The sequence below is a fragment of the Fundulus heteroclitus genome, chromosome 3 (genome assembly GCF_011125445.2).
Source record: "Fundulus heteroclitus isolate FHET01 chromosome 3, MU-UCD_Fhet_4.1, whole genome shotgun sequence".
NCBI classification, from domain to species: domain Eukaryota; kingdom Metazoa; phylum Chordata; class Actinopteri; order Cyprinodontiformes; family Fundulidae; genus Fundulus; species Fundulus heteroclitus.
Genome location: NC_046363.1, coordinates 21,787,605 through 21,849,155, shown reverse-complemented (window position 1 = coordinate 21,849,155; position 61,551 = coordinate 21,787,605). Strand labels below are relative to the sequence as shown.

At 41.3% G+C, this 61,551-nt stretch overlaps 2 protein-coding genes across 2 annotated transcripts; one reads left to right on the top strand and one right to left on the bottom strand.

The window, feature by feature from the left end:
- Positions 1–1,812: 1,812 nt before the first annotated feature.
- tax1bp1b (Tax1 (human T-cell leukemia virus type I) binding protein 1b) lies at positions 1,813–26,554 on the top strand. Its single transcript, XM_036132802.1, has 18 exons — positions 1,813–1,931; positions 6,212–6,406; positions 11,413–11,515; positions 14,690–14,880; positions 14,977–15,135; positions 15,988–16,136; positions 16,268–16,358; positions 18,345–18,530; positions 18,666–18,917; positions 21,727–21,897; positions 22,055–22,127; positions 22,239–22,357; positions 22,486–22,611; positions 23,123–23,209; positions 23,850–24,048; positions 24,143–24,291; positions 25,698–25,783; positions 25,987–26,554. The coding sequence occupies exons 2-18, from the start codon at positions 6,230–6,232 to the stop codon at positions 26,183–26,185; spliced, it is 2,517 nt and encodes an 838-aa protein (XP_035988695.1). The 5' UTR covers positions 1,813–1,931; positions 6,212–6,229; the 3' UTR covers positions 26,186–26,554.
- Positions 26,555–27,032: 478 nt separating this feature from the next.
- Positions 27,033–51,117, bottom strand: jazf1b (JAZF zinc finger 1b). The gene is made up of 5 exons (XM_021316414.2): positions 50,851–51,117; positions 35,998–36,070; positions 35,133–35,323; positions 32,796–32,965; positions 27,033–29,376 (listed from the first exon to the last, which is right to left on the bottom strand). The coding sequence occupies exons 1-5, from the start codon at positions 50,963–50,965 to the stop codon at positions 29,200–29,202; spliced, it is 726 nt and encodes a 241-aa protein (XP_021172089.1). The 5' UTR covers positions 50,966–51,117; the 3' UTR covers positions 27,033–29,199.
- Between the last annotated feature and the right edge of the window lie 10,434 nt (positions 51,118–61,551).

The following is a 61,551-nucleotide window of genomic DNA, read 5'->3' as shown; positions in this document are numbered from 1 at the left end:
AGTAGTATAAAGCTTGCAACTCCACAATACTCCAGACTTTTTGAATTGAGAAAGCTTCGGGGATAGGAAGCGAAACATCTTCAAACTTCGGAAAAAAGACCATGATGCGAGTCAAATCTGGGCCTACAGCCTTCCAAAAATGAATTACAAAGCGTGCGCTCTCTTCTCTCTGGGTATTTTCGTTAATTTCCATGAGGTGGGCTGTGCTTCTACATGATGTCACATAAAAGATTGTGGGATTCCTTGTAGGTCCTTCGCACCAGTAAGGGACATCCCAAGGTTCCTATGCCAAAGCAGCTGTGAGAGGAAGCATGCAAGCACCTTTTCCTCCCTCCTTCCCTACTGACTGCACTATTCAGACAGCACTTGTCATGGTGACCGCTGACACACTTCCGCTTTAGCTGAAGAGTTCTTACCCAACAGAAGTATTCGGATGGAGCCACAGTGCTGCACCAGCAACAACCTCATCCTGAACCCCAGTAAGACTAAGGAGGTTATAATGGACTACAGGAGGTCCAGGAAGACTGAACACACTCCTCTCTGCAAACAGGGAGAGGTGGTGAACAGCATAAAGTTCCCAGGCATTCCCATCTCCTCTGACCTCTCATGGACTGTGAACACCTCCCACCTGGTAAAGAAAGCTCAGCAATGGCTTTTGTTTCCCTCAGGAAACTGTAACAGACTGGATGCTCCACTAAGCTGTTTAAAAACTTTTACAGAGCTACAATAGAAGGCATGTTGTATCTCAGTGTGACAGTGTGGTATGGGAGCTGCACATTGCAGCACAGGAAGGATTTTTTGCAAGGATGGGGAACATTGTGGGGTGCCGTCTACATGACCTAGACACAGTCTATGCTGCACGAGTCTAGAAAAGGGCCAGATGTATTGGCACAAATCCCCCCCACCTGGGCAATGCACTGTTTATCCCACTTCCATTAAGGAAACCATTCAGGAACATTCAATCAAAAACTAACCGACTTAAAAACAGCTTTTTTCCCAAAACTGTAAGGGCTATCGCCCCCTGCCCAGTTCATAATCTGTTATGTGTTACAAACATTACTGGTTTCACAGCTTTCTGACCTGATGAAAATCATTCTTACTGTCTCTCACTTGCAAATTTGTATTCACACTGTTCAATCTATCAGGCAATGTTTGTTTAGACATCCATGCACATTTCACGATTCTGCAACTAGATGTACTGCTCAGTATTGCAGTCTGCTATTTGACTTTCTCTCATGCTAGGGACTATATGCACCTTTAAGCCCTTCAGGGAGTGTTGATGTTGAGCAGTGCAATCAACTCTTTCTTGAAAAAAAAGGAAAGATTATGACTTGTAATGTCTGCGAGTTATGTGTAATTATGTGTATTCTGGGCTGGTGACTGCCTCTTCAAATATTTCATGATGGTGGTAACACATAATGACAAAAAGCTTTTTGATTCTATTTTATTCAAAATTACATTGGCACTTTGACTGACCTTGAAGTTGATTTATTGAATCCATACCGAGCAAGGTTTCTTTAAAGGTGTCTGACATATAGATACAAAGATCGTAACCACAGAGACAATATACCTTAATTAGGTGTAAGTAACAAAGAGAGATGGACTATCTCAATTAGCTTTTGCGTGCATTGACAACCTACATTTAACATGAGATTACTTAGAAATCCAGGGAAAACGATATTTCTGAAAAGAATGAACGCTCAGTTGTAAAGACAAAGATCATATAGTGTAAAACTATGCTTCAAACAAATACTATCTTCTATAACAGTCAAATTGTATGCAGATCGGATGTGTAATGCGTTTTCTCTCAACCAGGAAATGACGTCATGTTGTTATTATTCCAGGAAGAAGACTCGGGAAAGCCCTGAACTGCGTCAACAGTATTTCTATGATACAGTTGGATGTTAGCTGATGTTTGAGATGTCCACAAGGTATGTTTAATTTGTGTTTTATAATTACTATAAGAATACGACGGTTAACTTTGGCAGCTTTTCGAACTGCGTGTAGAAACTTGGCTTGGCGAAAAAAGTTGCTATCTGTTTACATTAGCTGTAACCTTGTCGTCAGCTGATAGCTTTGCTGTTTTTTGTTGAAGTGTCTGCTTTTTGTATTTCTCAGGGGCGTTATACAACACAATGCGACGAATGTCAACACGTTAGCTTAATCTTTTCCCCCAGAGAAGTTAAACACGGCGTGCCTTTTAATCGAGGGTCAACGTGTTTCTTTAAGTATGTCGCCATGGCTAGCAGGCTGCTAGCTAGCTGCTTTGCTAAGCTAGCCAGAGAAAAACTGTTTTCTTGTAGGCCTCGTCCAAAACGTACCCTCTGTCATTTTCATCCGTATTTTTACACATTATATCATGTTTATTTTAATGTTACAAAATAACGTGATTACTCGTAATGATATATTTTCGACAATTCTCCGTCCCAGGCCAAACTACGCCGACATAAAATACCAGACTCAGGCCCAGATGGAAACTCCCCCCCCGACTAAGAACTTTCGCTACGTGTTGTTTTTTATGGCAGACTTGAACAAATCCAGCTTACGTTTAAAACTGTTTTATTAGGCGACTTTCTTTGTGATACCTTAACAAACTAATTCGGATTATGGCGAATATAATTAACTGTACACCAAGTAGGAATAAATACATTTAAAGTACAAGTGTTAAGTTCATTTGCTGATTCCTCGGTGGGTTTTACTGTCGCACCAAGGCCTTGGATCCTTGGCTTCTTACTGCTGACACTTCTATTTATATATTCAACCGATGAAAGGGGCCAACTATAGAAACGCAAGGACACAGAGAAGGGTCAGAAATGAGCAGGACCACAACAAAGTCAAATTTAAAATAAGCACAGTTAATAACAAAACGACTGCAAAAACCTCTAGAGACCGATTAAAAACAGACTAGTTTTTATTGTCAAGGAAAGGTTGTTGGCTATCTCATGTAATTTGTTAATGCCTGACATAAAACTTTTTCAGCCTAGTCTGAATATACATAACAATTCCTTTTACAGTGCAAATTAAGCAGAAACCTAATGGATCGTTCCTCATGGACAACATTCAGTGAAAAATGTGCACTTTTGAACTGAAGATATCAAATAAGGATTTTAAAATGCACAATTTATTCAGCTTTGTTTTTACTTATCAGGACTAAACACATGTAGACCATATGTCATTGTACTTGTGTTGATTAAAAAAACAGTGTTCTTCAAATTCTGCAAAATTAGCTTAATGCTTAAAAAAAAAACACCAGTAGTGTACTAGATATCTCCTGAAAAGTGTGTGTAGTATTTGCTTAATAGGCAAATTTGTTGCAATTGTCATTGCAGTATCAGTGGGCTCAATAGCAGCATTTGATAGGATGTTTCGAGTGTGATGCTTTCTGCAATACATTTGGCCATTTAAATGGACGTTTAACTCCCTTTAATGCCCACACCAGTCGTATTTCCCTTAAATAGCTTCTGTCCAAACTTTATTTATTAATTTTATAGTAATAGCTACCTGTATATCATGCTCACAATTCTGCCTATAGTGATAGCCATCTGTACATATATTCATAGTACATGTAAACTCTGTTATAATAACAATCATCTGTATATTACGCTATTGTACATATCCGTAAAATTCTATTTATAGTAATATCCACCTGTATATTATATTCGGTACATATCCAGCCGTAAATTTAGTTCACAATACTAGTTATCTATATATTATACTCATAGGACAAATCTATCAGTAAAATTCTGTTTATAATAGTATTCATCTCAATATTTATTCAGTAAAAACCCATGTCCTGTACGTATGGAACCATTGTTTTACCTGCACTTGCTGCTATTGCACTTTTGGTTAGATCTAAACTGCATTTCATTGCCTTGTACCTGCACCTGTGTAATGACAATAAAGTTGAATCTAATCTAATCTAATTTAATTTCTGTGGCTGTTCAGATGCCAAAGATCATGGAGAGTTAGAGGAGATTGGGGGGGGGGGGGGGGGGTTATTCTCATCATTTTTAATTCCAATATTCCCTGCAATGCATGGTTTCTGAAATTGTTCTGAGCTAGGTTTGAGAGTCTTACCCATTAAATGAACATTTATTGCAAGATAAGAGAACATTTAATTTTCCATTGCGAAATTTAGTGAACCCAGACATGTACAGGTACAATAACTTCCTTTGTCTGAAATCATTGAATGCAGTCAATATGAAATTCCCAACATGAACACAGGCCCACATAAAGACAACCCCTCCAGTAGGGACGGAAACCTCTAGCCTGTCTGTAGCCAGAGTGGACAGATCGGCCGATTCTTTAACGAGATGTTAATTTATACACTGAATTCAATGTGTATCGCTGGGGCTTTAAAGTGGATGAATACTGTGATAGCAGAACAACAAGTGGAAATGCCCCTAAGCCACACCTTTCACTAAATACACCTGATTAGATATTGCCACATCCAAACCATGGTTTTAAAACAAGCAGAGTTCAGGCAGTATATTGCTTAGTCTGTTGCCTAAGCAAAACTTTCATCAGAATAGAAACTTATCTCTGCTAGTTTCTTTGTGGTATCCTCCTTTAAACTCGTGCCATTAGGAAGGGGTGACATTCGGTTATTTCAGTGAGATTAAGAACTCTTAAATATGATCAGTTAGCCTTTGATTGGACCACGGCAGACTGGCTCACATTCAGATTTCTCATATTTCACCGTATCAGAATAGAAGCCAATGCATAACGCTGCGTCATAGTCATCTGACACGGCGCTTTATGCCATTTGTACCTCTTCTCCCTGCAGTGAAAAAGTCAGATGTTAGTGCATGTCACTGCATTTTTTAATATCCAGTGTGAAAACATTTAATTCGCATACAAGCTGAAAGTACTTGGCGCACGCAGCTGCTGAAGTTAGCTAGGAATCAGGGGCTGAGGAGGCAAAGTTTGTAAGTAAAAAAAAAAAAGGATGAAATAGTCATTTTTTAGCTATAAGGTATAGGAGAACATAGTTTTTTGTCATTTAAAACAAAGACTAATACAACTGAATTTTTTCTGTAACTTTCCAAGTCGGCTCACAAAAAAATTTGTTCATCTTAGTAAAAAAGTGTGTGTGACTTAGGGCTGTCACGATGCTAAGAAAAATACTCAACCCTGTGACAACATTTTGTTTAAAAGGCACAGGCTTATTTCTGCTAACAGAAAAAAATAGTTTTTTAAATTAAATTTAAATAAAAAAACAATTAAGTAAAAACCAATAAGGATGAGACAATTCAGTGCTCATTTTGAGAAATATAGCATTTAAGTGTCATTTCCTTGTTTAGCAGCAGAAGAGGAGACCAAGTAACACACAGTGTTGGTGTTAAAGCCCTTTATGGTAGGATGTAAGTTTGATTCAGTCATGCAGTTATTTAGTTTCTTTAGAATTGGTTACTTTTAGTATCTTTTGCATAGGCAAAGTTCTTCTGAACAACACCTTTGTCTTGTCGATAAAGAGGCCTGCGTGTGTATTTCTGGCCCTAGTCGGCATGTTTAAACTTCCAGCTGCAGATCATTGTTGGGTGCAGGGAGGGTAGTGGCTGAGTGCCTTTGGCGTTTCAGCGCTGCGGTCGGAAGAAGTCCGACAATTTGGCCAAGTGAGAATGGGTCACTTTATATCAATATTAGCACAAATAAATACTGTTGAATAGTTGATTTTTGTTGTATCTGTGTTGTTTTGACAACCCTGGCCTGAGATACTCCCATCTGTGATGTACATGGGTTCGATGTGAGTCATTTTTTTTTGCACAGGTTCTGCTCGTAGTTACTTTATGACGGCTGTTTGACTATATTTGGCTCATAAACCGGATCGAAATGAACCGGGTTATCCAATATGTCAGCAGACCTCGGCTGATTATTGGTATCTCTGAAAGCTGCAAAGGTCAGTTCAAAGTGAAAGTGGCTAACCGCCTCGGCCACGATTTAAAAAAAGCTTTTTGTGTTTTACGGAACTTTTTCTAATAACAGTAACTCTAACGAAATGTGCTTTCGACTTTCATAACTTTCTTGATATTATTTGTCACGTTGTACTTCCCAACCAACTCCTTTAATCCACTAGTGTCTCACATCTTTATTCCTTTTTTAATCTCTTCTAGGTTTCATTTTTCCTCCTCCACGGTCTTAGTAGACACTGACGTCGGTGGTTTTCTCCCTTGGTTGATCCCTTTCTTTCTGTTTTCTTCCTCCTGTGCAGCCACTGCTGAACGATTTTATGGCGTTGTTCCTGGACGGGACCCTACTGAGCAGAACCATGGACACATCAAACTTTGCCCACGTCATCTTCCAGAACGTGGGGAAGAGTTACCTGCCCCACGCTGCGCTCGAGTGTCACTATACCCTGACGCAGTTCCTCAAGCCAAATCCAAAGGACTGGGTCGGGATATTTAAGGTGATGCAACATCTTCACTCTTTTCTTTTTTTTAAAGTAATTATCACAGTTTCACAGTTTTTCTTTGTTAAAGTGTGACGTCTCGGGCATCTAATCACATCTGAAGGCCAGTGCATACCCTGGTAGTCTTCGTATTTCTCGGACACGGCGCTAGAGGGGAAGAACGAGAACGAGCTGCAAGAATTACGTCATTTCGCTCTGGCCGCCCCTGGAGAGAGAAAACATTTTTCCGTGCTTACAGAGTTTGCGTTGCCCTTTTAGAGGATGACATAAGCTTTACACTGCAGCGAGAGAAGAGTTGGCCATCTCCACAGAAACAAAGTAATCTATCAGGCCGAAGACAAGCGAAGACGATGCGAGTGCAGCCGTCTACGTTTACGTGAAAGAGGAGCTCGGTCCGGGCGAATGGGGCGTCTTGGCCCCCGCCGCTAGCTTTAGTGTCCCACATGGATCTCATTATAGAGACGCATTAAAACCAGGACAGTGGCTGTAATTTATTTGAGTTTTGTCTGAAGTTTAGTGTTCGTCTTCTCCACTAACATGCTTTTTTTTTTTTATCTACCAGGGAGGAGATAAAAGGTTTAGACAGGTTGACAACAAGCCAGAAAGCTCAAGCTAACAGCTCTCCGTTTGGTTTGCTTCCTGCTGGACTTCTTTCGTCGTTTGAAGTGTTTGTCTGTTAAAGGAGCCCCCCCCCTCGTAATAAAAGCTGTTTAGTTGGTTTATTGTGTACATAACATTTTAAACGGCTCATCACTGCAGAGAGTAAAGTAACACGAAAGAAACACAGATCGAAGCTAAGTATGTTAGAAAGCGTCAAGTCGTCGCGCGCGGGACCGCATCTGTTGTTTTTAAACAATTTTCCGCATTTTACTGCTGGTCAGGTGTTCGCATTGGATCGACTAGCTTGTAACTCATACTGCAAATTCAGATTGTGATGCATTTTACTAACCTATTTTACGAGTATTTTCCTCAGTATGACGCGATGACGTCATACGTAGCAAGCGTCCTCAGTGTTTGCGGAAGTAAACATGGATCGTAATGCTGTAGCGTATCTTGCGTTCTTTACGTTATTCTCCAACCGGAGCCAGCACATTACCAACGCAATCTTTTTAAGAAGATTGAAAAGGAAGAGAGCCAAATTTTAGCGACGTGAGCGGCTTTACTGATACGAACTTCATTCGTAATTTTCGAAAAGGCAACCTTTATGTGCGTCTGAACGGATCTCTTTAGCGCTCTCACGTAAAGACACACCTCTTCGGCCAAAGCGGTGAGTAAATGCGTTGCCGTGGGGCTGAATGGACTTGCAACAGGTGTTTGTAAACACACAATAGCCAACCTCTTTGGCATAGCCAGGTCCACCGTTAGTGACGTTTGTCAAGTATCAATGACATGTAGGTCGGATGAATGTGATCTGGCCGTATAGACACAGGTCGCATTTGAAAAGATCAGATACGTATCGGACTCAGGACCACATATCCAAGCGGCCTGGGTCGCATTTGAAAAAATCCGATCTGTGTCGTTCAGAGTGTCATGAAAAGATAAGATACAGGTCGCATATGGGCAAAAAAAATCGGAATTGGGTCACTTCAGGCTGCAGTGTGAACGTAGCCGATGTTCCCTCCACAGATCACCAGACTCGTGATATTGACTGTTCACGCGAGGTTATACACTAGGAATCCTGACTGCAGAACCACAAACCGGCATGGCAGTAATTCCTGGTAAAACTTGTTGTAGACCAAGGTTGGATTCTGTTTCTGCTGCGAGTAAAAGACTTTACTTTGAAATTTCTCCCAGCGGGCCTGTTTTATTTTGCCGTCGTGTATTACTTCCTGTCTGACTCAAACTGATGTGTCGTAAAGGATCCCAGCCTTATCCGGCGTATTTAAGCCTTAATGGTGGACGCTCATGACGGCTTAATGTGGCTTCCCTTCAACTCTGGGGGCTGAGCGGAGATCATGAGACGATGTCACACCCAACTTCATCGTGTTTCATTTGCAAGTCAGTGAACTAAAGGTTTTCTCAGTTATCAGGCGAACTAGCGTTTGCTGCCTAACACAAAAATCACAGCATCTTTGGGACCATAAGGCGCACCATGAGTTTTTAAAAATAATTTAAGGATTTTAAGTGCACCTTATAGTCTGAATAATACGGTACGTTTCCCAAACTCTAACAGCATCCACTCATCATCTTCTGCTTATCCAGGGTAGGGACGCGGGGGTAGCAGCCTTCGTAGGGAGGCCCAGACCCCAGCAGCATGTTTCAGGGCTGTGTGTGGCATTTTTAAAGCCAGCTGTGAGAGGAACCAAAGGAAAGAACGGGTCATTTGTGCAGCCATGACTTTGTTTTACACATGCAGCGGTCAGAAACTTGGGAAACTTTATGTCGGAATATTACTGCAAGCGGCTTCCTGTAGACTTTTCCGACTTGTAACTTGGGAAATTTGATCCTCCCAGAAACGTTTGAGCGCAGCGTTTAGGTCTTTTGGCACGTTAGTTGAAGTCATTGACATATACAAGCTGTCCTCCTTAAGATGTTTTTTTTTTTTTTTTTTTTTTACTGATTTACACAGATTAACCAGAGGGCAGCGTAAACTGTGTTGTTGCACACCTCGAGCAGGCTACGTAGAATTAGCTGATTGAGAAAGGCGGTGTGCTTTTAATTTTCCGTATACATGACAGTTTGGCCCTGGAGCCACTTCTGTTGCCGGGTCAGATGTGAATCCGTTGTGATGTGAATCATCTTCCCTCCTCCCATCCCCCTTCGACAACCTCCAATATGTCAATTTAGTTTCAAACAACCCTATTACGTTTATTCAATGCTCAAAGTTGCACATTTGCTTGAAAGTATGAGAATGTCGCAGGAAACTATGAAATGTTTTTGTTCTTGCTGACAAATCAGCATTTTTTCCCCCCCATCAAGCTTTTGCATCCTGCCAAAAACAAACATCGATTTGTCTTTTATCACCCGTTTGTGAATAGGGTGCAGGGCAGCTTCTAACCGTCAGGTTTTGTTTTAAAGCCGGTTGTCGTTTCAAGATGCCAGGCGGAGGATTGTAACTCATTTAAATCTTTCTGTGACTGTCGACAGACCAATCTGTCTGTGGCGAGCTTTCTCGTTTGCATCCAAAGAGATACACACTGCAAAAATGGATCTAAAAATAAGTAAAATGTTCTTAAAATTAGTGCATTTGTCCATGATTTGAGCAGGTAAATAAGATGATCTGCCAATGGAATGAGTATTTTGACCCCTAAAATAAGATAATTAGATATCCTGCACTTGAAATAAGATGATTGAGATGAGTTGTTCCTATTTTAAGTGCAAAAATCTAATTCCATTGGCAAATCATCTTATTTACCTGCTGAAATCAAGGGCAAATACACTAATTTTAAGAACATTCTACTTATTTTTAGTTCCGTTTTTGCAGTGCAGGTGTACAAACGGCAGTACGAACTCTTGTTGAATAGTCAGTCCGAGTCGGTAATTTTTCCGTTTTCTTTAAAGGAGTTGTGCGTGTTTTTTTTCAGCAGCCTGATGATATTCTACAGCTGTTTCTGTTTCATGTACCTGTCCAGTGTTGTAACAGCGATCACCGTCGAAATCAGTCTTAATGGGTGAAAACAAACGAAGTAAATGACCGAACAGACTCTGGACTCTTTAAACGTCGACGGCGCTGCAACAGGCCGGTGCTGCTGCGGCTCACAGAGCGCTGTTGTTCAGGAAAAAGGCGTCAGAGAAAACAAGGCCAGCTTTACTATTAAACTGTCTCTAAGCGCAGCCTCTTTGTGATTCATTAACCCTGCTGGTTGTATACGGCCTTACTGGCGCATCGACAGTATATCACCTCCTGCTGCGTTATTCCCACACATTTTTATTCTTTGTGGACCACGCCACTTTAAGAAGTCATTGTTATTCCCCCCCCCAAGCAGACAGTGCTGATATGTTGGTAAACTTACTCGCCCTCAGTGACAAATCTAACTGTTTCTGCTCCTTCTTATTTATACTCACACCCAGAATGCTCTGAGTTCCTCTCAGTCCCCCCCCCCCCCCCCCCCCACTCCAAACAACACCTCTGCAGCTCTAATGAGTGGACCGGTAAGAGCTAGCCAGCTCAGTAATGACACTCACTAACAAGGCACACGTTTTAATTGCTTCCTGTTCCTGACTGCTGGAGGCTGGAGCTGCTGCACGGCTAACAGTCGGGCGTTTTTAGCCCTACTATCTGTGGCTCACGTGCACACAGCAGAGAAAACGCACCCCCCCCCCCCCCCCCCACCCACCCCCCTCCCCGCACCGAGAAGAGGCAAAGTTCCACTGAAGGCTGTGGCCAGGCGCGGATCGCTAAACACAAAAGCCGGCGACGTCGTTGATCGTGGCGTCACGTGACCCGGTGCCGTGTTTTGTGACCGTCGGGCTTCGCTTGATGTGCCGCGGATGCGTGCCTAAAAGCAGGCCGCTCGACGTGGCGCTGATTCGGTTTGACAGTTTTACGGCACCGGGTCTGAAGTGGTGGATGTATTCCCCCCACCCCCCCCCCCCCCCCATCCCCTCCCACCAGCGGGCACCAGTTAACAACACATAAAATGCATCTAATTACATTTTGCTTTTTCATTTTCGAGTTTCCCCGTGTATAAAATTTTCACCTATTTTCCCCTCTTCCTGTTAAAAGTGAGTTGTTGCTGCACTTCCTCGGCCGGGCTTTTTTTTTTTTTTCTCTCTCTCTCTCGCACGGTGACCAGGAGGTGCTTGGAGGATGGAAACGTTTCCTCTTTGAGGGCAAACAGGTTTGTGGGCATGCTCCAAGCTGCCACGGCACCATAGATTAAAAAAAAAACGTTGTTACCTCAACATACCAGCTTGAGATAATTTGGAAGGGCCTGTAGATTCACGTGGAGAGAGGGGAGAAAAAAAAACCTAAAAAACTCCCGGTCGGTTCTCCGTTGTCATTATGATGCACTGATGTGGTCGGAGCGGCTGGTTTAACGGATTTATTCGATGTGTCACAGGTTGGTTGGAGCACGGCGAGGGATTATTACACATTCTTGTGGTCGCCTCTCCCTGAGAACTACGTGGAAGGCAAGCCAGTCAACCGAGTCGTGGTCTTTCAGGGTAAGATCCTGCTGTAGTTTCAGTAATTTTGACACGTTTTAATGAGGATGATGGAAGCGTGGGACTGATTCATTCAGCGGAGTGAAAAGGGGGCCGCTCTATCTGAGCACTTCTCTACACATGCAGAAAAATCTGTTCCCACCCCTAATAAAGATGTGTAAAAAAGCCTAGTTGTCTTTTATTGCTGTAGAACATTTGGCTTTTTTTCCCCACTTTAAGAAGTCATTGTTTTTCACAAAAGAACTAGCGGCTCAAATGTTGCTCTTTCTAATCTCTTTAAAATAAATGTTAGCGAGCCGTTTTGTGTGTTTTTACTCAGAGGCGGGTAAGTAGCCACAAATTAAACTCAAGTAAGAGAAGCGGTACATCAGTATTTGTACTCGAGTAAATGTAAACCCAGTTACTACCCACTTCGGTTTATAAATGACATTTTAAAGTTGTGCCGGGTTTTTTAGGAACATCTAACTAGTTATTGGTAAAATTCTGTTTTCCAGGAGTATAAATATGACTTTACACAGTCCCTTTTTTGCCACTGGGCTGAAAACTGGGGCTGGACGATGAGGGCCAAAATTAATATCTGTGTTTTTAGGCTGAATGCCGGTATACCATATTTATCTCCATATGTTGTTCTTTTCATAAAGTAATTACAAAAAGGCATCTCTGAATCAAAGCTTTATCCCCAATGTCTCACAGACGCAGTTTTTCAACAGCTGTAGATAAACAGCTGAAAAATAACCCACTAAATTACATGAAAGTGTAACTCTAACGCAGCATAGACCATCTGGATATAAAAGATATAATCTCATCTCGTTGGAGGCTGCAGGGCGATGGAACCAGTTTAGCAGAAGAGATGATGTTCCTCAAAAGAACGGGTCAAACGGATCTCAGGGTGGCGTGTCTTAGATTGGCAGATGCCGTCTAGACGGCAGTAGTTTGGGTTTTGTAATAAAGTGAAGAATAGAGGCCTGTATTTATTTATTTTTTATTTTTACATTCATCCGACGCTGCAGATGTATCTTAGTCCCAAGCAAGCAAGGTTGAAGCGTATCTTTAAAGCCTTTATGCTCTTCATAATTGCCATTGGCTGCTTTCTGCATGCCAACCAGTTGTCTTTCCTGTCCTACCAACACAAACATAAATATGGAGAGTTTTCTAATCCTTACTGGGATTAGGACCACAACCGGCTCCATGAAGCTTGTGAAAGGACCAGTGTGGCGACGGGGAGAGAACGTCCCTGGCCCGCCAAGCGAGCGGCGGTGTACGGTTGGTGCGAGCGGACGGCCGTCGGATCAGGAAGGTGCCGCGTGTGATTTAAGTTTGAGTCGTTTTCTCAGCCCAGAACGGGACCACGCCACAAAGTTTGCCCGCCATTATTGCTGTAAAAAGAATGGTATGGAGAGACGTTTCTTAGATGTTATTTGAGGCGGTAACGTTGATGCGGCAGCCGCTCCGCGCCTCCTTGTCCTGTGAGATTTTGCTGTTTCCACTTATGGAACGGCCTTTGAGGGCTTGTGATGGAAGTGATTTGAGAAAGAGGCTTAAGATGGAGCTTTTTCTGCAACAAACACTCCAGATGGGTTTGGTTTGAAGTGAAAGATGAAAAGCGCCTCATGCGTTGCCCACTGTTAGGTTTGGCGGAAAAATCCGCGACGCTGCGGGCCGGTTCCTGTTCCTACGCCTCTGGGAGCCTTTTCAGACGGCATTGCATCAGGACCCGGATTCTGGGAGGATCATGGGACGGTTTAAAGAAGAGCGGTCAGGGAATCCTCTCCCTGCATGCCCCCCATGATGTATGAAATGCTTTAGACGAAAGCTATGGACATAAGTAATCATTACAGAGTAAAAAATCCATGATGTGAACATGGCAATTTGAATATTGTGATCAGATTAAGGTCAGCTGAAATTCAACGGTGTTGCGACTCAGCCGGGTGGTTTATGCCGATCATTAATCCGAGCAGCGTCCATCTAAACACTCGGATTACGAAGACACAGAACCAGCACACGGTTCTTTGTTTTCAAAATGTGGGTCGAGCAACGTGCAGCAATAAAGAGTTATTCTCTTATGTCGTGACAGTCATTTCTTAACATTCCCCCGTTGGACACAAATTAAAGGTTGGACTTTTTCTCTTGTTTGTGTGAAACGATGCAAATGTCATTTAAAGATGAATTTATTCAGAGAATTTTTATTTACTTTTTTTTACTAGTCTTTACCATCGGTGCTGACACATTTGTTATCGTGAATCCAACCCTCTACAACAGATATGGAGTAAATGTAGGGCTGGGCGATATGGATTAAAAAATAAATCTCCGATTTTATCATACCAAATCCGATTAATCGATTTTTTTTTTTCCTCCTTTTTGTTTCATAAAAAGAAATTATTTTAAAACCTTGCTTTTTATGTCAAGCATTTCGTCAGGGAGTTGACCTGAATTCAAAGTGCAACTAAAAACAAGCTGTGAAACATGCTTGTAAAACAAGATGGCAGCCGTGCCATTATAAACAATGAAAATATAACAAAACATTTGCTGCTAGTGGTATTACACATTGAGCTAAGAGCAGGCTTCACTGCACTTGTGAACTTCAAACTAAGTTTAAAAAAGAAGTAAATAAGTAAATGAAGTACCTCGTATTATGGTAAAAAAAAGTTTCCACTTAACAATATTTTGACAATATATTTGCCTAAACATATATTCAGCATCACATGCTGTTCTCTTCATGGAAACCCAATGAGTGTATTGGCAAAATAAAATCCACATTTTCCAAAAATGAAATCTTAAAGAATTGTAAATTCGAATTAATTGATTAAATCGATTTAACGCCCAGCTCTAAGTAAATGGTAAACGGACTGAACTTATATGGCGCTTTTTCCAGTCATACTGACCACTCAAGGCGCTGTACACTACAGCCACATCCACCCAGTCGCTCTCACTGATGCGTTCACATTTACACACCCGGACGCAGCCCGGTGGGCAACTAGGAACGAAGAGAACAACACGGGCGTAATTTGCCGTTCGGGTCCAAAGTAACAACTTCACACGTGTGGTTTGTGCTGCAAACAGCTAAAACGCCACGCCGGCGCCCGCTCGCTACAAGCTGGACCGGGTTTGATGGTTGTAGGTAAATATAACTTCCTCTGCGCCCTGCGTTAATGACCGGACGCTGTTCTCCCCCAGGTTACTACGTGCCCAACGACGACGGCGAGTTCTACCAGTTTTGTTACGTGACCCACAAAGGGGAGATCCGGGGGGCCAGCACTCCTTTCCAGTTCCGCGCAAACAGCCCTTCAGAGGACGAGCTGTTGACGGTGGAGGATGAATGCAACTCTGACATGCTGGTGGTCACCACCAAGGCGGGCCTGCTCGAGGTACGGTTCACTTAAAACTGCTCCTTTGTTCTTGTTTTTTTTTTTTTTTGTAGCTGCAAAACAGTGAGAACAAATTTTTTTTACTTGTGTGGGCAGCAAAAAGTGGAAGAAGCTCAGAGGGAGAAAGACGAGCTCCTCAAAAACATGGCGCTGATTCAGCAGGAGAAGGAGCAGCTGGAGGCCGAGAGAGACGGACTGCAGAAGGAGTTTGAGCAAGAGAAGGAGACCTGCGCCCAGCTGAGGAGAGAGATCCAAGTGAGTTTAATCGTGAGCGGCCGCCCTATACAGCAGGACATTTTAATTATCTTATACATTTAAAAAAAAAACACTGACTTCTACTATAATGAGCTGCAGATTCTAAAATAGGGTCGTTTTCGTCTTTGACCTTTTTTTTCCCCCCCTCCAATATAAGGCCCCACAGCCTACTAGCGCCCCCTAGCGAAGCAGCCCAGACACGCGGAGTAACTGGAACCAGCAGTACTCTGGAATAGTAAATCACGCGCCGACAAATAGAAATGCCTGCATTATCAAGGTTGTCATTCTGCCTTTTTATAGCGTAGCATTAAGTCTTAAGAGCATCGTCAGTAATAATCTAGTGGGCCGCAGTGTGCCATAAATCCGCCGGTTTTAAAGGTTCTACAGATGTAAATATGATTACAGATTTTGTGGTTGTTAATTTTACGGCTTCGTTTTTATATGAAATTTTTATGTGGTGTGAATATAAAGATTCCAAAAACTCGTCTCATAAGCAAATTGTAAAAAAGAAAAAAAAAATGACTTTGCCTTTTTTTTTTTTTATGTCATCTTCAGAGTTCGAATCTTGACATGGAGCTGTAATTTCCTTTATGATTTAGACTTCAAAGGCAGATTTTTTTTTTTTTTTTTTATGACTTACATGCATTTTTCCAGACATTTTAAGTGAAACATAGAAATAGAAACTGCTCTGTAATTTCAGATTTTAACCCACGCAGATTCCTAATACCTTCTGGCCACACAAAAAAAAAGCAAAAATCAGAGTTTATATATTGCAATTTTAATCAGTCATCGTATAAATCAACAAGCTCCCAAGTGTCCAGCCTCCTTCTCACTGGCCGCTTTGTCTCCCAGGAGGGGCTGCACTCCTCTCAGGCCCTCCAGGAGGAGAAGGAGGAGGTCAAGAGGAGGCTCGAGGAGGCCACGGCCAGGATCGTGCAGCTGGAGGAGGATCTGATCGGAGTCACGCAGAAGGGCCTTCAAAAGGAAACCGAGCTGGACGGGTGATTTGCTGCCGGCTAATCCTGATTATTTTTTATTTTTATTTTTTTGGGATGAATATACCAACAAAAAGGATGTCATCGTGTATAAACGTGTAATAAACATGTAACTAAACTGCTGTTTGTTTTTAAAGGCTTAAAGATCGTTTGAAGAAAGTGGCTGTTGAGAAAGAGGCTCTTGAGTGTCACCTGAAGAACGAGAAAGACGAGAAGGAGCTCTACAAGGTGACGCTTTGGAAGTTATGCCTTTAAGAATATCAATGTCCCAGTTTACAGAAAATAAACCGGAGCACGTCTGCAGCCAGACGTGTCCGCGTCGCCCATCCGGGTTAGTTAAAATAACCTGACGGCTTTACCGTCTGACTCATTCACCGCGTTATTTTAGACGCGCCAGACTCACGCTCCGACTTTCTCCGATTCTTTCCTGTTTTTCCACTCTGTGCTCCCTGACTAATGTTGTGTAGCGCAGCAGTGGAGTCTAAATGGGGCCCGCCTCGTTCTGCCTGCTGTTTGTGTGTTCCTGTGTTGTGGTGGGCGCTGCACAGGAAGTGGGCGGGCCACATACAGTAGGGCCGCCACAGAAATGGAGCCCAAAAAGCCCAGATCTAATTTAACTTGCACCATCACACAGGGGATGCTGCCCGAGGACAATTTTCAAAAACCTCGTAATCTGTCTTCGTTTCTAACGAGGACTCCCCACATTTGATTTATTAGCAGCGATCTGGCGCGGTCTTTAAAAGCCTGAATAAGTATAGAAAATGAAAAAGTCTGGGTGTCCAGTTTTTAGTTTTACTTCCGTTATCTAAAATCTAAACGTCCGTGTTGCTAAAGGCACGAAAGGCCTTTTTAGCAGGGTTTTATTTAAAGTTAGTGTCTAACAGAACACGCTGATAAATAGGTACTTGTTTAAAAGTAAAAAAAGAAAAAAGACCCAGTTCAGTCTTTTGTTTTTCTTTGGGTCTCTGGGCCATCTCAGATCAGGCCTGTTAAATTAGAACAGTGGTCGTTAAACCGGGGTCTGGTTTAGACGCCAAGCAAACAAAGCATTAAAACAAACAAACAGAAATATCACAAGTTGTACTTTTAAAGAACCCTAGCCTACAATAAAAGATTTTACAAGGCAAAGTGTTACCCACTAATCAAAGTTAGTTTATTTCAGTAAATCAATTCAAAAAAGTGAAACTAGTATAGATTCATCATAGCTATTTCAAGTGGTTTCTTTCTTTTTTTTTATGATTATTGCTTCCAGCTATTGAAACCCAAAATGTTGTTTCTTGAAAAATACAGAGTTAAATTTAAAGCAGTAAAATAACATTTCTTTTAACAACGAAATGTTATTTTATTGCCAATAGAATAATGGGAGCGGCTGCTGGCGTTTCCTAAAGTGGAGGTGAACAACGAAAGGTCAGCGAGACAAAAAAGGTTGCAGTTTAAAGTCCTTTATGCAGGCATATTCCTGGAAAGTTTAGTGGAAGGAAAAAGTCAGTATGGCTACAGTTGTTGGCCTCTTTGACTTTACGGTGATAAAGGAACTCTTTGAAGGTGTTCAAATTTGTTTAAATGCATCAGTAGATTTTAAAATGGAGCTAAGATAAGATAAGATAGGCTTTATTGATCTCACAATGGAGAAATTCACTTGCCACATCGGCTAATACAAGAAGGTGCATTCAGTTATATACAGTGAATCTTCATATATACAATGGATCAAAAGAATACCAAAAGAAATAGGAATGGGCATATGATGTCTTATTTACATTCATGGTGATCTATATATATATATCTAAACATATATACATACTTGTATATATACATATACCTATACGCCTTCATACGTACGTACCTACGCGTATACATATGAGCTAACACAAGTCTATCCGTATTTCACGAAACTGATAAAATAAACCTTTTCCACACTGCCACAGACGCCTATTTAGGCGTTGTGTTTGATATTGTGCTAAACATGCAATTTATAAAACCGAACTAGTTCCAGGCTTTGTTCTCATATCTCCTGTTAGAAAACTGTACAAACTGCAGTCTGTAGTTTGTACAGTGTTGAATTTTCAAAATGTTTATAAGGAACCCATGGTTTTATTTCAGGATTCTCTTCTAAAGTTTTTTTTTTTTTTTATGCATGAAGCATAAGGTTAGATTTGTATTGCTTCCCGTGTGTGTGTGCACGCGTTCCATTTCGTCATGTTCTCTGTTCATCAGATTCACCTGAAGAACCGGGAGCTGGAAAACACTAAGCTGAGTGCGGAGCTGCAGATGCTGAAGTCAGTGGACGTAAACAAGGAAAACACCATTGCCCAGTTCAAAGAGGAGGTGGGGCGCCTGCAGACATGCCTGACAGAAAAGGAGAAACAGTACAAAGAGGTCCTGGCCAAAGTTTATCCTCTGGTAGGGACTACTTTACCGTCTCTGGTTCTCAGCGTCAGAATACAACACTTTCAATGTTTAACTATTATGTAGCGATTTTAACACTTACGCAAGGTGTTTGACATCTGATGTGACGGTAAGATTGGGGTCTTACAGGGTGACATGAAGGCTCTGAAGGAGCAGCTTCGGCAGAAAGAGGAGCAGCTCCAGGCCAACCAGCAGCAGCTGACTCTGCTGGCCGCCGAGCTGAGGGATGCCTCCAGCACGCGAGACCGCACCATGTCGGACCTGTACCACATGAAGGTGGAGGCGGACGCTCTTCGCCAGGCCAAGGCCGAAGCTCAGGCCCAGTGCGTCCGCCTGGAGCTCATGGTGGAGCAGATGAAGGCCGTCACCAAACAGGAAGTGGTGAGGATGAGCGTCTGCGTTAAAGGCTATAGTTTTTAGTCATTTTTGCTCATCTTTCTCACGCAGTAAAGGAGTTTAGAAAAGAGATGCACTCATTAGGCTTTTACCGGCCAATATTGACTCCTGAATTCCTCTGATCTACCAATTCACATGAGCTCAGATCTTTTTCTGCGAAGGCCTATAAAGCATAAGAGGCACAAATATACCGCAGGATCTTTGCATCCAGCTGAAAATACTTAAATGACAACATAAACCGCAACAATTTAGACATTAAAGTCGGATGGCCCCAATGTTTTTCTGTTGTGTTTGCAACTCAAACAACGTATGAAATTAAAGGTATACTATGCAACCGGGGTTGATTTTCCAGCGAGGCTCCCCCCAGAGGGCGAAAGTAAATGTGCACTGTCGTAATGATGCTCAGCTGTTCTGGTTTCTCCGACAAGCCAGGCGCGGTTGTTTTGAGCTTAGCAGACATGCGAACGCAACGAAAAGTGGAAAAAACGGCAGTACAAACAATGACTAACACAGTGAAGGTATGAACATCAAGCTTCCCGCAGCGCTATCTTGGCGAGGCGGCCGCCGCTGCCGCCGCCGCCGCCGCCTCGCCAAGCCGCGGCCCCTGCCGCAGCCGCCTCGTCCGTTTTATTATTATTATTATTATTATTATTATTTTTTTTTTTTTATGTTGGCGAGACGCTACCGCCACCGCCTCGCCAAGCCGCGGCCGCCGCCGCCGCCTCGCCGCGGCTGCCGCGGTAGCGTCTCGCCAACATAAAAAAAAAAAAAATAATAATAATAATAATAATAATAAAAATAAAACTCGATATGCTTGCATGTTTATGTTGTTGCTTTCGCGCGTGCATATAGTGAATGGCAGGGCAAAAACACATGGAGTTCTCCCCGTAAAGCAAGACTTCTGTGGGTGCGGGCCGTGAGCTCTTGCTCTTGCAAGTGCGGTATTTCCCCCACAGACCACCAGGGCGGCCGAGAAAACCTTTGTTCGACCTGAAATGACTCATTTAATCATCCAAAATGGTATGGAACACATTAATTAACTGAAAAATGTTGCATAGTATGCCTTTAAATGGCGTCTGTTGACGGGTTTACAGGCTGAAACGGACTTCTTCAATTTGATACATTTGATGGCTAGGAGAAGAAAAATGCAGGTTTTTCAGTGTTTGACCTATTGATCAGAGCAAAGCAAGTAAACATCAGTCAGTTCAACATGAGATCAACCGAGAAGTAACGTCCTGTAAACCTTCACAATAAGAGCCTAAAGCAAAAAAAAAAAAAGTCTATGCTCTGAAATCAAACAGATTCTTACGGAGCCCCCTAGGGGACATGGGATTTTGATTGATTTTTGTTTTAATTATATTTTTGTTTGCATTGCATTCCCACGCAATCAGTTTGCGTTCCCTTGGAATAACCTTGTAGACAGTTCATGATGCATATTGACTATTAAAAGTCTTTCTGCTACAATATAAGGTTCAATTTAAAACTGCTAATAACCTTTAAAGAGCCTCGTTGAAAACGTGTTTTTGTATTCTTAACTCTTTGATGCAGAAAACTGATTGAAAATCGATGTATTAACATTCATGTTTGTTTGTGTAAGGTTGAGATGGGACGGCGCATGAAAACGGCCCTTTATGAGCCAAACCACCGACACAAAGACGGACACAATCAAAAATGTCTGATGTTTTTATTACCCAGTGAAAATAACTCAAAAATAGTCCAAATAGCTTGAATGTATTTTTTTTATTCACTTCTTGCGTAAAGTTCATGTTTGTCTTAGAATTCAATTCAATTTAATTTTATTTATATAGCGCCAAATCATGAAATATGTCATCTCAAGGCACTTTACAAAGTCAAGTTCAATCATATTATACAGATTGGGTCAGATTATACAGATTGGTCAAAAATGTCCTATATAAGGAAACCAGTTGATTGCATCAAAGTCCCGACAAGCAGCATTCACTCCTGGGGAACCGTAGAGCTGCAGGGAGAGTCGTCTGCATTGTACATGGCTTTGCTGCAATCCCTCATACTGAGCAAGCATGAAGCAAAGTTAGAAGGGATGGAAAGAGATGGAAAGCCCGTGTTTAACCTGCGTTGCTTTTGCATTTTGTGGTGTATTTCAATCCTAAAAAAAATGATATAAAGCTTCATATATTTCACTAACTAGATATTGATATTCACGGACAGACCATATAAAAACATACATTGTAGCAGAAAGACTTTCAGTGTTCAGTACGCCGCATGAACTGTCTACTAGGTTATTGCGAGAGAACGCAAAACATTTTGAGAGGGAATGTAAAATAAAATAAAAATTCCCATGTCCCCTGGGGGGCTCAGTAGATCTCAAGAAAATTGCTTATTGTATTTTTTTTCTGGCTGGGTATTGGGTGCATTGTGGGTAATTTCTCCATTGTGTCCTTTAATAAAGTACTGTTACCAAATTGGTGGCAATAAATAATACGACTACTATTAACCATTATAATGCTGATTTTAATAATTACAATTATGCCTTTGGCTTCACTTTTCATGAATCAAATGACACTTTTCGCATATTTTAACCCATTCTACCCAAACTATAATGATATACTGATAACCGTTGTCACCTTGCTCACAGTAATCGTGACGTCGTCACACGCCCAGCTCAAATCTCTCAAATCGCTAGTCCTGAATAGCGAATCCTTTTATACGTGGTTAGATTTTTAAGTAAACTTTATTGTCATGGAGACTATTTTTTCATGATGCTTTCATTCCATCATCGCCGTTTCTCTTCTCTTGGTCTTTTGTTAAAAAACAGACCAAATCAGAGGAGGAGGCGTGCACGGACCCGGCCGTCGTGGCCGAGCTGCAGAGGGAGGTGGAGGACCTGAAGCTGCGGCTGCTCATGGCCGCAGATCACTACAAGGAGAAGTACAAGGAATGCCAGCGCCTGCAGAAACAAGTGTTCAAGCTGTCTGAGCAGCAGGGGGTAAGGCTCCAGCCGGCGTACGTCACCCGGGAGAGCAGAACCCGCCTTAGAGTTTACGCTGAGATCATTATTAAACATTCGTTGTTCTTGCAGAAAGCACACGAAGAGCTCTGAATTTGTCTGATGTCTAAAAGGATGTTATTTTTTTTTTTCATAGGAGGTGAAGAAAAGCACAGCACAGGAGGCCGCCGCAGTCCCTGCATCAGGGAGTCCAGACACATCAGTGCCAGGTATTTCCGTCCTGTCTGGTCGTGAGCTGAGTCTCTCCATCGCGCTGTCGGTCGTCACGATTTAAACTCTGAGGAGTTGGAGATCAGCAGGTCTCGCCCGTCTCTCCGCAGGCAGCCCCGGTTCTGCCGATCCCATGTTGGAGGCCATCATCCAGGAGAAGCTCAAAGGCATCAGCAGGGAGGCCACAGACAGAAATGACAGATACAGGAAATGCAGGCAGATGCTGATGGTGAGAAATGTCCTACTTTTTTTTTTTTTTTTCCTGTACAAGCACATCGTAGCCCTCTGTGGTTCTGAAGGAGGACGACGTGTTCTGAAAGCGGGGGGGGCCATCGGTGTCTGTTTTCTCTCCTTTAGGAAGAAAAGGAGCGCAGCAGCACGCTGGCCGACGAGCTGGCCAAGACGGAGCTGAAACTGAAGGAGCAGCTGAAGACCAACGAGAGCCTGAAGCTGCACCTGGCTGCCGCAGAGGACCGCTACAAGGTCAGACAGCCGGCGTCGGGCCGCAGCCTTAAAAAAAAAGCGCTCCTTCCTTCAGACTCTTGCTTTTACCGCCGTGCGCGGACTGCTCTAGCTCAAGGATCCAGACTTTGAAGCTCTCTGTCCCCCTCCAACGCCGTCGCTCTGACAGCGCTGTTTTTTTTTTTTTTTACGAGCGGGGCCTGTCTGCGAGACGCGGCATTTTACTGCTGTTTATGTCAGGCCCTGGAGACGAGCGAGGCCCCCGGCTCGGAGGAATCCTTTTCTAGTGGCGCTGCTAATGCCTGCGCTTGGCTCGGGTCAGGCGGACGTTTGCTCGGCGTCTCGGGGAGAATTCAAACAGGTTGTTTTGCTCCGAGGAGTATCGGGCATAAATCAGGAAGCCGTTTATGCTCGCGATCAATCAGCGTCACACGGCCGGCTCGGGCCGTATTTCAGCGAGGAGCGCATTAAGCGCAGGAGAAAGAGGTACGGCTTTTTATTCCCCTGGTTTTTTTGTGTCTGTTTACTCCAGAGTCAAGTAGCTGAGAAGGGCCGGGAGCTGAAGGAGCTGAGGGACACGTTCACACTCGTCATGAAGGAGAAGGAGAAACTGGAGGGGGTTAGTAACGGCTTTCATTTTTCTCCTTTACAGACTGCAGACATTCCTTAAAATGCACCATATCCCTGCCATACAGTCTGGCTTTAAAAGGCCACTAATTGTAGATGCAGATTAAATGTTTCTTCGCTCTGCTCCGCACTAAGGTCCTCGCAGGCCTAATGCGATGCTTGATGCTAACGCTGAACACGGTTCAAAGGGGCGGAATCACCCCTCAGACTTTCAATTAGCCCGACGTCATCAAACATGAAACGCTTCCATTCATTTGAAATTGGCTTTCTTTTCAATTAAGCTGCTAACTGAGCAGGTTGTGTGAGCAAAAGGTGCCTCACACACCAGCAGTCTGTATTTCCAGAGAGGATTTGCAGCTTGTGGGTAGAAAAAAAATGACAGTGCTATATATATATATATATATATATATATATATATATATATATATATATATATATATATATATATATATATATATATATATATATATAATTTATATATATATATATATATTTATTTATTTTTTTATTTTTTTTTTATTTTTTTTTTAGACAGTTTATTCGAAGAGCACTTTTCAGTAACCAGACGATTCAAAGTGCTGCGCAAAGTTTTGGCGCAAACATCTTTTGAATCCTCGTCTTGTGTTCCCCAGGAGATTCAGAAGAGTAGCGGTAAGAAGGGCGACCAGGGTGCCAGTGAGAAGAGCAGTTTGGAGAACCTCCAGACCAGCGTGCCTTTAATACTCCAGTACCCTGTCCCTTACGCCCCCGATACCCCCACCCCCCTGCTGGTCTCCCAGAGCCCAAGCAAGCTCCACTTCGGGAACCCGTACTCCATCTCAGACTCAAAAGGTGAATAAGTGTTTAAAAAAAAAAGAAAAAAAAAAGCAATAATAGAATAAAAAGGGAGAATTATTTTGACCATCGTTGAATTACGTCTCTGCAGACGAGACGGAGGAGGAGTTCTCGGATAATCAGCCTCTCAAGCTGCCCCCCGTGGGCCCGCCCTCCTGGGACAGCAACGTGGTCTGCATCCAACCCGCCCGCAACCTCAGCCGGCCAGAAGGACACGAGGAGGCCGAGGAGAACAACAACGTAAGCGCCTCCTCCGAGCGTCCACTTCACCTTTTTAAAAACACGACTCGGTTTACATTCCCCGTTGTTTTTGTCCGTTTCTCACGAAAAGGAATCCCGAACCCTTTTCCACGTTTTTGTCGCATTACAACCACAAACATCAGTTTTATGGAATAAACCGAGACAAAGTGATTCATGACTAAAAGAGGAAGAAAAAATGTTCTGTACCGTATTTGACGGTGTGGTCACCCAGAGGACCACGCCGTGCTGCAGGGACAAAGAAGATGGACGGAGCTAAAATCAGAGATCAAAGTCCTCCTCTTAGCGGGACGACCCTCAACGTACAGCCAGAGCTGTAACCGAAGCGAAGTCATCGTCCCGACCGAAATTTGTTTGGCAAAACCTGAGAAATAATGGGCTCTGAGCGGATGCTGATGCAAAGAGGAAATTCTGTCTAGATAAGCGCAGCACAATGTTGCACATTCATCGTCAATATCAATGTACGCAGCAGGCCTATCGCGAGGAAGTGCTTGGACCGCAATAAACGCTACCTGGGTAGATAAGCGTCATGCATTCAGGCTGCAGATACCTGTGACATAGTTGGTGACACTTAATTCAGCACTAAATATTTGAGAAGGTAAACAGGTGGTTAGGTGGTCTAGTCAGTAAGATGTTTTCCTGCCAAATCAGCAACAGTCAACTCTTCAGTGACACCTCGTTGAGAAAAGATTGACTTTTATTTAATTTTTTTTCCAGTGGTTGGATAAACCAAGCAGCCACTCTCTGCTGTGTGTTTGCTCTGAGCCTAAAGCAAAAAGACACCGGTTCAGTTTAAATCAGGTTGTCATGATGTTGCTGATGTTTTCTGTAGCAGCGCTGCTCTGTCTCTCTCTATGTCTCTCTCTGTGCAAAGCTGGCAGAGACGTTCCCCTACGTTCACATGGAGAAGGTGGCTGGAACAGCCCGCGCGTGTTGCTCTCTCGCATGACATCCAGTCAAAACGCGTTAACGTTTGTGGCTGCATCACTGCAAAAACGGATCTAAAAATAAGCAAAATGTTCTTAAACATAGCGTTTTTGTCCTTGATTTGAGCAGGTAAATAAGATCATCTGCCAATGGAATGAGTATTTTGACCCCTAAATTAGGATAATTAGACATCCTGCACTTGAAATAAGATGATAGAGATGAGTTGTTCCTATTTTAAGTGCAAAAATCTTATTCTATTGGCAGATCACCTTATTTACCTGCTCAAATCAAGGACAGATACACTCATTTTCAGAAAAATTTACTTATTTTTAGCTCTGATTTTGCAGTGCAACGTGACAGGAGGCGTCGGCTCTTTTTTTTTTTTAAAGTGACCGTGGCATCCAGGAGGTTATTTTTTTGTTTTCTGATTGTTGTGCTGCTTGCTTGTTTTCCCCTCCAAGGTCAACAGCGACGAACAGCCCCTGGGAACAGAGACGCGCAGCGCGTTCGTCAACGACGGACAAACCCCTTTCTGCTTCGACTCCAGGTAACAAAGCAACGCCTCAGCTTTGCTCGGCTTGAGCAATCAGTAACACCCCCCCCCCCCCCCCCCTTTGTGTTAGCGTGTTTGACGAGCAGGCCACCCACTTAGCATCAAACAGACGGTCTTCATTAGCCAGCGCTCCTGGTTTGTTCCCACCGCTGCTCGGCGGCTGTTAACACGGGTGCCGCTCTCTTCTTCCCGCGCAGCATGGACATGAAGCGGTGTCCGCTCTGCGAGGTCATCTTCCCGCCCAACTACGACCAGAGCAAGTTCGAGGAGCACGTCGAGAGCCACTGGAAGATCTGCCCCATGTGCAGCGAGCAGTTCCCGCTGGACTGCGACCAGAAGGTGTTCGAGAACCACGTGCTCACTCACTTCGACGGCCACACGCTCAACTTCGACTGAAGCGGCGGAGGGAGGGGGGGGGGGGGGAGGCCGATCCAGCCCGCCGCCGCCGCCGCCGCCGGCTGAAAAAGAATCACTTTAAACTCTCTTTGTGCATGTAGTGGTGTACGGCTCCTCTCTGTAGAGCTCTTCTGACTTCTTTGCTTTCGTTAACTCAAGAGATCCGCTCGGTGGTGATGTCTAAACATTATTATTTAGCGTGGATCACGGGGCTTTTAAATCAGTTTGCGAATCGAACTTTTCGTTTATAGTTTAAATGTTTCCCTTATTTTAGGACTTGGAAAGAGAAGACTGTTTTTAACCCTATGATTCTTATTATTGGTTTTCACAGATCTGTAACGCAGCAGGATGTAACGAGTCAGGGAAAAAGAAGTGTTTACCAAGCATTACATTAACACATGCTAACCCCCCCCCCCTTCCTTCCCCCCCCGGACGTCACTGTACAGGTCATCAGCCGTCATAGAGAGCAGCCTCGGTGCACTATATTCAGTCAGGGAGAACTCTTCAGTAACTATTACCCATGCCAGAATATAAAGTCTATCATCAGATCATCTATTTTAGAAAAAAATGTAAGGCAATATTGTGAGCGCCTTTAATACTTTTTTGTGTAATATGTAGATTTTATTTTGCTAGGCTGATTATCTCAGATTTTCATATCAACAGCTAATCAGTGCATGCTCAGCTTCTGTTTTCAGTTTCTTTCCTTTCCAGGCCGTTTTTAAGTTATTTCATCCATTCAAATGTTTTCATTAGTTTAGGGCGTTTTCATGTATCTGAAATAAAACTAATAAAGTTACTTTGACATTGCATCGCGTCGTGGACGATTTAATGAGCAGGAGTCGGGAGGAACAAGTGAGCTTTTATTGGAAAATATACCAAGTTTTCATGGAGCAGCAGAGATACAGTACAACACCACACTTCCGGTCGGTATTTAAACTTTTTTTTTTTCCTCTCTCTCCCCGCATTACAAAAACACAAAAATAAATTCAAACACACTTTAAAGGTGATGATACATTCACTGTACACAATACTGACAGGAAGATGTATTTAATTACTTTTATGTTTTGCAGATCTCTTACTATCTTACTCAGGATGTGCAGATTTTATCTATTGGCACCGAGACGGTTCGGACGTTGCGTCATGCAAACTGAACGACGACTTACATTCTGTCTAGTATGAAAATAGAAGTGTTTAGATACGATAGCATGGTTGCAATGAACACCGACGATGACTGTCGGTAGGACAGTTCAGCAGCATGTTTTAATACTTTCAGAAGCCAGAAGAAGAACCACAAAACGCCTTCCCCGGATGCGGCGGCTCCTTTTGAGACCAAACGGCTTTGGAACGGAGGACGCCAACGTGAAAAAAAATAAATAAAGTGTCCTGGAAATGAAGACCATCTGAGCTTGTTAGCAGAGCAAAGTTCAAAAGCCAGCAGGTTCATTAGTGCACTCTGAAAGCAACTCTAGGCAAAGGTCAGCCCCTCGGTCGCTTACGATTTGCTTTAAGGAACTTGACTTAATGCATTATAGGCAATTGCCAGAGTTATGGATCAATCTAGTCCTTATATCAGATTGTAGGGAAATGCTTTTTTGATTTGTTTCCCTTTAAAAAAAAAAATACTCAAAGGACATTTAGCACAACTTTTCAGGCATTTTCTTGCTGCTGATCAACAAACCAGAAGTCTATTTACCAGTAGGTGTGTTTGAAAAAAAAAAAAAATAATAATGCCAAAAACAAACAATTTAGCTGGCATTTAATAGGTAAATAACCTAGAAGTAGAAAATATCATGGATAAGGTAGCTTGATGTTAAGTCTGTGGGCTTCCCAGAGCAAAAGGCTTTCAGCCCTACTGAGAATTAGTCAACACCAGATCTGGAACCTGACAAATTTAAGTGAACTTGGTGAAATCTGACAGAACAATGATCAAATACAGAGCCAGAACAAAAGTACGTCTGGCAAAAAAGAAAAACATGGATTCTAACCTGTACATATTTAAACCTGCACGTTTCAGAGAATGCAGAATACACTTTATCTTGTGCACCCAATCCTTGTTTTTAAACAATGTTTTTTGGCAAAATCTTACCTGGGGTAGAAAAAAAATAAAAAGGGGGAAAAAAAAGCACCCCGTTCAATAGCAGCCCAAAATGTGTTAAACTATTGCTGATAAAATTGCTTTGTTTTTGCATTTGATTCCTTTAATTATTACTACTACCTACTACCTGGAAGTTTTCAGAAAAAAACAAACATTCTTATGGCACAAAATAGGAGTTGCAAGGGAGGGCTCTGACTATTTGAATCAATGTACAGCCGTGGTGTCATCTCATCTTTCCAAATATTCCTAACCTGGTCAATCAAAAACACTGAAGACATTCAAGACGTACTATTAGGAGGGTTTTGGAGAGGGATACGAGTCAAGGCAACTGCTGTATCGCAGAACGTCACAATACTGAGACCTGATGTCTGTCCAATCACCGAATCTACAAAAGCAGGAAGATTCAGGGGAAAAACACATTATTTTTTGTTTCCTTTTTAGAGGTGTTTTCTATACCGTACTGCAAAGTTAAGGTCATCATAGACACAAGGAACAACTAAAAAAAGTTCCTATGATCCCACTGAACAGCGTCGGCCCATTTACAGCAATCTGGCAAAACTGGAGCTGAAATGCTTGCAGAAAAATCACCTGAGATAATCTATTGGAGTTCCCACAGAGGAGCTGTAAATGTATGCTGTACAAATGCAAAAGTGACTATAGAAAGACCAACTCGTTGTTTTCAGTTAGGTTACATTCACCCCCCACCCACCATTCTTTAGCTTTTTCATATCTGAAATGTGCAAAAATACAAAACGTGAACCACATAAATACGTAGCAATATGAATGGAGATTAAGCAGGAACAAAACATCTGTGCTGCGCAATCAAAACATAACCTAGTGTTTAAAATGAAACGTGGAGCCGCGGCGCTGCTGCTGCTGATGTGAACTTCAGAAAAGTGCTGGTCGTTTGGCTCCGCCTCTACTGCTGCATCTTACAGATGACGTCAGTGGAGACGGGTGAATGGAAGTTGATGGTGTGGTGCCGGAGACCCTGAGACGTCTTGTAACTCTTCCCACAGCGGCACTTGAAAGGTTTGCGCACCCTGATCTGGGTCCGGTGGCCGTTCTTGGCATGGTACTTGATGCCGTTCACATTCTGCGACGAGACGAGACATTTTTTAATTTTCATCAGTTTTAGACTTTATACAAGGCACCCTGTTTTTTAAGGAGCAATCAAAACTGCTGCAGATGAGAAAAATTATTTATTTGCTCTGAATCTTCTCTTCAGAGACCAGTTTTGGAAAGAGGCAGCTGGTATTTGCAATTCTTTTAGACACAAATGCAATAATGAAACGAAACATTAACACTGCTCTAAACTAATTCAGATTTTGTCCCCGTTGCAGCCACAAACGTCAAGGTATTTTATTACAATTTTATTTGACATGGCCACAAAAAGAAATGAGCCATTGTGAAATGTGGAAAGAAAAAGCAGAATCAAAAATGAGACCAAGGTTTCTGAGGTTTGGTTTAACGGAGGAGACCAATAATCTCAGGGGGAGATTTCCGTTTGTCTTATTAGACTTTACCTGCAAGTAGTTGTCATAGAGGCAGTTTGATTTGACTAACACAGCTTATTTTATAGGACGAGTTTATATGTTCATTTTGCCTGAAAGAACAGTAGAGTTGGATATCATCAGCATAGAAATGAAGAAAACTGCCTGATTATCTGGCCTAAGGGGAAAATATATAAAAAGAAAGAATAGGTCCCAGTAGTCAGCCCTGGGGTACCTCACACGACAGACTTTTGGAGTCTGCCATAAAATGGTGTGTTCTTTCAGAGAGGTAGGAGTTCAAACACTCCAGAGTCACACCTGATTTTATTTTATTCATAGAAAACGAATACCCAATTTTAAAAAGCATACGTCCTTCCCTTTCCCCTCAATCTGCCTCCATATTTGTTCACAGTCTTGTCACTTCCCCTATTGACTACTGCAACTTCCTTCTGTTTGGTCTGCTGCAAAGAAACTCCCTTTAAGCTCCAGCTGGTCCAGAACTCAGCTGCTCGAATCATTACAGGTACATCTTTATTTCATCACAAAGACCCAGTTTTACAGCAACTTGACCGGCTACCGGTCAAATTCAGAATTCAATTCAAAATTCCTCGGTTTACATTCGAGGTCATCCACAACCTCGCCCCCTCCTTACTTATCTGACCTCCTTCATGCCGCCACCTCCTCCTCCTCCTCCCGTTCCTTTTCTTCCTGTTCCCAAAGGTCTTCTCCCTAACTCTGGAATTGTCTCCCATCAGACGTCCGCAATATCCACACTCTACACCCATTTAAATCCAGACTCAAAACACACCTCTTCAAGACCCTTTATTCTCTGTGATTTTAACTTTTATTGATGTTTTATTTGTTTAATTGTTGTTTTTAATCTTCATTTGTAAAGTGACATTAGGTTGTTGAAAAGGCGCTTCTGAATAAAATGTATTATTAGAAAAATCTCTGTAAAACATTGTTCACATCCTGTTACAATGTTACAGTTTATGGCTGTAATGTCACAAGATGTGAACAATTTCCTAGAGGTGTGAATACTTTACCCAAGACACGAGCCTTGCCTCTAGGACATCAGTCGATAACTCTGTCATTTGATTGGGTGGGAGATAGCTTAGAGTTTCTGTTAGAAACTTCCAAACAACCTAAAATAAACGCACAAACTAAACGGTTCTGCTGAGCCAGACGTCTAATTATAGGCATTAAAAAAAAAGAGGGGGAAAACAGATATCATCCACACATTTTTGACATGTGAGGTATTGTGTTTCATGTTGCATAATTTCTGGACAAAAACAGTTGGCAGTCAACAGAAGGCTTGTTCTGCTCCTAAACAGATGCCTACCGCTGCCTTCGGCCTCAGTCGGTGCCTATAACTCTGTCATTCACGTCAGCAGAGCAATTTTCTCAAGCTGTGCAGAATTTATCCCAACCACACACACCAGATGTGGGTGGAAAATCCTATAAAACTTCATATCACAGAGAAGGGACTGGATGTATGCCTTTAAGTTCTTGCACTGCCCAACAAAGAACCCATTTTCCACTCTCTCCCTCAACTTAACATATATATATATATATATATATATATATATATATATATATATATATATATATATATATATATATATATATATATATATATATATATATATATATATATATATATATATATATATATCTCTCACTTTAGAAATCTAAAGCAACCAAGCAGGATATCAGAGAGACAATTTTAGACATCTACAAGTCCGGTTGGTTCTTGTTTGGCCGTCAGTACAACGTTCATCTGTTTGAACAACTGATCCAAGTCTAAAGGAAAAGTTGTGATATGCGACAATGGTAGTAAATGTTGCGATAAAGATATAGTTTGTGATAAATAAGAGAAAAAAGTCAAGTGTTAATGTCTTTCTGCTTTAGGATCATAGCAAACATAGACCCCAGATAGTGAGTAGTCTATTCAGCTACTAAATAACAAAAACATCCATCATTTCCATCTCAAACACAAGGTCTTAATGAAGGTTGCATCAGTTCGACTTGCAAGGTTTTGCCAGTGCAAACACTTAGCTTTAGTTTCTAATCAACTCTACCCCGTCTTTACCTTCTCACACTTTTTATGTTGCACTAAACATCAAATACAACCAAACATATGAGGGGCACTAAGAATCTGAATGCTGAATGCCTAAATAATTAGCTAACACTTATTGCACTCCAGGCGGTTCTTTGTGATGTGCATATTGCGATCCCTGATATTGCAATGATGCTAAATTATATTATGCAGCCCTAGTGGGAATGTCATAAGAAAGACATGTCTTGTGTACAAGACACATGCTACAAGTTTGTAAATGTGTCTTCAATAAAGCTTGTATGAAACCTCAATATCGATAGTCCAACAAGCCCTGTTTCAACATGGCCTGAAAGGCCGCTCAGAGCTGAAGAAGCCATTACTCCAAAACCAGCACGACAGTCTAAATTTCCCTAATGTCATAAGAAAGGAACATTAAATGGAAATATTAAAGACATTTCAATAGCTTAGCCACATTAGCCAGGAAGATATAGCTCAGGCACAAATGACCCTCAGTATGTAGCCGAATTAGTGACGAAGCACGTTCATGTCATCGACTGAAACTATGAGGAAAATATCTAGTCAACTCACAAAAGCTAGACAAAGACAAAATGTGAAGTCAATAAGATTCATGATAAATATGATGAAAATTACTGACATGCCTACAAATAAAAACGACTAAAGACTAAAGACTAAAAAAGACTAAAACATTGTAGAAATCTAATTTGATCTAATATTAGTTCAGAACTCCATTCCACTCTAGGATAAATTATTCTTCTGGGTGTGAAGACATGAATTTCCTTTTAAGCCGTACGAGGACCAAAACAGGCATTCCTCTACAATTTCCTATTTTTGCCAATTATTAAGTTGAATATAATGTAGTACGATTTCGTAGACTGAAACTAAAATGACTACAGGTGAGTAAAATGCAGCCTTTCGACCTGATGACCCTCGGATGAAACACACCTTGTATCGTTTCTTACAGCCGGGAACGGGACAGGCGAAAGGCTTCTCGTCTCCTCCGTTCATGCACATGGAGCTCAGGATGGACTCGGAGCTGATGGCGCTCTCTGTGGTCCACGATTCGTCACTGTCAGACGCCTCGAACTCCACGTCCTCGTCGTCATACTCACTACCTGTGAGAAGAAAAACAGACAGAAAAAAAATGCAAAACGCTTAATTCAGACTCCCTTCATCTTAAACCAAGACGCGCCTACCGACTTCCTCGTGGCATTTCAATCTTAGCCCTCGGGCTTTCAGTCGGACAAACGGAGATCTTTCACAGCAGCAGTAAAAGGAAGTGTTCCCATACTCTCCTCTTCCTGAATTGCAATGCCCAATTTTTTAGAAGCACCGAAATCTGCCAGCTGTGGGAAAATAAACTTATTTTGTTTTATGTATGTATTAATTAAAGAGGTTGTGTCATTGAGCATGTGGGAACATCCAGCCCCTCTTTTCTTCAAATATTTGTGGCATGTGCATTCTTCTTAAAATAGCTTGGTGAGAGTGAACAAACGTTAGATTCAAATCTCAGCCAGTCTAATACGCAACAACGTAAATATCTGAACTGTTCCTTTTTTCTTTTAGCTCTGGCTGTTTGTTTGGTGCTGTTGTCCAGCAAGGAGGTGGACCTCCAACTCAGTCAAGTCATTTGAAGCCTCTCAAACGTTTTCTACTACAGTTGTCCAGTAGTTCCGAGTTTGGTTTTTCCATCGTAATCAGTAGCATGGGTAACAAACAACAGCCACAATATGCAAAAGGCATATTTTCCCTCCCCAGGATCGTAGCAAACTGCAGAGTGAGAGTTTTACCACTATTATTAGTTCTGTTAACCGGTTCTCCCATCTGAGCCGTGTATCTCTGCATCTCCTCCAGAGTCACCGTCGGCCTCTTGGGTGTTTCTCTGAACAATGTTCTGCTTGCTCACCTAAACTCTTTATTTTCAGACGATGGATTGATTGAACAGAGCTTGTTGAGATGTTCAAAGTAATGGATATTGTTTTGTTTTTTTGACCTCTCGACAACCTTTCCTGCTGTCCTGGCTGCTGCTCCTTGGTCTTCACGATGGCGTGTGTTCCCTCCGGTTCTCTGACAAACCTCTTCACGTAGCTGCGTTTATGCTGAGACTAAATCATTCTTGTACAGAAAAATGGTGTGCAGTGGGATTTGTAGAGTTTGGTTTGATTCAGTCTTGCACCAAACAGCAGCAGTGGTGGTGGTGGGTGGGCTGCATGGGTGGGCACACCTCACAGTTCCCCTTATTAACATGAGTACTGCCAACGGTCACAAACAGAGACTATGAAAAAGTAACTCTGAATTTATAAATTAGACACATGATTAATTAAAAGCAACGCGTCTATTTCACAGTAGATGAACGCTCACTTTTAACATTCATGCTTGTGTGTGTGAATTTATTTTTTTTAACTGTATATGCTAATTAGAAAATTTAAGAAGCTATATTTCTGGGAAGGTTAGGAAAGTCATCTCTGATTTTAAAACTAGACACGCACCAAGAAACTAACCAGTTGGAAATATGTAATAAAGGAACTCTGATCTGTAACCTATTAGTGCGCGTACTACAGCGAAGCACCAACAGGCAACGCTAAACACAACACTCTTTGGTGTGGGTGCTCATACTGAGCGAAGAAAGCTGGTTAAAGTTAGGAGGATACACACATGGCGTAAGCAGCTAAATAAAAAGGAGCATTTTATTCAGACTCAGAAAATGAGACGGCAAGAGCAAGACTTTTCAGCAGATAACAGGAAGTTTCACCGTTTAATCTTCTTGAGCGTTCAGCCTCAGTCTATCACGGAAAGCCCTGGCTTCGGACAGGTTGGCAGCCTTTTTGGACATCTCAGAGGTAAAGTATGGATCAGCATTCTGTCAGGAATATGCACAGATACCGCTGTCTCTGTAACGCGAGCCAAACTAAATGAGCTAGCAGCTAAGCTAAGATGCTAAAGACAGTTTAAAATGTGAGCTCTATAACTGTGTCGTCACTGTTTTAAAATGGCAAGTTCCTGTTTTACAGTGAGTGCTCTCACGCGGCCGGCATTGCCACCGCTACAGGCGCTGATTAAATAATTAAAAATAACGAATGACCAGGTATGAAGGGTAGAAGAAAAAGTTGAACGCTGCTCTCGTATCTTCTTGGAATTCTTAAAAGAGCAAAGATTTAAAAAAAACAAAAGCAGGCAATTGAGAATCAACCTAAAAATCTGGATCAGAGCTTCTCTACTCAAACCTAACCAAGACGATATCATGTACCTGGTCATCTCACCAGAAACCAGTGAGAAGGTTACCTGTGGGCGTGCTGCTGCGGAAGGAAGAGGAAGGGGTGATCGGCGGCGTGACCGGAGGGGTGAGGCTTCCGCTGGCGTGGCGGGGCAGTGTGGAAACGTTGCCGCGCGACAGACTCCCCGTCAGAGTGAGCTTAGGCTGCACCTTCTTCTTCAGGGCCTCGTGCTCTCGCCTCGCCGCGTCCGTCATGAACCTGGCATCGTGGATCAGAAAACTGCTTAGTGTTTGCTAAAAAGAATAAGAAAAAAAGCTTCATAAAAAGGAAAGGTTCTTCTGACTTTCTTTACTGATTAACTGGATGCCCTACAGTTGTAGGATGCACACCCCTGGCCACATTTCCATAAAAAAAAATGCTTTATAGGAGCAGTAAAGTCTTTGGTAAATTGTTATAATAAGATAGAAGCATTAACACAGACATTTTAAAGGAGCAGTGGAATTAACAAATTAAGAGACAGCCACATGAAGATACGTTTGTAAAAGCAGGGAGACAGTGGGAGACCTCGTCGCACACAGGCGCACTGTGGAAGGCCTATAAAAGCTCTGTTTGAGCGCCGTATCAAAGACAGCTGGGATGATGTCAGAGCAGTAAAAAATAAATAAAAAAATCACAACACCACAGAAATTAATCTAAGCAATCCACCAGATGACAAATGAAACTGTCAGTGTCTCTTAATGAGTCTCACGCGTAATAGAAAACAGTTGCAGCTGATTCAGAGGACTGTCTTGAAATTAATTAGAACAGAAACGGATTATATTAATGTTTAGTTGAGAGTGGAATACATTTAAATTGCTGAGTTAAACCACCTCAAATAGAGTACATAAATTATTTTTTTTTGTCTTTAGAAATTATTAAAAAAAAGTCCTTACCTACTGATGTAGCTAAGAGCAATATATGTCGGCTGCTGCTGCTCCTGCTTCTCCAAAAGACAGGGGTCTGTATCTAAGCAGGTAGAGAAACAGAAATATTGGAACCGGTTGGACAAAATAAACAACAAATAACGTACATATTGACAGAATGATTTAGTCCAACGTAGTCAGATGAAATCTAACATTTAAATATTCGTTTTCCCCTGCTCTTTAGTAACGGTTAACACGGCAACAGTTTCTCCCTGTGAAGTTGATACCTCTCATACAAACCCAAATTCTAATAAAATATCTCATAATAACATAAAAAAACTGTAATTCAAGAAGGTAGAGTTGCATACATCTGCACCACATGCTCTATTGGTAAAAGCAATTCATCCTGGTTGTAGTGTAGTCAGTCAATGCCCCCTCACTATTTCTTTACAGGAAAAACTTTTATCATTTGTTTAGTAACCCACTTAAATTTGATCCATGAACGATTAAGGCTTCCAACTCCAGCTATTAATCACTTTATACCGAAATGTTGTGTTTCGGCCCACACCAGCAGGTAAGGAGGTTCTTCAAGGAGGGTAAGCCACAAAAATGCATTGCAAAAAAAAAAAAAAAAGTAATATACCCAATCATTGGAAAGTTGTGTGGAAGGAAAGACTGCTGTAGAAAAATCAGTGCGAGCAACAAGGAAACCTGCAGCTTTGTGAAAGAGACATCCAAGGAACAGAACTTAGCAGAAATGTTTTTTTTAAACTGTAATTTATGAACTTATGACCTGGTTTCATATTGTCCCATTGAAAAAACACAGACTTTATTAGTTTATCTCTCATTCTATCTGGCAAAATAAATGCATTTGCATTGACATAATCCCCACAAGACTTTTATCTTAAAATGACCAATATTTTGGTACGATAAAAAGTATCCCCTCATAAAGCTGGAAACACTAAAATATTTAGATCCAACATCCTGTAAATGATCTGTATACTTTGCTTATAATACTAAAGTTGTTTATTATGGGCAGAAAGTAGTTCATTCGATAAAGCATTTATTTCATGCTTTAATAATTTAATTTGGTGTACTAAAAAGCAAAAGATGCATAAAAAGGCGAAAGCAAATAAATGTGTCTCTAATATTTTACAATGTTGTATAAAAATGACCTAAAGGAAAAAATTTTGTTTAAAAAAAAAAAAAAAAGAACAAACAAAAACTGTTATCCCTAAACTCTGACAGGCCTACTCTAATAGAGTCAAATTGATGGAATTATTATCTTTTTAAACATTATTTTTCCTTTTATTGGCATGTAAAATGGATAAAGTCAATTATGGCCATGATTTAGATAACACGTAATCTCAGACAATACATAATTTATTCCACCTCTTTAAAAAGACAAACAAAAACCGTTTTCGCCATCGTGCTCAAGCCTGGGAAAAGAGTATTCTTCGTGTTAAATTTTTTTCCAAGAGACTCCATCCGACCACGCAGTCTTTCTCTTGGTTACGTGTAACGAGGTCAGATCAGATCTGAGATTCATCGGTTTGGCCTTGGCTGTGATTCGGGAACTGTCTGCAGTCTTTGAAAAAGAAAGCTGCATTTAAATTCCTGCAGAAAGCATTAGACAGTTTAAAGTGGTCGTGAAATAGTAAAACGTGCCAGAGTTCAGAGCTAAATCTAATCCTCTTTTCTGAGCGACGAACAAGAGATATGGCGCGGAATACTCCCAACGACACGAGGAATGTCTCAGATGTGGTCCATAAATCCAAGCGTGCGTATTTAAGAACAAATAGATTTCTATTTTGGAAAATAAAGACCCTGGCCATTACTGACAATTACAATACATTTGGATCAGATCTATAAAAATAAATAAAAAAAAGAAGTAAAATTTCCAGCAAAACAGAAATATTTTAAATTGATATGAATTTAAATTTCATCACATTAGGCATAAAATGTTTTCTGTAATGCAGATAAATCAATAAAGGGATAGCAGGTGAATGTCTGGGTCTAAAGCTGTCTCAGAAGTTGTATCTGGGCATGGCGTTACATCCCAGTAGGGCATGTAATAGTTGAGGTGCGTTTTCAACGCACTAGGAAGTTCGAGCCCCCAATCGAAAAAACAAGGACAGCCCCTGAAGTCGGAAATCCGAGTGAGAAAATTGGAGCTTGCCGAGGAACCCCGGGGCATCCAATATGGCTGTGTGCCCATAGATTGTAGCCAAAGTTGCCACATCAAATTCCAAAAAAAGTAAAAAACAAAGCAACTGGACTTGTTTTCCGTAGTTGAAGACGTTTCGCTTCCTCTCCAGGAAGCTTTCTCAATTCAAAAAGTCTCGAGTAATGTGGAGTAACAAGCTTTAATACTACCAATGTGAAGTTTTGGTACTCCACATTACTCCAGACTTTATGAATTGAGAAAGCTTCCTGGAGAGGAAGCGAAACGTCTTTAACTACGGAAAACAAGTCCAGTTGCATTGTTTTTTACTTTTTTTTGGAATGACCATGACCTGGATGACTGAGAATCTTCACCAGCATATGCCACAACAAACCATCAATGAACGGTTTAGATTGATCGATAAAGTGAACATAGAAAGCTACAACATAACAGTTTTGAGAACGTAGGGAGTAGAAAGTACAGACATTTGTGTTCAAAGGCAGAGAGTGAATGTAAAATGACAGCAGAAAAATAAATTGGACAGTAAAGTACAGATACCTGAATGAGGCATCTGTGAAGTAATTTTACTTTGTTACTTCCCACCTCTGCTCACAAACTCAAAGACAACGCAGAACCAAACGCGTGACCAAACGCCGCACAGTCTGTGTTTTCGCCGTCTCAGCTTCACACATTCAACTTGCTCTGTGGTGCTAAAATGTTCGACGCTGAACAATAGCCAATCTCCACACCCTGGGGTGAAGCGTGCCCGACTTCAAAAACACTCTCCCCACTGTTGTGGGAGAAGAAAGGCAACCCATAAAACAACGGTTCGTACCACTTCGCCAGCTGAGGCTCTCTGACGCGGGGAAAGGGCGGCTGAACCGCCGTGGGGTTGGAACTAGCGCTCGGTGCTCTCCAGCATCAGGAACTATTCATTGGGCCATTGATTTTTAACTCTTACAAGCTTCATTTAAGACAAAGTGATTGTTCTTAATACGAACAGAGTTTTCTCTCGGCGCAATGAAAATTGCAACGGGAGAAAAAACACATAGAACACGTAATTAGAGATCTCGTTTAAAAAAGGTGTTTAGCTGTAATAAAAATCACTCTTTTCTGGCAGAATCGCTTTGATTCTGCCATATTGGAAGTTTTTAAAATACGGCTATAAGGCTATACTACATAATCCCTCCAGTGAGGCATTCAGTGGTGGACCTGTTGGAGTGTTTTAGATCATTTTCCTGCCGCATAACCCCAGCGTGCTTGAGCTTTGTGTCATGAAGTAATTGATGGACGTTCTTCTCCTTCAGGATCTTCTGCTCGAGGGTCACCCAGATCCTGAAGCAGCAAAGATCCCAGACTGCTAAAAAATACCGCAACACTGTTTGACTAGACTTAAAGCAAATATTCAATGACACTCAGTATAATGCACTTTTATAAAATGCTGTTCTTTTTACACCAAGATTTAAAAAAGGGATTCACAACTTCCAAAGAGTTCCAGTCATGTCTTGCCAGTCCACAGAATATCATCCCATAGGTGTTGGGGATCATAAAGAGTTTTTTTTGTTTTTTCCATGGAAATGTGAGACGGACATTTGCAAATCCTTTTAGGTCAGCCGTGGTTTCCGCCTTGAACCTCACCCATGGATCCCCCTGTTGCCCAGTCTCTGTTTCATTGTTGAATCACGGACACTGACCCTAAGTAAAGGCCTCTGAGGCCTAATTCAAATCTACTTGGTTCTTTTGTAACCTGCTCGATGAGTCGTCAATGGGAAGGTCCACCATTGTTCCTTGTTTCGACCATTCACTGTGGTTTGCCTGAGTCCCAAAGCCTTAGAAAAGGTTTGCTAAACGTTTTGAGACTAATAGATGTCAAGGACTTGCATTTCTTTCATTTGGGGCCCAGTTTATGTTGCCTATAGGCCCGTTTACACTACACCTAAAAACCAAGCCATGCCGAGACCAGTCCAAGCTTGGATCAGTTAACCGGGATAAAAACGGCCGTTTACACACAAGAGTTATCTCGGTTCCTTGGTTGCTCCTCGCCTCCTAGTGGTGATCTGCGGTACTACCGCTCTCTGGAACTGAAGGCGGGACCGAGCAAATCAAAATGGCAGCCCCCGTAACATTCAGGATGTTATGGTTAGACATAGAGTCGGCTTTTGGGACGTGGATAAGACAAACAAACGTCTAATAAGGATTTACAGACGCAGGAAACAACAACAGACACTGAGGTTCATCACACTGCTAAGCAGAATCATCTCTGGAAACCGTGTGGCACGGTAAGGAAGCTAGTATTATTACGAATGTCTGAAATTTGTCTGGATGGAGTGTGAATCGGGGCGTGCAACCAGACACGCCGGAAAACCCGCGGACAGTCATCTGACTGTAAGGGGATGACACGGTCTGCTCATGCGCTCTTCGTTCTCAGGTAACCGGGATAAAAAAAAACAGCCCAAGACCTCCCCAGGAACTGGTCCGCAGTTAGCGCGGTCCGGTTATGTTTAGCGCGGTCCGGTTCAGTCTGCAGACCGTTTACACACAAGAGTTATCTCGGTTAAAAAGTGTAGTGTAAACGGGCCTTATTTAAGTGATTCCTTCATTACATATGTAAAGCGGTCATCAGGCCTGGGTGTAGCTACTGAGCCTTTCCGTCTTGCTGTCTGTTTAATACCAAGGTACAAGTATGAGAGGCCAGAATTTAAGCTTTGTTAGTACTGGTGTTGAATAACTTTCGGATTTTGGTTGCAGTCTCTTGACACTAAGCAGATTTCAAACCTACGACTACAGATGGTCCTCTAAAGGCCATGTGCAAGCGTTTCATTAACAGTGGATTTATCCCCGGTGTGAAGGACAGCACATTTTACTCTGCTCTGCAGCTATGTCATGAAAAACAAAGAGTTGGAGACACGCATTCATTATGATACCAGTCCCGTGCCAAAAGCCAGAGGCAGCCCTGAGACTGCTTCAGAGCTGTGCAGTAATGGCATGCGTGTGTGCGAGAGTGCACAAGAAATCCCTCCAAAAAATCCCTAATGAGTCTCAAGCTGTGGACTGGCGGCCGGCTCAAAACAGCAGTGGATCGGCCTGTTCCCACACGCTGTAAATCACAGAAGCCTCAGGTGGGGACTGCAGAGGAGGCCTGCAGGGACCACATCCCCCCACAGCCTCTGGGATTCTTTCGGGGCCACCATGAGTCAAGGACCAATGAGGAAGGTGCCTCAAGTGGAGATGAGAACCCCTCTAATCAAACTACACAGGTGGTCCGCCATGGTGGGCAACTATTAGAAGGCTTCTGGGAAACAAAGAGGTTTTATTCACAACATCCATGAGTGAAAAAAAAAAACTCCCCCTTGTAAGTCACAGTGTGATCTCTAGTCACGTCTACACAGACTTGGTGATGTTTTAAGGTGTTGGCAAATATTTTAATCGAAAATAGATTTTTTTGTTTTTTTAACCAACATTTATTTGCGCTACAGATGGGCCTGTTGCACTTAGTCATGTAATTGGGCTAAATGAGGAGATATTCACCGTTGTTCCTACCCATCGTATACCCCAATTGTTCCTATTTTAGCCAAGTTTGGATGGATAATTGTTTTGCTCCACTTCCACGACGTCTTCTCGGTCTTAGTGTCTTCTGTTCTGCCATACTGTCCCATCAGCAATTATTGTCATCTCGAGTAAAGCTGTATGTCAAAGCTTTGAAATGGATGGCTGTCATGGAGACTGTGACCCTAAGATGCTACTCTTTACAGCCGGTCTCCAATAGGGAGGTAAAACCTGTTTTTCCTTCTTCCTGTCTGCTCATTGTGTGTGGTGTCAAGGTTAACTTAAATTATCACCCATCCATGTTTGTCGCAGTTATTTTTACCATTTTATTTATTGCTTTGGTTGTAGATGTGACTACGTTAAGTGAAATCGCCCCCCCCCCCGTCATGTCCCATTTATATTGTTGACAAACAGGAAGTCTCGGGTTACTAATCAAAAGCTACACAACACTCAGAATAGCTTAAAGGTGCACAGCAACGTTATTTGACTGTTTTTTATTTATACGTCAGTAGCTCACTCTTTTTGCATACAAAGTTTTTATGAAAGATGATCACATCCTGCTGCCGTATTAGTTATTTTGGTGTTTTATGCTCTGTTTTTCTCCAGTTTGTTAGTAAATAAAGCATTTTATGTTCATTTTTAATAGAGGAAGTATGACACCGTGCATGCACAGCAGGGGATAAAACAAGGAAGTGGCTAACAGCTATTAGCATCTCCCAGCAAAACAATGAAATGGAAGATCCAGTGGAGAAAAAAAAAATCCAAGAGGGAAAAGACTTGAATGCCGCTGGGAATACAGTATGCTCATTAATCTTCACTGAAGGAGACGCTAAACCTGCCGATCGCTCAGATGTGACAGCAGAGTTGATTGACGTGAGGAAATGTTCTGATATGAGGCTCTTAAAGTTGCTGTGGATCGGTGTATTTAAATTAACAATGGTTGGTCTTTGATCACACCAAGCTGCCGCTTTCCTACAAGTGATTTTGGAAACAAACCAGCATTATGATATTTCTGTGATACCGTCGTTAGATGACGGCACCTCTGTTTATATCTGCTCACTGCGCCCGGCGCTGGATTCTTTTCTAGCCTCAAAAAAAGACCATCAAGATGGAGGCTTGGTGTATATAGCTTTAATTTATCATGATCAAACGGTTTTTAGTCTTTTTTTTAATAAGCATATAACATGGCTATATACCTTTATATATGACAAGTATAAATCATAGAAAAATTGTTTCCCTCTTTTACTCTAAAGATATGGCTACGGATGAAAATAAGAGTGGTGTTGGTTTTGAAAAAAAATGATTTTGTCAAAGTGGATCAAAATAAAATACTGGACAAATGCAGTCATATTAATGGGAGTTTTCATTTGTTTTCAATGTGAGTCTGTATGTCATGCTGAGATTTCAGTATTTTCCCCAAAATGTTATCCTTAAAATCTTTTAATTTGCTGAAGAACTGATTAAATCTGTTTTTATCTGTGTGTGTGTGTGTGTGTATAAGTGAGAGAGAGACGCACAGTTCCCCCTCTCATTTCCACCAGCATCTGGCGGCTCCACCCCGATGGTTGAAATGCACGGTGGGGCAGAGCCGCGCGGCGAGCATTATGGTGACATGTTTATGGCGACTGTGAGCAGCAGGGAACATTACCAGGAGTGGTGGCACAGGTAATTCATTACAATGTGACCACTGAGGAGGAAATGAAACAGAGACAAGCTCCATGTGAAAGCTGCTTTTCTGTGGGTTGCTGAGAAAACACGGGGCGGGCAGAGTGATTCATTAGAAGTATGTGGAGCACACACAGCAACTCGTACAACTCGTGCAAACATGCAGAAGCCCTCACTGTTGGATCTGCTGGAAGTGTTTTAGCAACAACAGAGAAATAAAAAAGGTGCTTTCTTGCCGTCTATAGATTTCTAAAATTTTCAACTTATAAACCCGAGATAGCTAACATTTGGAAAGTCTTATGAATCCGACAGCTGGTTCACAAGAATGAGAAGAAAAATATTAAAAAGGACCCAATAATTAGAAATCATGTTGAAACATCACTTCCAATTTATCGCAATAAAACTCTTCAAACTAATGGCAATGTTACAAAGCTTTACACTTTTTGTGACAAAAGGCATTTTTTATTTATTTTTTTTAAATCAAACCAAACTGCCTTTTTTGGAAACCAAAAAGTACAGTTTGGCCCTATAAGCAAAAGCGATATGTGAAAACATGTAGATTAGTAAACAGGTAGTAAGCGTTTGGCAATGAATCCATGCAGCTGTGGTGAAGCACATCAGCAACAACAGGTTCTGCAGAACAGTAAAGCATATGGGAAAGAAACCGGTCGCAGAAATAAGATCACACTGAATTTGTAAGCTGCTCTTCTTTGGGCCGTGGCTCTCCCCCCCCCCCCCGCAGAGAGAACACAGTGGGGGATTGGGAAATGTAATTAGCCCCACCAGGTGCACAGATCGGGGAACTAGTTACCGTTCAGCAAATTTATTACTTCCGCACTTTTTTTTTTGAATGATGACTGCTAGTTTAGCAAAAAAAAAAAAAAAAAAGCTTCCAGCATGGGCTGGCAACAAGCAGTCTTGTTGTGTTAGCAGGCTTATTACCCACTTCAAGCCTCCAATGTTCCCGACCCCAGCTGCGTGTTAAAACAACACCGATACAATGTCCTTCTGGTCTGAAGCCCACTGAACACAGGCGGAGTTATACTGAGGACTAACCGGGCTGAATGTTTAGCTCGGTCTTTAAGTTTTTGCTCTGTTGTTGCTGGTGTTAATGCTGGGCTTCATTAGCAGCAACACTATTAAGAGTTTGAAAATGATACGTGTTCAATAAAGTGAAATGTATGTTCTGATGAGGCTCGTTTAGTAACTTCAAGCAGGTATTAAACGTACTCTTCACCAAACAAAAAGGCCCCATGTTTAGGAAGAAGACCTTTTGTTTTGGGTTTTACCAATCAAAACTTAATTTTGTTTGTGGGGGTTAGAAATTTAATAATGATGTTGCTCATTGTTACTGAACATTATTCAGACCTGTAGGTTTTTTTTTTTTTTTTGTTTCTTTTTTGCAAACTTGTTGTGCTTTGTGTCATTTATTGTGCTTGTTCTATGTTTTTAACCACCATGTGCATATTTTGACATAGGTGGACAGTAAAGATGATGATGATGATGATGATGATGATGATGATGATGATGATGATTATTATTATTATTATTATTATTATTATTATTATTATTACCATGTTTCTGGATAAATATTGTTTTTGTCTGATGTTACAAAAGTCATGTTTCCATTAGCTGTAAGCGGATAATCCGTGAAGCCTTGAAAACATCAGCCTCTTTTAAATTAATCTATTTAATGTGAACACATTATATTCTCTTAATGAATTAAATTACTGAGATAAATTAACTTTTCAAAAATCTAATCTATTGAATCTGTCTGTGACAATTATTGGACAGAGGGTTTGACAAATAATACCAGCATTATAATCTTTAACAGTGCATACAGAAAAAGGATCTCCCAATAAACAGACAAGCAGCGCCCCCTGTTGTTCACAGGCCCAGCCAGCAGTCTGGCCACGGAGCCTATGCAGAAGAATGTGTGCTTATTATCAGGCGCCTAATTACAATGGGAGAATGCAGCAGGCCACCAGATGAGGAGGAAGACATGCCAAATCAAGCACCCCCTCTGTAATTATGCTTCACAGGCACTTGGCACAATGCGCAAGATTTCGCACTTCTCAGAGCGCATGCAGGCCTGCAGACAGGGGAGAGGGTTGAGGTGTGGGGGGGCAAAGTTTTTTCCACTTTGAGCCAACTAATTGCTTCATTATTCCCTAACAAGTAATTTGAAAGCCATGCTTTTTTTTTTTTTTAACTAAAGCTAACACCTCTGACACATGCACACGCAGCACCAGTCCCAGAGTCGAGGATATTAAAGCCAGTCAAGCAACAAACAAGAACAATAGAGGCAGCTGAGCCCTGTCACCTTCAATAATAAGGGTCTGAAATATTGGATCAGGGGAGCAGAGAGTCGTGCTGTTGGGTAAAGGGAGCTGCATTTTTGGCATATTTACAAGCAATATGTAAATGCTGACAATATGACGGCACCAATGGATACGGTCTGACCCGAAGATGCACATCCTCCGATTCTTACTTAGATGACCTGTTTTCAATTTAAAAAATACTAAATCTTTTAAAAAGAATGGAAATCAGAGGACAAGTTCTTTCCATCCCAAAGTATTGACTTCAGTTTTCAGATTTATTTATTTACCCAGCTACCAATAGGGATGCACCCATCAGGCTTTAACCTGGCTGGTTTCCATTTGTGCGAATTTTAGAGACGGAGGAAGGTGGAAGGTGCGAGCTTTTAAAATAAATCCAGATCGTTCAGTTTTTGACCTGCCAAACACCGGTCAGAGCCGATCAGTCCGTTTCCTTTCATACTTATTCAAGTCTGCAGGATACAACAAAAGCGTTCAACGCAATTTAAGGATGTTTACAAGCTGGGACAACCGCTGCAAAATCGAGCAAACAAACAAATGGACGGATGGATGGGAGACATAATATGGAGGAATCACAGAGGCTTTAACAACCTGATCCAAAACTGAAAAATTAGCTATGGGTCTCTGTAACAGAGAGATCTGGAGATTTTACCCTCCTCCTCATAGTTGTAACTGTGCTGTTTGTAGTGGCAAAAATAAACTCAGATCCTCATGCAACCACCTTCGTCCTAGTTCTGGTTAATTGAAACTTTAAATTACAGCGTGAGCGTAAAGATCGGCACATTTTATGCACTGTTGTGTTTTTTCTTGAATACTTCTTTTGGAAAAAAAAAGAAAAAAAAAAAAAAGTACACGTTTGCTTCGTGTCCCTGTTCTCTTGTCTTTCCCGTGTTGAAGAATGGCAATGAGAATTAACTTCTTGTGTTACATTGTGTATATACCCCAGGGAAACATGGAGTCACTAAATTAAAAAAAAGCCATGCAATGTTTATCTTATAAGAAATGCTAAGGTTACCAACAACCATGTAAGTGCTGATTTTGTAACAAAAACTATTTTTTAAAGTATGGAAAGGTTTTACAGCCCCCCGAATTAATTCCACTTAAGGCGCCATACAACCTTGGGCCGGCCCTGGATAGACTGGAAAGCAAGTGATGTCAAGAGCGACTAACGAAGGCGAATGGAAAGATGAGCAAGTTCACTCAAAGCATAACGTTGTAAAATACTCTTGAAAGAAGAAGAAAATGCCAAAATGGCTCAGAAGAACCCAAAAGTATTTAAACAATTTCTTATATTTAAGCTGATATTAGCTCTCTTTACTGTATTGCAGCAATGTTGTTGAGCTACTTTTATACTCCTGACCTAAACTATGAGAGTTTAAAGGGTAACTCAACCCTAAATATATATTTTTTGCTAATAAACTGTATACATGGATGTCTTATAGTGCTGTCTACATGTCCCGGTCATAGTTTTGACAATTTACTGCACATTTGTTGTCAGGTTAGTGATTTATTAGCTTAGCATTCGTTAGCTTATTTAGCATTTATATAGCCTTTTCTAGTAGCCCAGACCACGCCAAGCCCTTATCACCGCTCGTCCTCTGCTACACCAGGCAGGACCCCCTTTAGGTGCATTTTTAAATATTAGCAAACACTGACCATAAACTAAAGTAAAAATGTGCTGCAGAAGGGAAGTAGTTTTGAAAGCAACAGAAGCTGAAAGGAATAGATTATCGCCACTTATTCATGGAAGCATATCTCACTAAACTTTATCTGACTCCTACTCAGCTCAAAACAACACGCATCAGAGAGCATGCTGTTTTTGCCGATGTGTTTATAGATTGACATGTTAGTTTTCACGCCTTTAACAAACTCAAATAAGGAAATTCCTCTTTCAGCTTCTAATCTGTCGGAGCAGATCGAGGGGAAATTGACTGGTTTGAATTAAAATATGCGCCAAGTGATTTGTGCATCACCCGTTTTCTTTGAAAAAGAGCACAAAACTGTATGCGAATGAAGTTTGACTTTAAAGCTATAGTTGGTAATCCTGTTCAGAAACACTTTATTATACTGGGTAAAATCGTCCTTCCATCATGAAAGTAGTGAACACATTAATTATTTAGAATATGGAGGTAAAAAAAGAAGATCTCTGTGTGAGTTGCAGGCCTGTAAAAACTCTGACCAATCACAGCTCTTCGCACCAAAGGGCAGGGATTTGTCTTACTTTTGTTCCTGCTCTCACTCACCTCTGTCCCTCAAGTTCTGGGGGAATCGCTTTATCTCTTGATTGTCCCACATGCCAGTCATTCTGACACGCTCACATAATGGCAGTGTGCGTCCACGATCCTTGATAGTTTCCGCTTGCTGGCTGCACATGCACCCTTCTTGTGTTTATGTATCCAGTTAGCTTAGCGGTTAGCTTCTGTGTTAGCCATTCATTGTAGCTCAGCTGCTCTCGCCGTAGACTTTGAACATGGCTGAGAGTCGAAAGAAGTAAACTGCGTTCAAGTTTACGAGAAGAAGAGAAAGGCCTCAGTAGAAAGAAACAAGACAAGAGGGGATTTGGGAGATTTTTTTTCTTCATGGGATCCCCATGAAGAGCGGAAGAGCAAGGCAAGACGGTCTTGCGCATGCGCAGTTATTCAAAAAGGGGACTTGGGGAAACTTCTGGAAAAAAAATTGCCGACCTCAGCTTTAATATTAATGGCTTGATAACATTTTTGCCATTTAAGGTTCACAGCTAGTTAAAAATCTATATTGTTGTTAATATTATATAGTTAAAAAAGTGTGGCAATGTAGAAACATTCTACTTGTTAGAAATCATTGTTATATCATTGTTATATATAACAATATATATATAAAATATACATAAATATAAAAATATATATACACATTTTAAAAGGAGTTCTGGGTAATCTTCAGAACAATCGCTTTAATGCATTAAAGCAGTAAACAACAAAAGTTACTTTTTTTTTTTACCCATTTCCCTGGGTTAAACTCATATTTTGTTTTGCCCAAAGTTTCACAAACCACTAGCAAAGTAGTTTCATGTCATAGACTAAGCATGGGCTGGGGACCTGTCTGAAGGTATACCAAGGTTTTTACAGTTATGCTTTCAAAGCCGCTAAGATTTCTGCCATACCGTTCTAATGATTGAAAGCATTTTAGACGAGATGCCGAAGAGCTGGAAAACTGCTGTATGGAGCATCGAGTAACAGAACACTTAACCATCCCCCACCTGTTGCTGTACACTGCCAATCAGCTGGCTGAAAGAAGACTACAGTTCCCCCCCGTTTACAGCAAAGACAAATCTGACTGCTTGGAAACATTTCCGGCTGTGAAAAACAAGCACCAACACTAGTGTTGAAATCAAAGGAACACCACACATCGCTCTTATTAAAGCAACACGGTTTTAAAACTGTAGTCAACAAGTTATGAGCAGCGCCTCTGCTAAGCAGCCGCTTTCAGCCTGGCTAGTAGGGCAGACAGTGTTTATTTATCCATACCTACATCTATGTATCAAAATCAAAATAACAATGAATAAAAAAAAAGACGCCTAGATTAGGTTTAGAACTGTAATAGTCAATATTGTAGCAGCATATTGTTCCTTTCCTGTTTTACATAAAATTTATTTGATCTTGTTGTACAATTTCTGTGTAAATGAAGAGAAACCGGGGTATTTTTAGAAAGTTAATCAGAGAGTCTCATAATTTGGTACTTTAATCAACATCGCCATGCAGCATATAACTACTAAACACAATTTTACAAATAACATGAAATATTATTTAATAATAGTATTTATTATTAATTATTATAATTTTTACTTCTAAAACTTAGCTAAAGGATATAATACATGCAAAATAACCTTACATATTTGCCATAAAACGTTTGGGGTGAGATTGAGTGAATAAAAAGCAACAACAACAAAAACAGGAAGAACAATATAATGATTAGTCTTTACAATGACAGGCTAATAAAATGCAAATCATTGATAAGTTAATCTAAACTACTTTTTTTTATTAATAGTTTTGTGGTAACCTGGTGGTTAGAGCAGGGTGCCTGCGTCCAGGGAAGGCTGAAAGTTCCCCGGTTCGAATCCCACAGACAGCCGCTCCGGGTCCTAGAGCGAGACCCTTGGCCCCATTATGCTCCCCGGGCGCCGCACAGTGGCAGCCCACTGCTCCCTGAGGGATGCAGGGGACACATTTCATTGGAACGTACAGAAAGCGTAGCCTCGTGAGACCATCCTGATCTCGCGAGCTTTCAAGGTTTCACTCGCAGATCAGTCTGGCTACTCTCCGTTAAAGAAAATTTGGAGCCGTTCACCAAACGAACGTCCAATCAGCGTTGGCTTTGAGGCGGGTTGAGGTGTGACGCAACGGGAAGCGCGACAGTTCAGTCTAAAGAACATGGCGGCTTCAGCCGATGAAACTAGCGTTAGCGTGGCTATCGAGCAAGTTTTATCGGAATTACAGAGTATTTCTCTGCTGAGCTAACGAGCCTTTACCTGCAGCAGCAAGAGTAGCTTGGCTTGTGGTTGTGTTTTCGTCGTCGCTCGTAACAGAGCGACGACGAATCTGATTGGTTCATTTGGCCCGTCTATCACCAACATAGGCCAATCAGCTAACCAGTATTTTCGCCCCTTCCCAAAATTACTTCAACGGAAGGTTTCCAGATGGATATGCGGAGCAAATCCATCTGGCGGAGTCAGGTAACAGAAAGCGGCGATGACAAATAAAGCTGGTTAAGTTCCCCTCCTCCCTCCTTCCTGGGTGGAAGTTTGTAAAGTGACAGCCAAAGTAGCACCAGCAGCAGCACACCTGCTAATTATTCAGAGCCACCTGATGAATCAAGCTTCTAAGCGGCGCTTTGATGTCTGCGCGCGGGGCCTTTCCTTGTTTAAGACGACGCGCGAGCGAGTTGCCCACGCTCAACCAAACTGTCCCCGGTTTCTGTTATTAGTCCCATTCCGTCGGTATACATAGAGCTACACATAGAGCCACGCCGTTTATTTTTTAAGAACCAAACAGGAACCAGCGGAACATCAACAGCCACCACACCTAGCAACCGCGTTGCTAGGACGCAGGAAGTAACTAGTTAGCAATAGCCTCTAGTAGCCACGTCTGCTAGCTGCGGCCGTGGCGGGGGCGCTCGGAGCTGTGTGGCTCTTACCGATGTGGTTCTCCTCGATGTGCACGATGAGCTCGGGGAGGGAGTCAAAGTGAAGCCCGCAGCCGGCGAACCTGCACGCGTTGGAGAAGAAGGAGACAGCCGCGATGCCTGTCATGGTCGCCGTGACATTTGGAGCGGAGGCAGCGGGAGTAGGAGCGGGGGGGGACAAAAAAAGCAGCGGTAAGAACAGCTGGAGCGGAGCTTTCGACTCCTCCGAGCTGCGTCAGACCGGCAGGAGACAGCACCGGATGTGAGGCTGCTAGACCTTCATTTGAAAAGCACAACAGCTGCGGGGAGCCGGATGTGGTAGACAGCGTACGTTTACAGAAATTAGCTTGACGCGTTAGTAGAGGCAAAACCCTTTCCCCCCTATGCATTTTCTTACAGTATTTCGTTTTCTTAACTTCAAATAATAGTTAAAAGAGTTGCATTGTTACATTTTCGTAACTCCACTTGGCCTTTAAAATGTCTCCACTAATCAGCAAATGGTTATTCGTTTATTTATCGAGCGAACCTTAGTTCACATTAATTAACAGTAAAATGCCTGAATATGACGAGGCTGAAGTTGGCTTCCGGTTTGAGAACAAACGGCTAAAGGGCAATGAATGCTCCCTCGTTTATCAGCAGCTAGCTATCTGTTCTAGTTTAAAAACTACAGTGCTTAAACTCATCAAACCTGGATTAGATTACCCTGCAATGAAAGCAGAGCACTTTAAACCCAGTTTGTGATTGGTGAACCCTTTGTTTGTGATGTGCAAAAGTTCAAAGGGTGTTCAGTCCTTTTCTTCCCGCATCCAGATCCCATTAAAACTGGTCCATTTCAAAAACTACAGGCTTCATGATAAGGGTTCAGTGATCTTAGGTTTTGTAGTTTTTAAAGTAGAACAGATTAAAGAGCTCAAGTCTGAATCAGAAGCGAACTTCAGTTTTGTTCGAATATACCAGGCTATTGTTCATCACTAGTCCCCAGGTAGATGCTACAGACTCATCCTAAAAACAGAATAACAACAAAACACAAAAAGTGACTTTTAAGGTACAGTCCCTTTCTCCTTCTCCTGCTTTTGGTTTTTCGTTACACCTAAAAGTTTCAGTTTATCAAACTAATAGCCTACTTACCTTATACTACTTATACTCATAAATACATACTATACCAGAGTGAATTCAAAAAGAGGCTTTCAAATCACGGGCTCATTTATTAGGAGGAAAAGCCATTTAAACCATCCTGGACCTATGTGAAAAAGCTACTGTCTCCATAACTTAATGTTGGTTGCCACTAACTGGCAGGCAGTCTTTTGCTTTGCTGTGGAGGACTCTCCTCTCACAATTCTTTGCAGAATTGTTTCTTAATTCAGCCACACCGGAAGGTTTTCAAGCATAAAGGGCCCCTTTAAAGCAGCTAAGCAGGCCCTGATCACCACACCACTACCATACTTGACTGTAGATGTGACGTTCTTTATGCCAGGTGCAACGCAACGCACGCGTCGGAAAAGTTTCTACTTTAGTCTGGTAAAAGATGACAGATGATATGAAGCTAAAAAGCAGAACCTGCCAAGAGGTTCAACAGTGATTTTAGTTTTGGAACTCTCCTTTTTTCCTACAGTCTCTTTGTCACCGAATCCTGAGTCAGGTTTGCGGTGCTTTAGATTTTAATCTTTGTTATTTCCTGTCCTCTCCCAGTAGGACAGGAATCTCGATAGGCTTTCTGTCTTGATCCATTTCTTTTTTCTCTATTTGTGGAAAGTATCTCTCACTGTGGTTCACTGGAGTTCTAAAGCCTAGTTAGTGACTCTGTAACTCATTTCCAGACTGATTCAATTCAATTCAAAATGCTTTATAAATCCCAGAGGGACATTAAATGTTGTTGTAACTCATGTTATAAGGGTTTCTTTAAATGGTGGTGGATGCCGACGGTTGCGGACAGGAAGGACTTCCTGTAGCAGTCTGTCTCACGTCGGAGCTGAAGAAGTCTCTGACTGAAGACAATGTAGGACAGTCTGATGAAGCGGATGCTCAGGGTTGTCCATAATGTTCTCTTCCTTGTCAAATTATCTCCAGAGGTTCCAGAGGCGTCCCCCGAACGGAGACGGCTTGTTGAGCTCTGATGCTGCTACCCCCAACAGACGATGGCAGAAGAGATCGGCTCGCTGCAACAGACTTGTAGAAGAGCTGCAGCGTCTACCTGCAAACCCTGAAGGACCCAAGCTTCCACAGGTTCTGTTTAAGTCTTTTGAATTGGGTGCTTCCCCCGATCACCCAGTTATCCGGCCTGGGTGTGTTTTCTTGTGAAACTGAACCAAAAATTGTGTAATAAGAATTATTTTTTCATAAATTTTTACATTGGGTAGCATCGGTTTGAATAGCCTTATACCCTTTATGAATTCAATTCTATTTTAAAAAGTACATTTTTTATGCTGCATTGGATGATACTTACGTATTCAAAAAGTGAATATGTAATGTAATAACAATGAGGTTGTGATATACTGAGCAGCCCTATTCTCCTCTCATTGCACTTCTTTTTTAATGATAGAAAGTTATTGTTATACTAACAAACTGACAACGGGTTGGAGAAGTCCGACCATGTGCATACAAAGCTCCTTGACTTCAGACCTATAACCTGGACCATGTTCTGAGACCTTAAGGAGAATTTTCTTTGGTGGCCCACCAGCCATCACATAAGCACTGCCCTACTTTTTAAATTACCCATGCTTGGTTAACCTCAATTATCACCTGATAATCAGAAGGTCAAGTCAGAAGACATGCACACTTAGAATTAGCATTCACAAGCAACCATAGCAAAAAGGCTTCTACTCACTGGTCCATTTATATACATTTAGAGAGTGCCTGAAATAAGGACTCAGCTTAGACACAAACAACAGATGTTATTGAGATAGCTTTGAATCACGGCTCTGTTAGCATTGATGTGAATATTCTCCACAGAATGTGGGAAGCTGGTAAACTGGTCAACCCGTTCTCTGCGAATCTACGTTCTGTAGGAGCCAGCAGGGGGCGCCAACTAGCCACAAACGCAACTCACACCTCAGGCTGGCCTTGCCTTTGTCTCTAATGTACCCCACCTGATCTAACCATGAGAAGAGAAATCAATAATAATAATAATAATAATAATAATAATAATAATAATAATAATAATAATAATAATAATAATAATAATAACAATAATTCAATTCAATTCAATTCAATTTTATTTATATAGCGCCAAATCATGAAACATGTCATCTCAAGGCACTTTACAAAATCAAGTTCAATCATATTATACAGATTGGGTCAGATTATACAGATTGGTCAAAAATGTCCTATATAAGGAAACCAGTTGATTGCATCAAAGTCCCGACAAGCAGCATTCACTCCTGGGGAACCGTAGAGCCACAGGAAGAGTCATCTGCATTGTACATGGCTTTGCTGCAATCCCTCATACTGAGCAAGCATGAAGCAACAGTGGGAAGAAAAACCACCCATTAGCGGGAAGGAAAAACCTCCGGCAGAACCGGGCTCAGTATGAACGGTCATCTGCCTCGACCGACTGGGGTTACAGAAGACAGAGCAGAGACACAACAAGAGAGACAAAAAAGCACAGAAGCACACATTGATCTAGTAATCTGTTCTACATTAGATGGTAGTAGCGGGTGAGCCGTCTTCTCTGGATGATGTCACAGTTAACAGAACGCCAGACCAGGTGTACCTACTATGAAGAAAAAGAGAGAGAGCAAAAAGTTAAAAGCTGAAATGACGACAGTCATTTCAATGTAATACAATGCAAAACTGGAGAACAGTAGACTGAAGAACAGTAGAAATCAGTAGAGTGAGAAAATTAGACCCTGATGTCCTCCAGCAGCCTAGGCCTATCACAGCACAACTATAGAGATAGCTCAGGGTATGAGCCACTCTAACTATAAGCTTTGTCAAAAAGGAAAGTTTTAACATTAGTCTTAAAAATAGATAGGGTGTCTGCCTCACGGATCAAAACTGGGAGTTGGTTCCACAGGAGAGGAGCCTGATAGCTAAAGGATCTGCCTCCCATTCTACTTTTAGAGACTCTAGGAACCACCAGCAGACCTGCAGTCTGAGAGCGAAGTGCTCTGTTAGGAACATACGGGGTAATCAGAGCTCTGATATATGATGGAGCTTGATTATTAAGGGCTTTATACGTTAGAAGGAGAATTTTAAATTCTATTCTTGATTTAACAGGAAGCCAATGAAGGGAAGCTAAAATTGGAGAAATATGATCCCTCTTGTTGATTTTCATCAGAACTCTTGCCGCAGCATTTTGAATCAACTGAAGACTTCGAACTGCATTTTGTGGACTTCCTGATAGTAAAGAATTACAATAGTCCAGCCTTGAAGTAACAAATGCATGGACTAGTTTTTCAGCATCACTCCTGGACAGAATGTTTCTAATTTTGGCGATATTCCGGAGGTGAAAAAAGGAAACTCTGGAAACCTGTTTAATATGGGATTTAAATGACATGTCTTGGTCGAAAACAACACCAAGATTTTTAACTTTATTACCAGAGGCCAAGTTAATGCCATCCAGATTAAGGGATTGATTAAGAACTTTATTTTTTGAAGACTCTGGCCCAAAGATTACAACTTCTGTCTTGTCAGAATTTAAATGCAGGAAATTTAAAGTCATCCAGCTTTTGATGTCATCAAGACATGACTGCAGTCGAAGTAACTGATTGGATTCATCAGGATTTATGGATAAATATAGCTGAGTGTCATCAGCATAACAGTGGAAATTAATCCCATGCTGTCTGATAATTTTGCCAATCGGAAGCATATATATAGTAAATAGAATTGGTCCAAGGACTGAACCCTGTGGTACTCCACAAGGGACCCTAGAGTTTGAGGAAGATTTATTATTAACATGAACAAACTGGAATCTGTCCGACAGATAAGATTTAAACCAGCCTAATGCTTTTCCCTTAATCCCTACAGTATGCTCAAGTCTTTGTAGGAGAATATTGTGATCAACTGTATCGAACGCAGCACTGAGATCTAACAGGACAAGTATAGACACTAGTCCATTATCTGAGGCCATGAGAATATCATTGGTGACCTTCACCAGAGCTGTTTCAGTGCTATGATGAGCTCTGAAGCCTGACTGAAACTCCTCAAGTAGGTCATTACTTTGTAAATGTTCACATAGTTGATTAGCAACTACTTTCTCAAGAATTTTAGATAAGAAAAGAAGATTAGATATAGGTCTGTAATTTACTAACTCATCTTGATCAAGAGATGGTTTCTTAAGTAAAGGTTTAATAACAGCTACTTTAAAAGCCTGTGGTACATATCCATTTACCAAGGATAGATTAATCATGTCTAAAATAGGACCACTGATCAGAGGGAATACCTCCTTAAACAACTTGGTTGGGATTGGGTCTAACATACAGGTAGAAGGTTTAGATGAAGCTAAAATTTTAGATAGCTCAGAAAGCTCTACTGCTTTTAAACAGTTCAGACACTGCGCAGGTTCAAAGGATTCCTCCAATGCTGCCTCACTTACTGAGGACGAGGTAATCATGTTTGGGAGGATGCCAATTATTTTATTTTTAATGGAATCAATTTTATTTATGAAGAATCCCATAAAATCATTACTGCTAAGAGCTAAGGGAATGGATGGATCAACAGAGCTGTGGCTCTGGGTAAGTTTGGCAACTGTACTGAAGAGAAATCTAGGATTATTCTTATTCTCCTCAATTAATGATGAAAAATATGCTGCTCTAACTCTGCGAAGGGTCTTGTTATACAACAATAGACTGTTCTTCCAGATTAGGTAGGATTCCTCTTGGTGTGTAGAGCGCCATTTTCTCTCCAATTTCCTAACATTGTGCTTCAAGGAACGCAGCTCTGAATTAAACCAAGGAGCTAGCTTCCTGTGAATAATCACCTTCTTTTTCAAGGGAGCTACATTGTCTAATGCAGAACGCAATGACGAAGTCATACCGTTTACAAAGACATCTATTTGTGAATTGGAAGAAACAACATTGCTGCCATCTACAGGGCATTTCTGCAATACGGAGAATATTAAAAAGGGGACAGACTCTTTAAGTTTTGATACAGCATTATCCGATAAAGATCTACTATAATGGAACCCTCTTTTGGGGGTGGAGAACTCAGTTAGATTAAACTCAAATGTTATTAAAAAATGATCAGATAGGACAGGGTTGTGAGGAAATACTGTTAATTCTTCACAATCAATGCCATATGTCAGCACAAGGTCTAAAGTATGGAGCCAAGAGTGCGTCGGTTTATGCACATTTTGAGCAAAACCAATTGAATCTAGGATAGTTTTAAAGGCTACACTAAGGTTATCACATTCTGTGTCAACATGGATGTTAAAATCACCCACTATAATAGCCTTATCAGTATTTAACACCAAATCAGATAAGAAATCTGACAACTCATCCAAAAACTGAGTGTAAGGGCCTGGTGGACGATACAAAACAACAAACAGAAGAGGTTTTATTGCTTTGCAGTTTGGATGAGGGAAACTGAGGGTTAAATGTTCAAAAGAACTGTAGTTATTAATTGGCCTGGGACTAATTAATAAATCAGACTGAAAGATGGTTGCCACTCCTCCTCCTTTTCCCACAGATCTGGGAATGTGGAAATTTGAATAATTGGAGGGAGTTGACTCATTCATACTAACGTAGTCCTCTTGTAGCCAGGTTTCTGTGAGACAAAACAAATCAATCTGTTTATCAGAAATCAATTTGTTAACTAACAAAGTCTTTGGAGGGAGAGACCTTATATTTAATAGACCACATTTAATTGTTTTATTTTTAGGTTCAAGGTGAACCGTATTTATTTTTATTAGGTTTTTATGATTTGTTCCTTTTAGATAAGTTTTTGATCCGTTAAGTTTTGGCCGTGGGAAAGACACCGTCTCAATAGGATAATGGATGGGTAACAGTACAGAAGCTGCAGAGAGGTGTGTTAAACTACGGCTCTGCTTCCTGGTCTGGACCCTGGGTTGATCAATAAATTGATCAGGTAGTCCTCCAGTCTATCAAAAACTATATAAAATGTCCTCACGTGTGCTAACTTATCTTTGATTCAGGTATGGTTAGGTGGATTTATTTAGTTACAGGAGATGCGTATTGGTACATATATATATATATATATATATATATATATATATATATATATATATATATATATATATATATATATATATATATATATATAATTAATATTGTGTATTATGGGAGTAGTCAAAGTTAATGAATTTATAGAGGGAGACACTGAACTCTACAAATACATGTAAATCTTTTATCCCTTTTTAAATCACTGCCTAATCTGCATCAAATATGTATTTGACAGAGCTGCGCCAACTTCAGCTAACTCAGAGTTTCAAACATATACTTACTATTTATTATTTTTATTATTTGTTTATTTCTGCGACAGACAGGCGACCTGTTCAGGGTGTACCCTGCCTCTCGTCCATTGAAATGCTGGAGATAAGCACCAGCACCCCTTGCGACCCCTTGAGGGATAAAGCGAGTAAGAAAATGGATGGATGGATGGATGGATTTATTTATTTATTTATTTGAGCAGCCTTTGAGAGTTGCTGTTCTTTAAATTTCATTGTACAGTCTTGCACAATGACGATAAAGGAATTCTGATTCTGACTTCAATCCCTTCTAGAAATGACTCCTCATCTTAATTCTTTAATCAACATTACAGCATTTTTGGCTGTTGCAACAGCAGTTACTGTCACATCGCTGCTCTGACAGGGAGCTTATTCTCGGTCAAGTAGTGGTAAAACAGCTATTGGCCACAGAGTGGCAGTGGCAGTCTGGGAATAAATTCAATTCAACTTTATTTACATAGCTGCAATTCACACATAACATCCAAAGACCCTTAACAAAGCCCACCCATGACCCTCAATTGTGATCTGCATGAGTTCATTTACTTTTTTTAAAAGTTAAATTTCACCTAGCCACCCTTAAGGTGACCAAGATTAAAGATGCACTCACAAGGTAAATAAGTTATTTTTCAAACCCCAGGGGCTCCACCATTATGTCTCCATGTTATTTATACATGTTAATGGTGTCTAAATAATGTGCTTGTGCTGCAGAATGTTCCATTAATTCAGACGTTTGAGATGCCCATAAACTTTTATACAAGCAGTTTATTTTATTAGTATACTACTGTATATGTGTTTGGGGTTAGGGTTGTTCATTCGGTGAGATGCATGTGAGTTATTTTACTTATTACCACAAGATCAATTAAAACTCACGCAGCTTTTGTCATTTGTTTATTATCTGTTTTGTTGGTGGGAGTGATGCAATTACTTACAAGGAAGTATTGACCTCCCCACGTCGATCATGCAAGAGTAAATATTTATGATTTTCATCTAACTATAATTCCAAGTCTTCTCTTTTTTTTTTAAATAAAGAGCTGACATGAATCTGCTAGGAGGTGAGATTATTTACAATATCCGCTGATCAGAAATCTCATTTTCTTAATGCATGTGTTTATTAGTATTAGTAGTACAGTATAGTATATAAGCATTGTTGAAACCATAAAAATAAGATGGCAATAAAGCAAAAATAAATAAATAAAAGTAGTACACATACTGATAACAGCTGAATATCATACGCAGTCTGGCCATGGACAGATATAATATACATACACTCATTTTAATCATATAATCATATACCGAAAACAGTTTAACTGATGATTTTCAAGGCCGACTTTATGTCACACTACATGTACGTTCTACTCCCTCAGAGCCTCCATCTCTGGATGTCATCAAAAACACTTTGTTTCCATCTAATATTGTTGTTAATCCTTTTCACTGTCGTCTTTGATGCCATCTCTTTAACCCGTCGTGGTCCATCAAAATGTTTCCAATTAAAGGAAATGTTACGTTTAGCTTGTAATACACACTCGTCTACAATTCTAGATTCTTTATGTTGTAAGTGTGGTATAGTTGGATATATGCACTGTAGAAAAAGCTTGGAGCCCAGGGGTAACTTCTTAGCTAATATTTGATCAATTGTATTAATAATAAAGTCCCAGAAGGATTTCACTTTTACACATTCTCACATGCAGTGCTACGCCGTTCCTCCGGTTTCATTACACTTAATACATGTCCCAGGGATGTTATTATTAAACCTATGCAATTTGACTGGGGTTCCATATGTTCACATCAGCCATTCATACTGAATAAGTTTCAGACTCCTGTTAATCGTTTGGAGCTTTCTTGCGGGCCTTTCTGGTTTTGTAGGGATTATTCACCACCTACATCTTCCGTCCCCAGTCTCAACTTGTTTTTTTATTCAATGTCTCTAATGCGGAAGCAATAGGTATGTCCAACGATTAGCTTTGAGATGACGAGATGAAATTCCTAATTTGAAGGTATAGGAAATGCCATTTTAAAGGTCCATTCATCCATTTATTTCATTACATTCTATATTCACAGACTTCACGGCGTCTAATCATTGCAGCCGGTTTTGGTTTAAGCAGGGATGCATTTCATTAAAAAAAAAAAGGTGGCTCTGCCTGTTCCAGTTATTTATTTACCGTTTTACTTGATGGGCGTAGCTATAACTAATCATTACTCTTCAATTTGTCCCACCTCATAAATGCAGATGAGGTAACAGATGTGCCAGAGATTTACTGGACTGGACGTTTAACTTAGAGGGAACGCATAAAGCAAAAAGTCGTGTTTAACAGCTGTTTTGGCGCGTGACCATAGACACTTTAAATGACAAAGTTTCCTCGCTACATTTCTTTTATTTGAAGAAAGACACTTTTTTTTCAGCTTCTTACACAGCAAAGATTACTGTCGTTTTACGGAAAATACTCAGAGGTGATTTTACTTTAACCTCAAATCATCTTTAATAGTTTGTGAGTGTCTTTTTAGCATAATTACCGACAGCTATGCAAAGCAGTGTAGATTATAAATAAATAAATAAGACAACCACCAGTACCTTCTTTCATCTTTAAATGATGTGGACATCACACAGCATCGTACGCCGGGAGAGGAGAGCCATCTTGAAACACTTTTCTGTTATTTTCTATCATTGTTCCCTTGTTGACCGCTGTTTTGTTTGGCTGTGAAACTTGTGAAGATGGAGAAAGGAGCGGAGGAAAGGCATAGAAAAAAAAACTGTTGAAGGGTTAGCAAGTCAAACAAGTTAAAATAAGTGAACAAGCTTAACTTGAGCTCCATTTTCGTTAAGGTTGGACTTCTGGTTTTGCAACAGAAGTTAAACCATCAGTTGACAATACTCAGACGCCCTTGAGTGGTACCCAGTTGAAATTTTGGAATCAACTATTTTCAGATGAAATACCAAGTGAGCTGATCATTGGAAGATGACGAATGACGTAAAGCTAAAAAGCAGCGATGGCCAAAAACACGGGTGGTTCGATTAAAATGCGATCTTGGTGCTAAACGGACTCTCCTCCAGGGACGAAGGTTATAGAGAGCATTTAAAAATAAAGAAAACACCATCATGGAACCAGAAGTGCACAAAACTGAGCTAGGAACAAGTGCTTCTCACCACTAAAGCAACATCAGGGTGACCTTTTCAATGTGACCTGCTTGCAACAAAAGGATGCAAAAGAGGAAATTTAATGCAAGTTTTCTCAAATATGTGTGTGTGTCTGTGGGGGGGGGGGGGCAAAAGCGCAAAGATATGACAGCATGTGGTATGTGGTTCAGCTCTCCGC

Bases quoted from the DNA above. Each gene is read 5' to 3' on its own strand.
- tax1bp1b (XM_036132802.1), top strand. From the start codon at position 6,230: ATGGCGTTGTTCCTGGACGGGACCCTACTGAGCAGAACCATGGACACA. The intron at 15,136-15,987 runs GTGAGTTTAATC...TTTGTCTCCCAG, and splicing joins AGCTGAGGAGAGAGATCCAA to GAGGGGCTGCACTCCTCTCA. The intron at 22,128-22,238 runs GTATTTCCGTCC...GTCTCTCCGCAG, and splicing joins TCCAGACACATCAGTGCCAG to GCAGCCCCGGTTCTGCCGAT.
- jazf1b (XM_021316414.2), bottom strand. From the start codon at position 50,965: ATGACAGGCATCGCGGCTGTCTCCTTCTTCTCCAACGCGTGCAGGTTC. The intron at 32,966-35,132 runs GTAACCTTCTCA...TTCTTCTCACAG, and splicing joins CCGCAGCAGCACGCCCACAG to GTAGTGAGTATGACGACGAG. The intron at 29,377-32,795 runs GTGTGTTTCATC...GTCTCGTCGCAG, and splicing joins GCTGTAAGAAACGATACAAG to AATGTGAACGGCATCAAGTA.